This window comes from Quercus lobata, chromosome 4 (assembly GCF_001633185.2).
Source record: "Quercus lobata isolate SW786 chromosome 4, ValleyOak3.0 Primary Assembly, whole genome shotgun sequence".
In the NCBI taxonomy this organism is placed as follows: Eukaryota; Viridiplantae; Streptophyta; class Magnoliopsida; order Fagales; family Fagaceae; genus Quercus; species Quercus lobata.
The window spans coordinates 33,466,667-33,538,755 of NC_044907.1; the positions used below are offsets into that span (position 1 = coordinate 33,466,667).

At 36.3% G+C, this 72,089-nt stretch overlaps 4 protein-coding genes and 2 pseudogenes across 5 annotated transcripts; all 6 read left to right on the forward strand.

Annotated features, from left to right (window-relative positions):
- Positions 1–16,672: 16,672 nt before the first annotated feature.
- On the forward strand, positions 16,673–18,217 carry LOC115987249 (aspartic proteinase CDR1-like). 2 transcript variants are annotated; one of them, XM_031110758.1, is made up of 2 exons: positions 16,673–17,538; positions 17,785–18,217. In XM_031110758.1, the coding sequence occupies exons 1-2, from the start codon at positions 16,731–16,733 to the stop codon at positions 18,132–18,134; spliced, it is 1,158 nt and encodes a 385-aa protein (XP_030966618.1). In that variant the 5' UTR covers positions 16,673–16,730; the 3' UTR covers positions 18,135–18,217. The 2 variants fall into 2 exon arrangements, with proteins under 2 accessions (XP_030966618.1, XP_030966617.1); XM_031110757.1 differs by having other exon boundaries at positions 16,673–18,217.
- A 7,750-nt stretch (positions 18,218–25,967) lies between these two features.
- On the forward strand, positions 25,968–27,545 carry LOC115985074 (annotated as a pseudogene).
- An 11,289-nt stretch (positions 27,546–38,834) lies between these two features.
- Positions 38,835–40,242, forward strand: LOC115984213 (aspartic proteinase CDR1-like). The gene has a single exon (XM_031107182.1). The coding sequence runs from the start codon at positions 38,864–38,866 to the stop codon at positions 40,193–40,195; it is 1,332 nt and encodes a 443-aa protein (XP_030963042.1). The 5' UTR covers positions 38,835–38,863; the 3' UTR covers positions 40,196–40,242.
- A 119-nt stretch (positions 40,243–40,361) lies between these two features.
- Positions 40,362–45,370, forward strand: LOC115985075 (annotated as a pseudogene).
- Positions 45,371–50,879: 5,509 nt separating this feature from the next.
- Positions 50,880–52,513, forward strand: LOC115984057 (aspartic proteinase CDR1-like). The gene has a single exon (XM_031106936.1). The coding sequence runs from the start codon at positions 50,922–50,924 to the stop codon at positions 52,257–52,259; it is 1,338 nt and encodes a 445-aa protein (XP_030962796.1). The 5' UTR covers positions 50,880–50,921; the 3' UTR covers positions 52,260–52,513.
- A 7,081-nt stretch (positions 52,514–59,594) lies between these two features.
- Positions 59,595–60,896, forward strand: LOC115983716. The gene is made up of 2 exons (XM_031106475.1): positions 59,595–60,021; positions 60,104–60,896. Exons 1-2 carry the CDS (start codon positions 59,938–59,940, stop codon positions 60,392–60,394), a joined length of 375 nt encoding a protein of 124 aa, XP_030962335.1. The 5' UTR covers positions 59,595–59,937; the 3' UTR covers positions 60,395–60,896.
- The last annotated feature ends 11,193 nt before the right edge of the window (positions 60,897–72,089 follow it).

A 72,089-nucleotide genomic window follows, 5' to 3' on the forward strand; every position in this document is an offset into this window, starting at 1 on the left:
AAGGATAACAAAATAAGAACTGTCAAAATAATGAATCCACAACAAAAGTTCTGGTGTACTAATATTGCTAGTAAGGTTAAGTGTAAAATTTCTATTATCATTAACAAACTATGAGTCAATATGGCAGCAAATTTGTGCATTACAAATTTACAAAATTTTTTGAATTAAGCAAATATCACAAAGTCATACATCATGGCTCCCTATGTTTTGTTAAGCAGATGCAAGAAGATCATTGCAGCCATTCAAACATCCAAGACATCCCAGAAGTTCAGTCATCAAAACGACACAGAAGTTGGAAGTTACAAATGACAAAACTTCACAATTCTTAAGGGAGTATCAATTGAAATTATTTAGAAGGACCAAAGGTTAAAAAAGAAAAAAGAAAAAAGAAAAAAAGAAACGTGCCTGCAAAGAACAAAAACATTTCAGTTTCAATTTCTTTACTTAACAGTTTAATTTAGAATCATCTAAACCCTCTTGTTAAGTTGTTAATTGAATATAAGAACAAACACAGAGCATGCAGCAAAGTTAAAACTTAAAACTTGGCTTTGTCCTCTTACCATTGGAGCTTCCAAAAAAAAAAAAAAAATTAACAACTCTATCTCTATCTAATAATTATCTGCCCAAACTACCCGGTGTTGGAACTCTTTCCTTCTATCTCAAGCACCCTCCTACATTGTAATCAAGAAAAGCAATGTAACATTCAAAAGACTTCTAAGTTGCAGGTTTTTAAATGTAGTGCAAGGCAATAAAAGAACTCTTTAACTTAAAACAGAATACAATGCAGCCAAATGATAATTCATACTAGCAGTTAACATATTCTGATATTCTACGAAACATGTCAAGGCTGGCACACTATTTTTTTTTAATAAGAAAAATAAGTTAATCATGCGCAGGTATTATTGAATAGTATGGTTGATAAAATTGATAAATAAGCAGCCATAACTTATATCATTTATGTTAAGCAATTTAAAACTATTCAAACCTTTATATGAAAATGGTCTCTCAGAAGCTGTAGGCTGAGAGTAACAGCCTAATAACAGGACAAAATATTGTGAAAAACTCTTTGAAACTTTAAAATTCTTGTAAAAAAAACCCCCAAGTCAGAAACCCATTCAGCTACAAAATCATAAATAAGTTATGACAATACAATCTCATAATATTCTCATAAATATTTTCCCAAGAAGTGAGGAACTCATGACAGCTTATGACAATACAATCTCATAATATTCTCATAAATATTTTCCCAAAAAAGAAAAAGGTAACAAAGGCAGTCCAGGACCTGGTAGAAAACAAAGCCTAGATCATTTCATCTCCCCTAACACAGAAAGGCAGAGACAAGCACGCTTTCAGATAAATATTGTTGTTCAGATTAGATAACAAAGGGATGAGCTGAAAATACAGCGCACGGCCACAGAACCTGCTCCTGTCTATGAAAAACATGATTGAATCTAGATCAAGGTTTTTTTTTTTTTTTTTGAGAAGAAAGACTGCACTTTTTCATTAAGATAAAATCAGCCACGATTGGCAAAGAGAACAGGGAGTAAGTGTGGAGGAACATCCTCCATTTATACTGAAAACTTCTAACATGTCTAGCATGTTTAGCTAGGTTGTGAGCTATAGAGTTGTCCAGTCAGCATAAATGAGAAAAATAAATACAAGTCCTGGCACCTAAAGATGCTTTGGCCGATGCAAGGATGTGGCCATAGGGAGAGATCGATTCTTCATCAGCATTGAGCTCTTTGATCACTTTCTCTGAGTTGCCTTCAAGAATGAACAGATAGGCCCCGAGTTCCTATGCAAACGCGATAGCCCATGTTGCTGCCTAAGCCTCAACTATATCCGACGAAAACTGGAGCAATTTCTGTTCCGACAGAGAAGCCAGAGCTTGGACATCGCTGTTTCGAACCACAACTCCCACACCTGCCTTCCCAATATCTTTAAATACTGCCTCATCGAAATTAATCTTATAAACACCAGTTGGAGGAGGGTGCCATTGAACCTGAGAAGATGAGGGAGCCATAGACCGCAGGGATGAGGAAGAATCTATCCTTTGGAAATCAACCAGTGCTTGTGATGCTATGGGGACAACCTATGAAAGTGGATAGTCCTTCTGGCATGTTCTGATATGGCTTCCGCAATTCCAAATAGTCCACATCAGGACCGAACCAAGATTCAAACTTAGGGCGGCCAAAGTTCTTTGTTCAAAAACGATGCATTATTAGCATTAATTTTTTATTTTTTACTTTTGTATTTTTGTATTTTTTTAAATCAGTAATAGATATTTATAATCAAGAGTTCTGTAAGTTAATTGGCACGTCTTGATATTTTCAAGATCTAATTAAGATTAGACCAATTCTTTATAATTGATTTGTAAAGATTGTTGGGTTTTTGTGATTTGTTTTGTTAAGATTTATAATTGATTTATAATATATATATATATATATAAATTTTTTTTTTACTTAGATCATGTCCAAAGATTTTTTTTTTATTATTATCTGAATATATGAATTGTTTTGTAGATTTTCCTTGTTGTCTGGATTTGTAAATTGTCCAAATGTTTAGCTAACTGTTTTTCTTGATATTCTTGGGACAGATAAGGGATGATTTCATAATTTTTTTAATTTTTGGTTTCATAGGTCAACTTGTAAATTGTTTGGGAGAGGGGGGGCTATGTATATTACTTTTAGAGCTAAAAGTAATTTTTTTTTAATGCTAATATATAAACTAGGGATTTTTTTTCAAAGGCTGGGAGGGGGGGGGGGCACAGCCGCCCTCAGTCCCAACCTAGTTCCGTCCTTGGCCCACATGATCATCGCCATTTTATCCAACTTGCTTTCTTCCTTGTGATCAAAGAGGAACAAGGCACATAAGGTAGAAAAGGATCGGACTTGGCTCGATGCGAACTCCATAATAGAGTTCCAAATGCCCGAGAGTGCTACACAATCCTAAAAAGCATGTATGATTGTTTTTGAGGATTGCTTGCAGTGGTCATGACTGTCTTCGAATAGAATTTGTCGTCACCGTAAATTCTTTTTAACTAGAATTGCATCTTGGCATGATCTCCACAAGAAATTTCAAACTTTGTTCGGAATGGGCAGTCCCCAAATTAACTTCCAACTTCCATTGTCAGGTGTAGCATGTGTATCAGGAAAAATTGAGGCACTGTCTTTTAACCAGGAAGGATGAGCCCGATTTGACCGTGTATTGGCCTGATGAGGTATATGGCCAAATATATTTATCTTCTATGGGAAATCAGCCTAAGGGAATGCTGGTAATGAGATGTACTTCTTGTGGACTGAACAACCTGTTGAGTAGATTAATATCCCATTGCATGGAAACTGGGTGTATGAGCTTTGATACCTTCTTGTGTTCAAAACTAGTGACAGCTTCAGATTGAATCCATGGGTGATCAATTAATGGAAACCAAGCATCATTCCACACTCTAATGGAGTCCCCGCTGCCAACTCTCCATCTTGCACTTTTTAGGAGAACATCCCTTCCTTTCAAAATGTTACGCCAAGCATAAGAACCCGAACAAGATTCCGAGGCTTCCATGATAGTGCAGTTTGGGAAGAACTTGGATTTAAAAAATATGTGAAACAAAGATTCTTTATTATGAAATAGTCTCCATGCTTGTTTAGCAAGTAGGGCATCATTGAAAAGAGCAAGATATTTGAAACCCATTTCTCCTTTGGATTATGGTTGACAAAGAGTTTCCCACTTGACCCAATGAATTTTTCGCCGATCACCTTTTTGTCCCCAAAAAACTTTTTTGATTAGGCTTTCGATTTTTGTGCAAGGTCTCAAAGGAAGTTTGAAACAACTCATTGTGTAGGTTGGAATGGCTTGGACCACTGCTTTGATTAAAACTTCCCTTCTAGCCTAAGAGAGGAGCTTTTCTTTCCACCCTTGAATCTTCCTCCACACCCTCTCTTTGATGTAGTTAAAACTGGCTTTTTTTATTTCTCCCCACAAGAGATGACAAACCCAAGTATTTTTTATACTGAATGATTTATAGGACTTCTAGGGATAGTTTGATGGAATTTCTAGTTTCCTCAGATGTGGATTTGCTGAAGAAGATGGTAGTCTTATTTTTGTTGATTTGTTAGCCTGAGTATCTCTCATAGGTTTTTAGGATATTTAGAACCTGCTGACACTCCTGATTAGATGCCCTACAAAACAAAAGACTATCATCTGTAAAATGGAGATGGGTTAGTCTAGGGTCATTCCTACATAGGGAGTAACCCCAAATATCCCCTTGGGATGCGGTTTTGCTAATAAGGGCATATAATCCTTTTGTGCATAACAAGAAAAGGAAAGGGGACAAAGGATCTCCCTGTCATATTCCTCTAGAAGTGTGGATCATGCCTTTGGGTTCACCATTAATAAGGATGGAGTAGGAGACAAATTTGACATAGAGCATAAGAAGATTTATCCATTGTTCTGTAAAACCCAATTTTGTCATTACTAATTCCAGATATGACCACTCCATCCTGTCATAGGCTTTGCATCTTGATAGCCATGTAATCATCTTTTCCTTTGTGTTTCTGCATGTTGTGAAGAGACTCAAAAGCTACCAAAATATTATTAGAAATTAAGTGGCTCTTGGTAAAAGCACTCTGGTGTTCAATAACAATTTTTGGTAGAATTCTTTTGAGCCTATTTGCTAAGACTTTCGAAAAAATCTTGTATAATAGATTACATAGACTAATAGGCCTAAAATCACAGGTATGTTTCAGGTTCTACTTCTTTGGAATTAAAGTAATGAAAATATGATTGAGATGCTCAAGTAAGGAAGCAGTATTAAGGAAATTCAGAATAGAGAGAGTAATGTCATCACCAATTAAATCCCAATAGTGCTGGTAAAAGAAAGGAGGCATACCATCAGGGCTTGGAGCTTTGAGTGGTGCCATTTACTTGATAGCTTGCTGAACTTCCCATGCCATAAAATCAGATGACGATTGGGAGTTCATCTCTTCGCTAATGACACTGTGAATGGTGCTTGTGGCCGCCTCACAAGGTGGGGCCTGATATGAGGTAAACAGCTCCCGATAATATTGGATCAAACATTCAGCCACTTCCTCACAATCCTTGGTCCATGTTCCTACTGAGGTTCTAAGCTTCAAGATTGAATTTTTTCCTTTTTCTTTGTGTAGCTTAACTATGGAAGAATTTAGTGTTTCTATCTCCAAAGGATGCCCACAAAACTTTGACCCCTGAAACCACATTTTGTTTTCCCCATCCATGAGATCATGGATTTCCCTTTTTAGCTCCCTGACCTGAAAATTCCACCCAGTCCGAATTGCTTCCTTCTCAGCATTAGAAAGTAGCTTTCTTTTCTTTTTCTTTTTTTTTATTTATTTTTTTATTTATTTTTTTCCTAACTCCCTTTTAACATTTCCAAAATGTTCCTAGTTCCTCTTCCTTAATTCTTTCCCACATATAACAATTTTTCAGATTACTTTGACAGTGGGATCATTGACTTCTTGAGAGGAATAGATAGCTTCTACCACATCTGTGTAGCCCCAATCGGATAGCCACATCTCCTCAAATTTGAAAGTTTTGGTGGTATTTGGGATCTCTAAACACTCAGGGACAATCCAGAGAGGATAATGATAAGAAGAATCTAAGGTGAGATGGTGAACCCTTGTACCTGCAAATCATGTAAGCCAATCATTTGTTGCTTGACCCCTATCGAGTCTTTCCCAAATAGTGTCCATCTGCAAAGTGTTTCTGCTAGGAATATTTGGGGCTGACAAAACCATGATCAAGAAATCCACATTCATCAATAATATCCCGAAACAACTGCATTTGAGCATGACTTCTTACATTCCCTCCTAGCTTTTTGGAACTACTCATGTAACATCCCGTGAGTTTTTTTTTTTTTTTTTTTTTTTTTTTTTTTTTTTTTTTTTTTTTTTTTTTTTTTTAATGTTAGTCAGAATTTGGTGGACCACGTGTGCCCCCACCTAATCTCACTACCCATCATTCTCATCCACTCAATTTCACCCACATCTCTTCTCTCTTTTGGCCGGCTTTCTCCTTTCTTTCTTTCATTTTCTCTCTTTTCATTTTACTGAAACACACACACACACACACACACTCACCCGCTAGCCTCCACTCCAAAACACACCATCTCACCATCATTTTTCTGGCAAGATCACCAGAAAAATACTTAGGAACTCCAATGCATCTTCATCATTTTATTTGAGGTAAAAGTTCAAATCTTTTTTGATGAGTATTATATTCTTGTTTGAGGTTATTTTACCCAAGCTTTAATAATGTTATTCATGTGATTTAAGAGCTTTGGAAATGATATTCATGTGTTTATATGCATGGGTTTTGGTCTTGGTGGATGTATTTGATGAGTGAGTTCATGATTTTTACAATGATGGCTATCTAAGGCTTGTTGTGGTGAAAATTTAGAGGTTTTGAGTTATAATATGTGATAGATGATGAATATAATTTTTATTGATTATTTAGAGCTAGTTAAAGATTTAAATTGTTTGTCTTGGAGAAAATTATGATTTTGGTGTCATGGGTCACTTGATGATATTATAAAAATCTTGTGGGAAGCACTTGTAAAGTGTGGAGGTTTTGATGTTAGATATGACATCTTGAAAGATTTATGAGTATAAATGGGAGTCTATGCCTTGCAATTAAAGTGTTATGAGAAATTTTGGATGTAGAATACATTACATGTGAGGTTGAATACTAGGCTTGCCTAATTGAGTTCTTACTTGGCAATTCCTAATTTGTAGTTAGATACAATTTCAAGCTTTGTGCTCATTGTGATAAATTTGCTTGACATTGTTTAGGTTCTAGCTAATCTCCCCTTGGAGCTTGGAGAATTAGGATTTTGCGATTGCGAGGTAAGTAGCTTTTTAATGGGATTTTTGGAAAATAACCATGTCTTATAAATGTTGTTTTTGGATCAAACACATTTTGAAAAATGATATATATGGATATATGCTTTCTTAAAAACTATTGTGTCGTAACCTTAATATATTTATACGAAAATGCATCATATTTGGTATCGCATTTGGGGAATGCATGAATTGTTGACATGGAAAATATGAGCATCTTTTATTTAATCTTTGATAAGGAAATCATAGATTTTATGGTATATTAGAAAATTTAAAGATGCTTATCTTGTCTTGTATTATTTGGGAAATTGATAGAAAATAGACAAGAATGAAGTTGAAAACCTTACAAACTTTGTAGAAGTTAAATTATTTAAGGTTTTTCTAAAACTACTTGGTTATAAATTATGTTTTTGAAAGGGAATGTATACTTGTGAGCTTTATATGGTTTTGACATCGTGCCATATGTGATTTCCCGGTGATCACCCGATTTGGTTTCAGTAGTCTTTGTGACAACGGAATCAAATCCAGGTCAGTGTCCTTTCACTTTGGGTGACGCGTTCTTCCTTGCTGTCCAGGGGGGGAAGAGGTTCCTTGATTGTGTGTGGGTGAGGCTGCTGCCCATGGGGCCCAGAGACCACATGCAAGAGAGGTCCTATTTGACGCGCTCTCTTCGTTGCCCATGGGGGGAGAGAAAAACCTTGAGGGTATGGGTGAGGCTGCTGTCCATGGGGCCAAGAGTCTGCATACCAGAGAGGACAATATCATGCCAGTTATGAATGGGTGGATCTCCTGACCGATTTATCTGGTAGTATGGTAGATTTGTGATAATTTATCTTATGCTAGACATTATGGCTTTGGAAATTATATTGTTAATGCTCACAGATTATAATGTATAGTTTCATGGTATTTACTTTGAGAAACTTTGTGTTTCATTATTAGATCATTCTTGTCATATTATTATTATTGAAGATGAAACTTGCATTTCCCCCACCCCCATTAAATATGCTACTTACTGGGTTCTGTCTCATTTCATTATTTTATAAACTTTTCAAAGTAGGCAACAATCTTTTGAGACAGCTTTTTGGGTGGCTAATAGTAGTTAGACTAACTACTGACGGAGGCTGAACTTTTGTAATGGACATATTAGATGGTGTACATCATAGACTAGGCTTAACTCATTCTTTTGTGTATTATAGTGGTTATGACTGTATTTCCACTGATGGGACAAGCTGTTGATATGTAATTGTTTATTCCGACCTCTATTCTTTTGTTGCCAATGGTCCTTGTAATTAATGCTTAAAGCTCTGACTTACTCTGTGAGTATATTCTATGGGATTATCATGATGATTCTTGATGTTGGCACTTGTTAGGATTTATGTTGATTGAATTGTCAAAAAAAAAAAAAAAATTTACAGGTTCTTGAGACGTCTTTCTCATGCTTTAGACCCTTTGGGGTTTGGGGCGTGACAACTCACTAGTTTGTTAAAATCTCCTGCACATAGCCATGGGAGAGTAAATCTGTTATTCAACTGTCATAGTGTGTAGCCCATGATTCAAATCGTTTATGTGTCACTAGTTCCCCATAAAAGCCTGTGAATCTCCAAGCCTCAACTTTGCCTTGGTTAATAATAGCCTCATTGTGATTCTTGGAAAAAGTATCAATGTGAAGATCAAAAGAATTTTTCCAATATAGCGCCAAGCCTCCTCCTCTATTATTTCTTTCTACAAAGAAAAAATTTTCAAATTCAATGTTATGTTGTATCTCTTTTAGCCTTGCTTCATCCGCCCATGTTTTGGCTATAAATATTGCAGAGGGATCTTTTGCTCGAACCATTCCTTCGAGCTCCTTCCCTGTACGTAGGTTCCAAAACCTATAACAGTTCCAAACAATGAGACTCATGGCAATTGGCAGGGTTGACTATCAACCTCCGCCATTGAATAAATCTGATTGCCATCCTTTGAAGCCTGGAGTTTTTTGTTAGGTAACTTGGGTTGGACAGTTTTTTCTTCTTCCCTCACTTTCTTGCCTGTGATAGAGTCTATTATTGCTGGCCAATTTTTTCCAAGTACGGATTGTTGATGGATTTGTAGGTAGTGGAGCGTTACTGGAATTTTCCTTGAGTATGTTGTGTGACACTAGGGGAGTGAAGATACTGCTTGGATTTTCTCCAGAGGGTTTACATTAATTTCCGTGGATTTAGGTACAATAGCTGTCATGGAGTTGTCATGAGGTCTTGATTGATCAAATTTATCAAGGGCCGAATCAATCTCATTAATTTGAAATTCAAAGTCGACGTTATTATTATGGGAAGTAGATAAATTTGGAATAAAATCCATCACCTCTTTATTTGGAAAATTTTCAGGCGCGTGGATTGTGGTAACACTTCCACTGATTTCGTGGAATTCAAATTTGAAATCTGTGGTTTGTCAACACTTTGAACTCCGTCTGTGATAGGGTTTACAACGCCACCGGTGGGATGTTGGAATTCACCAGTTGTGTGGGCAGCCACTGGGGCTTTCTTCTTCTCCAACTGATATCCAAATCCATCACCTAACCTTGTGACAGTGGTGAACAGGGTCAGGACCGGCCCTTCCACTAGACCAATTAGGCAATTGCCTAAAGCCCCCAAGTAGAAAGGGGGCCCCAAAATTTTAGAAAAGAACATGTAGTAGGCAAAAAAGAAAAAAAAAAAAAAAGGTTTTAGATGAATCTAAAAAAATCAGGCACATCCTTTTGACCAAAAAGCAAAATTTCTGTTATATCCAATTAAATATTGGTAGCAAAAAAAAAAAAAAAAAAAAAGTCTAAACAAAATCAATTGTCTCAAAATTAACATCATTATCCTCTAGACAAATCAAAATTCAACAAGATAAACTACAAATCCGGTCTAAGAAATTAACCACAAAACAATCACAAATCAAAACAAATAAAAACCTCAAATCCCTAAAATTTTTAGGGTTTCTCTTTCTCATTCTTGCTCTGCTTCTTTCTCTCAACTCTTGCTCTCCACCTCTCTCATTCTCTCTCTCCACTGTTGCTGGCTGCCTAGCTCAAGCTTCCTTCAATGTAAATCATCCAATCACATCTGATCTAAAAACTCTAAGCTAACTGAGGAGTGAGGACTGCTGACTTCCATTTTTTTTTTTCGCTGCTGCGTTTTGATTCTGCAAATGGATGAGTTTTGAATTTTGAGGTATAAGGCTTGGCTTTCTCTACTCTTTATTTGTTAAGAATGGGCCTGTTTATATTGAGTTATGGCTGGATGTTTGGGTCTTCAAGGTCTTTTTTTTTTTTTTTTTTTTTTTTTTTTTTTTTTTTTGTTGTTGTTGTTGTTGTTGTTGTTGTTGGGTTATAGGTGTAATTGGATTTGTTTTGTGTTTTTTGTGGGTGGGTCTTATTAATAAGACTTGTGTGGCCATCTTGGCTGGACTGGGCTTGTACTTTTGTTATGGCTAGGCTTAATTTTTTTATTTTAATCTTGTGTTTATATATATATTTTTTAGTTATTGGTAATATAATGAATAAATATTTATTTATGCAGGTTGAGATTGCTAAAAACTTATTATTATTCGATGAAACTACAACAATACTTTTTATATAAATCAGGTTTTATTTCTCATTTACTCTACACTTGAAAGTTATTTTTTATTTTAGTTTTTATAAATATATTGTTTGATTAGAAATTTCTACTAGAAAATATGCATCTGGATATGAAAAACTTAAAAAAGGAAAAAATGATAATTTAATTGAGTCTCAAAAAGGATTAATGAATAAATTTGTTATTAATAAGAAACAAAATATAACACAAAATTTAGATGAAAATATAACAAATGAGCAAGAAATTCACCAAAAATAAATTTTAAATGAAATATATTATAATATAAAAATATTAATTTAATTAATACATAAGTATAAAATAGGCCCCATTTTAATTCTGGTCTTAAGTCGCAAAATATCTAAGGCTGGCCCTGAACAGGGTCTTGGCTGGGTTGTGAGGCAAAGCTCATAGCCATGCTCTTTACCCTTTTAGTTCTATCGGGAGTGTTCCTTTATTGGACAGCCATACCTCACACTCTTTCATTATGGGAAACCTTTCCACACGAATAGCAAAAGTTCGGTAACTTCTCATATTTGAATGAGATCCAAATTTAAGAGTTGGTGTTAATAACCACTAAGCGACCTCTGAATAATGGTTTCGACACATCAACTTCCACTCTAACTCGTAACAAGTCTCCCCCTAGCATATCCTTCATATATTCCACTGGTGAAACACTTCCCAGAGTTTCTCCCAACTCAATTGCCATTTCAGTGTCTAACATGCTCACTGGTAAGTAATGTATCTGGACCCAGAATTTCATAGTTGTGAACCTCATATTCTTCGCTGGGATAGAAGCATCGTATCGCTGGAAAATAACGACATGCTTATCAAAGGACCATGGTTTTCTAGCTCTAAAACAAATAAGAGAATATGATCACCTGCTTCCCTGTTCTTGAAATCGTTTCGAGGTCTCCATAGAGGTTTAAAAGTACGTCCAATAGCATCCACATTGAGCACCCTTCGTGTGATGAATTTAGCTGCCAGAACATACTCTTTTTTGTTCAGATTTTTTTGATTTCTCAAGACTGACTTTTGCTCCCTCGATGTCTGTCAGAGAGAGTTTCCTCCAATCCTTCAGGATCTCGTCCATATTGACAGAAGAATATGGGAGATATGGTGTGAGAGGATAGGTAGGAAGAATAGCTAGTGTTTCCCCACCCTGAGAAAGAAGACCAACAAGCCCTACTATTAACAATGTTAATAGACGGAACAAAATATCATTCCGAGGAAGATAAAGAAGTTCTACAGACAAGTTGAAGGTTTAATACAAAATTCTTTTTTCTTGAGATGCGAGGAGCCATTTCTCTAGGAGGAACGGATCAGGTATAGAAAACAAGCTAGTCAAGATCATCAGATTGTTGAAAATGAACACTACGAATAAAAAATAATTAAAAAAAAAAAAAAAAACCTCTTCACCTTGCTAGCATTAGCGATGTAGTAGTGAAAAGCCACTTCTCTTACAAAGCTCTTTCAACCTCAATCTTCCTAAAATTCCACTGTCCCAAATATGCATAAACACACTTTTAGAAACCAATCTCTGCACAAACTCATGTGAGTTTGATTATACACAATCACTCAAGCAATTTATCAAACACATCTGAGCAACTCTTTGAAACTTTAAAATTCTAGTAAAACAAACCCCCAAGTCAGAAACCCACTCACAAATAACATAAAATTACCCAATAAAAATCACAAACACAAATCAATCATCAATCAGCTACAAAATCATAAATATATATGAAAAAAAAAAGACCTAACCATAAAATCAAACTTACATAGTATACACAATCACAAAGCCCTAGGACGATTAACCATAGTTCATCCATATATCATGAACTAATATGATTGCAAGTGTTTAGAGAAAAATAAACAAAAAACACAAATCCATATATAGCTGCAATCACCATTGAGATACAAATTTATGCAAGTTTACAATTTATACTCACTCAAGCACCCACTCACAAATAACATGTTATAACCCACATAAAATCACAATTAATAAGAAATTACCCAATAAAATCACAATTATAAGAACATAGTTATTTGATCAAACTCAAAAGAAACCCATGAAACAGAAAGAAAAACAAAGTTTACCTTTGAGAGAGAAAGCTAGGCGTGAGAGAGAAGAGTGAGAGACAATTTGAGAGTGAAGAAGTCGTGTGAGAGAGAGAAGGGCGGATGAGCTAGCGTAAGAGTATTCAGAGTTGAGAGAGATTTGAGAGAAAGTTTATAACGTTACAAAGATATAAAGTTTGTAATTTTGTTAATATAGTAAAAGTAAATTGTGAAATTCATTTGGTAAAGAATTTTTGTACTCTACTCTTTCTCTAAATTTTTCTAATTTGAAGGAATTAAAAATGAGGGGTTAGAAATAATTCGAACCCCTCTAAATTTCTCCCCCTCCTCTCTTAAAAAATATCCAAAAAAGATAATTTACTTACTTTCTCTCTTTAGTTTATTCTCTTCTACTCTCCCTCCATCGAAACAGAGCATTAATCTTTCCACTATCACATTTGGTTTTAAACCAAACAGAACACTCGATCAGATACCAAAAGAATAGATAAATAAAGTACTCACTGTTTTGTGACCATAATATCATAATATACTTGATAGTAATGAGCTGCATTGTAAAATACCTGAAAAAAAAAAAAAAAAAAAAAAAAAAAAAAACGATGACAGTTATAGATGTTTACATAAATATGTAAACTTCAATAATTCTAATATTCTAATTGTGGGAAACTCGAACTGTTCATGCACACTACAACTTGAGAGGTAGAGAGATGCTTATACAGTGGACATCTTTGATACTTTGCACACTACAGTACCTGAAACTGTCACCTTGCCCTGCTCTGCATCTATGCTTGGTTTACAGTACCTAAAATGAGAGGAGTTGGCAAAATATTATCTTTTTAAACAAAGAAATTTCATAGAAAAGAAAAGCACAAATTTTGAGTATATGTATAAATTAATCAGCATAATAAAAAGAGTTAAGTTAATGATGGAAGAGTACCATCATAAAGATTTTCTTCAGTTTCTGCTTACAGAGTTTGTGTAATTAATACTCAATCAGAAAAAGATAAAGGTGTAAATCATATTTATACCTAGTATCTTCACACATTCTTTTCTGTTTTTACTTCTATTGCTTATATTTATTAGTCCTTTGTAGATTAATATTTAGAGTTTGAAGTCTTTTATTTATTTGTGTCAGAAGGGTGCTTTCTATCTGTTACTAGTTAAATACTTAGTTTCTATATGCTTTCAATTTGTTTTGTCAAATGGTAGAAAGAGAACACAGGTCATAACCCTAGTAGAATCAAATTATTTAACATCACCCATGTGCAAGCTAATAAGCAAGCAGTAAATGAACCAACGCAAGATGCATTGGTATAAAATCTTCTAATTATATTAATATAGCTAGTATATTTTTATGTGGTTTTATTGCAAGTTATACAGTTACTTTTATTTTTAGATGGCATTGAGGAATCTTACTACTCAAGTGAATGAGGGGGGATTGCAAATATTTTAAGACCAAGTGTTTGTGGAGGTGTTTGGACTTGAGTGCTATGGACGAGTTCGTGGCTATGTGGCTGGTGTCACTCCTACAAAGTTATGGGGTTCGTCCTTATCTAAAATGCACGACCTTGAGAAGTGACTCCACAAATTTGAGCACAAACGTTTGGAGGCTGATGCAGAGTTGAAAGAAGTAAAGCACCTCAAGAGCATGCTGGAACAACAAGCTAGTCAAATGGCAGATCAAAGTAGACATTTTGTGGAACAACAAGCTATTCAAATGGCAGAACAAAGAAGACATTTTGAGGAACAAGAAGCTAGTCAAATGGCAGAACAAAGAACACATTTTGACAATATGATGATGCACATGTTGAGTTATATCACCTCACAATTAGCTCAATCTAGTAGTGATCACTAAGGTATGAAGATCAACTCAAATAAATATAAAATTTGTGGAGTTATGCTACTATCTTAGACAATGGAAATATGTTTTTAGAATATTCTTTTGTGATATATTTTTTTGTTCCAGTTTCAGTTCTAGTGTTTTTTTCTTCATCTTCTTTCTATTTTATCTTTTGTTCTCTGATTGCTACTTTCCCTTTGCCTTTGGTTGTGTTTACTGCCTATATGATGAGAATCTGCCAAACTTAGTACAACTTGTGTTTTCATTTTCTTTTTTGGATAAGTAATTGACAAACCACGATAATTTATTCTGCAGAGAACTAGAGACATTTGGTTGTTGTTTACTGCCTATATGATGAGAATCTGCCAAACTTAGTACAACTTGTGTTTTCATTTTCTTTTTTGGATAAGTAATTGACAAACCACGATAATTTATTCTGCAGAGAACTAGGGACATGAACAGTTGTTTACAAAATAATTTGTTGAGTTGTGACTGGTGAGTCTGTAACTGTCTGTTATAAAAGGATGTCATCGTGTAAGATATAACTTGTTCCAGCCTTCTTTAGTCGTTCCTTAGAAGAAATCCATAGTCATATAATGTTCATAATGAACATTGAAGTTCATTTTCTTTTTTTCTTTATGCTTAACAATGTATTTTCTAATTGAAAGATATCCTTCATCTTGATTCCGTTTGGTGTGACTCTTTGTGTTTTGCTAATATCTATTTAACATTAACACTTCACATTGCTGTTACAGTAGTGTCAAACTTCTCTGATTTGTGAGTTACGGTGCTTTCCTTAGTGGAGTATTATCCTATTTCTGGTACTTCTGTATATCTTGTGCAGCTTTGTGGTTCATTGGTTGTACTTAAATGAAAGTAGTTTTTTGATTGGTAAGGTACTAGATTTACATGCATTCGTTAGTCTTAAACCAAGATCCCATCATTTTTTCTAATTATTTAAGATAAAGCTCATTAGTTATCTTATGATTAGCTGCAGTTTGGTTCTTGCTGGTTTATTCCCTGCACTAGAACAACTAATAGTAAACAATGTATTCATAATGATGGTTCGAATCTTGACAGTATTATTAATATAGATGTTATTGAAATTTCCAACTTTTATACTCATATTATGTTGTTAAACTTAGAATATAGAATTGGATTTAAATTTGTGCAGAATTGCTTGGTTTTTAGGTGTTTTCCTCTTTAATAGCAGGTATTACCTTGAGACCTTAAGGCATGCAAGGATGTGGACTTTTGATGTATATGGGTGTAGTACATTGGACTTTTGATGTATTTGGTTGTAGTACATTGAATGAGATTTGGACCCAGTTACATTATATTTGTGTTTTGGTATAATGATTTTGTAATATGTGGTTCTTGTGCATGATTGTGGTTTTTTTTTTTTTTTAAAAAAAATTAAAAAGTAAAAACTTATTTTGAGAGTCAAAAGACCCTTAAATATTCCTATTTATCAAGGGTTGTACTTTTAAATCTTTTAACCCTTGCTATAATTTTTTAAAGGATTGGCAATCGTCAATAAAAGATGGAGCACTTGTTTTGAGGGCCACTAATTTTGTTGAAATTTCATTTTCAACGGTGTAAGTTTCGAAAATTATCGAGGGTTAGTTAAACTCTTAACATAATTTTTCTCAAGGTTGTTTTTATACATTTTTCAAGGATTTTGACCCTTGAAAAGAAGCCAACTTTGTTGTAGTGGCATAAGGAGGAAAAAAAAATAATGAATGAAAAGATCATAGACCAAATTTAGAAGGAATTTCATTAAATATATGAAATGCAATATCAAAAGAACATATATAGAACAGGTGAATTCAAATCAACCCAAAAGATGATTCAAAGGAAAAACATACATTTTTTCATCCCATCCAGCAATCATGGTTCCAAACACCTTGCTTGCTTAGTTCTCCCTATCAAACACGAAATAGTTCATTCAGTTTAGGCCATGAATTGTCAAAAAAATGGCCCAAATAGATATCTGAGATCATATCCATTTGCCTCCGGAAAAACAAGACCTAAGCCTTGTCCAAATTTTGTCTCTCTCAACATGTTATTCACGCGAACTTGTGTGTGGGGACAAGTCATCCATTATTCACGTGAACTGGGTCCAACCTGTTTCTGAAATCACCACAACCATGTCCAAGCAAAAAACGTTTTATCAAAACCAGTGATTCAGTAGTCAAATATTCTTGACAAAAGAAGAAAGTGTACAAATTAAAGCCATGTCGAGTCCTTTAATAATTTGAATTCCAACTCCATAGATAGTGAAGCAATTATTGACGGTGCACAAACAAAGACTCCTTGTGAGAATCTAATAGAGGCCACAGGGTCACAATGCATACACATAATCTTGCAAATTTTCATCATCGCTTCTCCTACAATCAATCAATCATGTCATCTCATCATCACTCACTTCTTTCTTTTGCTGCATTGGCAACTACATTCTCCATTGTCTTGCTTTGTATTTTCTCTCACGTTGAGGCTCTCAATGAAGGCTTTAGCGTGGATCTCATCCACCGCGACTCCCCCAAGTCTCCCTTCTACAACCCTTCAGAAACTCATTCGCAGCGTGTAGCAAAGGCCTTGCGCCGTTCCATTAACCGTGTCAACAGTTTTAAGCCAACTTCTTCAGTCTCTCCCAATTCACTCCAAACAGACATTTTCTCAGATATTGGCAGCGGCGAATACCTTATGAAGTACTTTGTTGGCACGCCACCAGTCCCAATACTAGGCGTTGCCGACACGGGTAGTGATTTGATTTGGTTACAATGCAAGCCTTGCACTGAGTGCTACAATCAAACAGCTCCATTTTTTGATCCTGAAAAGTCCACAACCTACAGAAGAATTTCCTGCACTTCCTCGCAATGTGAGTCTCTAGATTATATAGATACCTCATGCTCAAAAGATAGAACAAGTTGCCAATATTCAGCGAATTATGGGGATAAATCATTCTCAAAGGGAGACCTTGCTGTTGACACTCTCACTCTGAATTCAACTTCAAGCCGCCCTGTGCCTCTCCCAAAAACTGTCATAGGGTGTGGACTCAATAATAGTTTAACCTCTGGAGTCACAGGTTCCGGCATTGTTGGGCTTGGAGGCGGCTCGAAATCCCTTGTTTCCCAATTGCATTCTTCTATTGGTGGTAAGTTCTCCTACTGCTTGGTGCCATTTATTTATTCCGAAGACAATACCTCAAGCAAATTGAATTTCGGTAGTCATGCCGTGGTTTCGGGCTTTGGAACCGTGTCTACTCCCTTAGTACGCCACAAACGCCCACACACCTACTACTACCTAACACTCGAAGCAATGAGTGTTGGCAACAAAAGATTGGAGCTAAGTAGTTCTTCTGCCTCTGGAGGCTCAAAGGGCAATATTATCATTGATTCAGGTTCCACATTCACATATTTCCCAGCAGAGTTCTACTCCAAGTTCGAAGCAGCAGTAGCAGAAGAAATTAATTTTCAGTGCATTGATGACCCAAGTCACGCTCTTAGTCTTTGCTACAGTAATTCAAATGATATACGTGTTCCAGGTATCACAGCACATTTTAGCGGTGCAGATGTGAAGCTGAATCCAAACACCACCTTCTATCAAACTACTGATGATATTTTGTGCTTAGCTTTCGCTGCTGAAGAACCATCCATCTTCGGTAACTTGGCCCAGTCCAACTTGTTGGTAGGCTATGACCTAGTGGAGAAAACAATATCTTTCAAGCCAACGGATTGCACCAAGCTCTAAGCTGAAAATTAAAATGCATGCATGTATCTTTATATATTTATATCGTAATTTTAATTAGCATGCATTTCTTGGCTTTTGTTGGAGATCACGTTTGCCTATGTTTGGTTGGTATGAATGGGTTTGGTGCGGGATACATAAAGTGTAGTATACTTATTTTTTGAACTGAAATTGTGAGCTGAAGACATGATTTTAAAATAGAAATCATATTTTCAATTCATGATTTTAGTTAAAAAAAATGTGTAATAATGTGTGTAATAGTTTTTACACATAAATAAATATAGTGGCTTTTGTTCTAGGATAGGGATGGGTGCAACATATATATAATCCCTGCTGTGTTAACCTTTTATTTTTATTTTTTTTGGTTAAAGTTCTTTCAAGTGAGCTTAGTTAGAATTGCTTTAGTTAAGAGGGTTTAAAAAATAAAATTCAAATAATAAAGAAAGTACAAATCTGAAAAGAGAAAGTATGAGAAACATTCTTGCATTAAACTTGTTCAATCAATACAATGGAACTTTTAAGTAGCTAAATTTCCACACTTAAAAAAAGTAAATTAGTAGTTAGGACTAGAGAGGTTTGAACAATAAATATTTCCATTGAGAACATCAAGAAGTTTTTAACTAGTTGAAGTATAAGACTCACCTTAAGTTTTCCATAATCCATACCTTGAGCCTTAGTGGTACTGATACTAATTATATATATTAGATATGTTTCTTGAATTCTGAAAGATAACATTACTTTAAGCCTACTCCTAATTTTTAATCCTAACAATGATGATGATGATGATAACATTACTTTAAGTATATATGTTTTTCTTTTTTCTTTTTCTTTTTTCCTTATAAGTTTTCCGAATTCCTTCCATATGTTTTTCCTATAATATTTTTATAGTTTTTTCTCCAATACGTGAATTTTTAGTATTTTCAACCATTTAATTAAAATTATTTGCACCATTTTCTTTAGTACTCACAAATTAATTTTTTTATATTTCCATTGATAACCCCAAATATACCAACAATTGTGATATCATAAATGAAAATAAAGTTATATGTATATCAAGGAGGAAGTGTCATTGTATAATTTTATTCTATTTTTAAAAAGAGTTTAAAAGTTTTATATGAAACAATTTTCTAAAATAAGCCCCCCCCCCCCCCCAACACACACACACACACACACACAAAGCAGCTCTGCGCCACCAAGCTACAATGTTTTTGCCTTATCTACACCATTATTAAAACACCTGTAACACTGATTAAAAAAAATAATAATAAAAAGAAAAAAGAATCCTACTATACAAATCAAAAAGACAGAAAAAAAACTAACAAAAGAAAGTAAAAGTCAAAAATTGAGAGAGAGACCCATGGATGTGATCTCCCGGCGAAGGGAATACTCTGGATCTCCTTTACAATTAATAAAAATCATATATGTTGTTATACTAATAGTCAAGTATTACACAAAACAGATTATTAATTTGATTCTTTTGTGAAAAATCAAATTAGCAATGTATCCAAAGCCAATTATCACAAAGATAATATAACATATAGACCATGCATGCAATCATAATTGCAAAATACTTATCCAGAGAGTTTGAACTTTTCACCACAAAATTATTAATTATCAAAAATAGAATTTTGTCAAAATTCCTTGTTCAAATCACGATTTCACATATATTTTATAAGGGTGGACCCAGTTAAACTATTAGTTAACACTTTATAAGCTCGGGAATGTGGAGCACAAAACTTATACATTATAAATAAATGGAAATTAAATAGATTAACTCACCAAAATTTTAATTTTCATACGGGAAAAACCCATTTGCATTAGTCATTGGAGTTGGCTTTAATGCTCCAAGAGCTATGCTAGCCCCTTGAATATGATTCGAAATTTATAAGTTAGAGCAAATTGCTAATTACTTGCGAAGGGGCTGAACAATCTCATCACATCAATTCATAATGATAAAATTTTATATATATATTAAAAAAAAAAAAAAAAAAAAAAAAAAAAACCAAAAGCAAAAGAGCCTAGCCATTGTTATTTTATTTATCATTGACCTAGCCTAGAGGAAGAATAATATCAAACCTGTCCATTCTAAACATGTCCAAAATTGGATAGAGTGGAAGTCCCTGCAAATAATTTGAGCATAACTTAGTGTTAGTTATTCTAAAAAAGATTTTTAAGCATAATCGAAGTTCTACCTTTAATAACTTTGGCTGCGTTTTATGACCTATAGTCTCCAATTCTCCCTTTCTCCATCCTTTTGGAATATATATATATATTGTAATACTTTCTCTTAGAAGGCATTAATTTTATTTGAATTTTAATTCCAATCAAGAAATGCAAGAAATAAAAAAGAAGCAAAATTTTAATAAGCAAAGCATTCACTCAATTCTAGAGTCTTTTTTGTTGCAATAAGGACAATCTTCCGAGAGTCCTAGTTAGACACAATGTGTGAGGAAGATCATTCCCTATTTCTCTTTGATGAATGGAGATTGCAGATTATAAATAAATAATAAAAAAAAGAGTTAACAATAAACAAAATTAGACAAAGCAAGTAAGGGAAAAAAATTTTAAACCATGGAATAGTGGACAAAATTTCCTTATGCCCTTTTCACCCAAATTATAAAGCCTTATGCCTTCATTCCCAAACTAATTAGGGAAATGCCTCTCTTTTGAAACTCAACTTTCTCAAAATTGAGTTAAGGCCTATAATGACGTTTTTAAGGACCTATATAGGGCTCCAGGATTTTTTTTTTTTTTTTTTTTTTTTTTTTTAACTCGATTATGAGAAAATCGAGTTACAAAAGAAGGGCATTTCCCTAATTCGTTTAGGAAGGAGGGCATAAGGCTATATAATTTGGGTGAAAAGGGCATAAGGCATTTTTGTCCATGGAATAGTTGTAACTTGCAAGTACAAGGCAAGCATGAAAACACACAAAATTTATTGTATATCAAAGTAAATGAAATATTTAATCAGTTTATAGGCTAATAAAAAAATTCAAGCCAGTCTACAATCTCAAAATAAATTATTTCAAATTATATGTAAGAGAAGAATCATGCTTTATAATCACGAAATTACTTACTAATTTAAGTCAACAACAATCTGTAAATCAATTAGTTCATGTTAAAGACTGAACTCTGTGCAAGTATCACCATTCCAATTAACGATTATCTTTTTTCATTCTTTGAGTATCAAATTATATTTTGTAAGTCTACAATTGATTTCTAATATAACCAAATTATTCATTTCCGTAAAAATTTGATCTTAAACTACCATAATATTTAACTTTTCTTCAGATTTATCACAACACGAGGAAAAAAACAAAAAACAAAAAACAAATAAAGATTAATATCACATATCAAATTTAATAAATATAGAAGAGCTTGCTTGCTTGGTTCTCCATATCAAGACACTTTAAAAACCCAATTAGTTTATGACAGTAATTGTCAATGAGTGGCTCAAATTGAATGATGTATTTGAATGGCCCAAAGAGATATCTGAGATCAAAACAAGACGTAAACTTGTGCATAGGAACAAGAAGTCAATTATATATTTGAGACCAAGACGTTAGTGATAAACTAGTTAAGTGTGAATATCTATTACTGGGTCCAACCCTTTTTTGAGGTCTATAACTTCTACAGTCACCAATCTTGTTTAAGTGGGCAAAATTTGCCAAATAATAACTTTTTAGAAAAAATTTTGGTACATAGCATGCAAATGAAACATTTTAGTAAATTAGACTGTTTTTGGAACTCGAGTTTACCAAACTCGAGTTCTAACCCATTCAAACTCAATTTCCTCTTGGGTGAAGTCTAATATGGACCCCCCCCCAAAAAAAAAAAAACAAAAACAAAAACCGTGGAACTCAAGTCTAGGAAATTCGAGTTCCATTTGAATAGAACTCGAGTTTCCTAAACTTGAGTTCCTTGTGAATAATTTTTATGCACTTTGAACTTGAGTGTAGGAAGCTTGAGTTACATTATGGAATTGGAGTTTCATAGACTCGAGTTCCACTTAAAAAAAAAAAAAAAATCTAACTTACTAAAATGTTTTTTTTACTAATATTTTTCCAAAAAGATACTGTTCAACAAATTTTGCTCTGTTTAAGTGTAAACCTATGACACATTGACACTAAGAGACTCTATAGTCTATTCACTTGCCACCAATTTCCTCTTCTCCCCATAAAAGTTTATTTATGGTAATCAGCACATCACAACTTTATTTGGAAAGAAAACCGTTTATACTTTTCATATATATTTTTAGTTGACATGAATTTTGAAAATCTAATAGTTAAATAACATATTTTTATTATATTTTTTATACTTTAAAAATTTTAAGAAAAATATAAATCAATAACTATGTTATCTATCACATGTTTAAATTTTAAATATTTAAGATCTAAAATTATACATAAAAATAAGTTTATTAATCGAACAGTAAATAATATCCGATTTAAACAAAATTTAACATACATATTAATAACATTAAAAGCATATAGTCTAACCGTTAGATTTTCAAACTTAAAGAGATACTCTCCAAACTTTATTCAATTTATATTCTAAGAAACAAATTTCGTCGTGCATAAACAGAGACTGCTTGTGGGAATCTAAATTTTAATTGGTAACTGCCAAAAGCTATCTTGTCTAGAAGTGTGGAAATAGCTTTTGCTTTCCTGAAGTAAATTGGGATGGTATTAGTGATCGGTTGCGTTTTCTTAGTTGTGAGTTGTGACTCAGAAGTGATTGGCTGGAACTGTGGCGTGTACGATGGAGGGACATGTGTAATATCAGAGCTTTTTTCATTTCACATAAAAGTGATGTCAAAACTTTCCTAAACTGAATTCTTAACCAATATTGTACGGCACTCATTAACATGACCCAAAACTAAGGGAAATGTTAACGAGTGCCGTATGACATTGGTTAAGAATCTAATTAAAAAAAGTTTTTCTGGAAAAAGAAAAAAAAAAGCAATTAATATTTTGACAACTTTTTTCATTTCCCATAAAAGTGATGTTAAAACTTTCCTAAAATGAATTCTTAACCAATACCGTACGGCACTCGTTAACATGACCCAAAACTAAGGGAAATGTTAACGAGTGCCGTATGACATTGGTTAAGAATCTAATTAAAGAAAATTTTTATGAAAAAAAAAAAAAAAACAATCAATGTTTTGACAGCTTTTTTCATTTTCCATATAAGTGATGTCAAAACTTTCCTAAAATGAATTCTTAACCAATACCATAAGACACTTATTAACATGACCCAAAACTAAGGGAAATGTTAACGAGTGCCGTATGACATTAGTTAAGAATCTAATTAAAGAAAGTTTTTATGGAAAAAAAAAAAAAAAAGCAATTAATATTTTGACAGTTTTTTTCATTTCCCATAGAAATGATGTTAAAACTTTCCTAAAATGAATTCTTAACCAATACCGTACGACACTCGTTAACATGACCCAATGCTAAGGGAAATGTTAACGAGTGCCGTATAACATTGGTTAAGAATCTAATTAAAGAAAGGGTTTATAGAAAAAGAAAAAAAAAAAAAAAGCAATTAATGTTTTGATAGCTTTTTTCACTTCCCATAAAAGTGATGTCAAAACTTTCCTAAAATGAATTCTTAACCAATACCGTACGGTACTCGTTAACATGACCCAAAACTAAGGGAAATGTTAACGAGTGCCGTATGACATTGGTTAAGAATCTAATTAAAGAAAGTTTTTATGGAAAAAAAAAATTTAATATTTTGACAGCTTTTTTCATTTCCCAAAGAAATGATGTTAAAACTTTCCTAAAATGAATTCTTAACCAATACCGTACGACACTCGTTAACATGACCCAAAGTTAAGGGAAATGTTAACGAGTGCTATATGACATTGGTTAAGAATCTAATTAAAGAAAATTTTTACGGAAAAAGAAAAAAAAACAATTAATGTTTAGACAGCTTTTTTCATTTCCCATAAAAGTGATGTCAAAACTTTCCTAAAATGAATTCTTAACCAATACCGTACGGTACTCGTTAACATGACCCAAAACTAAGGGAAATGTTAACGAGTGCCGTATGACATTGGTTAAGTATCTAATTAAAGAAAATTTTTATAGAAAAAGAAAAAAAAAACAATTAATGTTTTGACAGCTTTTTTCATTTCCCATAAAAATGATGTCAAAACTTTCCTAAAATGAATTCTTAACCAATACCGTACGACACTCGTTAACATGACCCAATGCTAAGGAAAATGTTAACGAGTGCCGTATGACATTGGTTAAGAATCTAATTAAAGAAAGTTTTTATGGAAAAAGAAAAAAAAAATAATTAATGTTTTGACAGCTTTTTTCATTTCCCATAAAAGTGATGTCAAAACTTTTCTAAAATGAATTCTTAACCAATATCGTACGACACTTGTTAACATGGCCCAAAACTAAGGGAAATGTTAACGAGTGCCTTATGACATTGGTTAAGAATCTAATTAAAAAAAGTTTTTATGGAAAAAGAAAAAAAAAAAGCAATTAATATTTTGACAGCTTTTTTCATTTCTCATAAAAGTGATGTCGAAATTTTTCTAAAATGAATTCTTAACCAATACCGTACGACACTCGTTAACATGACCCAAAACTAAAGGAAATGTTAACGAGTGTCGTATGACATTGGTTAAAAATCTAATTAAAGAAAGTTTTTATGGAAAAAGAAAAAAAAAAGCAATTAATGTTTTGACTGCTTTTTTCATTTCCCATAAAAGTGATGTCAAAACTTTCCTAAAATGAATTCTTAACCAATACCGTACGGCACTCGTTAACATGACCCAAAGTGAAGGGAAATGTTAAACGAGTGTCGTATGACATTGGTTAAGAATCTAATTAAAGAAAGTTTTTATGGAAAAAGAAAAAAAAAATAATTAATGTTTTGATAGCTATTTTCATTTCCCATAAAAGTGATGTCAAAATTTTCCTAAAATGAATTCTTAACCAATACCGTACGACACTTGTTAACATGACCCATTGCTAAGGGAAATTTTAACGAATGCCGTATGACATTGGTTAAGAATCTAAATAAAGAAAGTTTTTATGAAAAAAAAAAAAACAATTAATATTTTGACAGCTTTTTTCATTTCCCATAAAAGTAATGTCAAAACTTTCCTAAAATGAATTCTTAACCAATACCGTAGGACACTCGTTAACATGACCCAAAACTAAAGGAAATGTTAACGAATGCCGTATGACATTGGTTAATAATCTACTTAAAGAAAGTTTTTATGTAAAAAGAAAAAAAAACAATTAATGTTTGGACACTTTTTTTTCATTTCCTATAAAAATAATATTAAAACTTTCATAAAATGAATTCTTAACCAATTCGTTAACATGACCAAAAGCTAATACTAGAGTGCTGAACAGCTAATAAAAAGCTAATATTAGAGCATTAATTCACACAGAAGGAGATGAAAGTGCTGAACAGCTATTTTATCCCTCCAAATACTTGTTATCCATTTTTTATTATATTTTTTTTATCTTCTTTTTACTTTGTATACTTTATTATATTTATTTTAATTGTTATTTATAGTGTTAAATATATTATTTTATTATTTTAATATATTATTACTAAAATAAAACTATTAATATTAAATGTTTTATATAATAATGTAGTAAAATAAATAAAATAAGTTTTTTCTCATAAAAAAATAATAAAATAAAATACATTTTTGAGGCGGTAAAAACTATAATTTTTTACTCTTTTTATGTGAATGCAACGACGGAATGCTCATCTATTAGAACTATAGAAGCCAGTGACTCACTATAGATAAATACTTAATCCTACACATTTTCATCAACACCTCTCCAACAATCAATCATGGCATCGCATCATCACTCACTGCTTTCTTTGGCTGCATCGGCAACTACGTTCTCCATTATCTTGCTTTGCTGCTTCACTCTCATTGAGGCTCTCAATGGAGGCTTTTGCGTGGATCTCATCCATCGCGACTCTCCGGACTCCCCCTTCTACAACGCTTCTGAAACTCATTCGCAGCGCGTAGCCAAGGCCTTGCGGCGTTCCATTAACCGTGTCAATCATTTTAAGCCAAGTTCTTCAGTCTCTCCCAATTTAGCCCAAACAGATATAATCTCAAACAGCGGCGAATACCTCATGAAATACTCAGTTGGTACACCACCAGTCGCAATACTAGGCGTTGCCGATACTGGAAGTGATTTGATATGGCTACAGTGCAAACCTTGCACTGAGTGCTATAATCAAGCAGCTCCATTTTTTGATCCTAAAATGTCCACAACCTACAAAAGCGTTTCTTGCACTTCATCACAATGCGAGTCCCTAAGGAAAACATCATGCTCCAACGATGGAACAAGTTGTCAATATCCGTCTCTTATGGAGACCAGTCATTCTCAAACGGAGACCTTGCTGTAGACACTTTCACTCTGGGATCAACTACAAGCGATAATCCCGTGTCCCTCCCAGAAACTATCATAGGGTGTGGACATGATAATAATGGAACTTTTGGTGCCGAAGGTTCCGGCGTTGTTGGCCTTGGTGGCGGCACGGTTTCCCTTGTTTCCCAATTGAGTTCTTCTATTAGTGGCAAGTTCTCCTATTGCTTGGTGCCATTAACTTCAAGAGACAAAAAAATCAAGCAAATTGAAAATTGGTAGTGACGCCGTGGTTTCGGGTCCTGGAACCGTGTCTACTCCCTTAGTCCCCAAAAGTCCAGACACCTTCTATTTCCTAACACTCGAAGCAATGAGTGTTGGCAGCAAAAGATTAGAGTTGAGCGGTTCTTCTGGCTCCGGAGACTTAGAGGGCAATATTATCATTGATTCAGGAACAACAGTGACAACGTTGCCACCAGAATTCTACCCCACGTTTGAATCAGCAGTAGCAGAAGAAATTGATTTAGAGCGTGGTCATGACCCGAGTCAGTTTCTAAGTCTTTGCTACAAGCGCACATCAGATTCTATTGAAATTCCTATCACAGCTCATTTCACCGGTGCAGATGCGAAGTTAAATCCAGGCACCACCTTCATTCAAATAAATAAGGAACTTTCGTGCTTGGCTTTCCGTGCTAATGAAAGTACCATCTACGGTAACTTGGCCCAGTCCAATTTGTTAGTAGGCTATGACCTTGTGAAGAAAACTGTATCTTTCAAGCCAACGGATTGCACCAAGCTCTAAGCTGGAAATTAAAACTGCATCTTTATTTAATTTTACCTATAATTTAAATAAGCATGCATTGGGTGGGTTCCATGTGCCTATATATGTGTTCTTGGCTTTTGCTGGAGACCACGGTTTTAGCATGGGATTGATACATATATGCTGCCTTCAGTTCTAGTATGGAGATGGATGCAAGAAATGTTGGATATGATCCTGATGTAATGTTTTTTGCAATAGTAAACAAAATGGTGCCTGTTGATTTTTTTTGAACAATCTGTCTCTTATTTTTCTATAACGATTGTGTGTTTTACATTCTAGCTAGAATTTTCTCTTATTTATTGAATAGGCATTAGAATAAAGTCAACTCTTGTAATTCCACTTGGTTGGGAACTCTATAAAAGGAAGCAGAAATGCGGTGTGATTGTGTGTGGGAGACAAAATGTTAAAGACTGAGAGATAAAAAATGCAGAGAGAAAGACGCTAGTGATGAACTAGTTAAGTGTGAATATCTATTACCCTTTTTGAGGTGTATAATTTCTACAGTCACCAATCTTGTTTAAGTGTAAACCTGTGACACTGAGAGACTCTATAGCCTATTCACTTGCTGCCAATTTCCTCATCTCCCCATAAAAGTAAGTTTATTTATGGTTATCATCACATCACAACTTTATTTGAAAAGAAAACCGTTCGGAAGTAATTTTTTTTTTTTTTTTTTTGGGACTAAAAAGGTAAATTTGAATTAAAATAATGAAATAAAGGTACTTAAAGCTGTGTTTGTTTTGGTTTCAAACCACTTCCAGAAATATTTTTCCATAAATGCGGGTGTTTAGTTGCACATGGAAAATAAATTTTCTGGAAAATATTTTCAGTTGACCGTGTAAAATGAGGCTTTGACCCGGAAATGGTTTGAAGTGAAGATTTTCACTTCAAACCATTTCCAGGTCAGATGCGCAAAGAGAGAGATAGAGAGAGAGAAAGAAGAGAGAGTTACCGATCCACCGATCGCACCCTAGCACCGGCATCGTCATATATCTCGCACAACCACCGAGATCGCATCACCACCGAAGACCGATCCACCCAGACCAATCGCACCCCACCGAAGACCGATCCACCCAGACCGATCGCACCCAAACCAATCCACCGAAGATCGCATCACCCCAGACCAATCCACCCAAAACCGATCTCATCGACGCCATCGTTACCCACGACCGATCTCGTCGTTACCCATCGCCGATCTCGTCGCCCTCTCGTCGTTACCCATCACTTAGACTGATCTCTCCCTTTCCCTCCATTTCTGATCACTCTCTCTTCCTCCCTCTCTCAGTTTGACTGAACAGTGGAGTTTAATGAATGGTGTTGTTTTGATTTTTGTTTTTTTAAGTTTATAGATTGAAATTTTCTATTATAAAATTTGTTTGGTAGCTGAAAAAATGGGTGAGAAAATGTGAGAAAGTAGGAGAAAAATAGCATTTTCAGAATGTTAGCAAACACATTAAAATTTTTCTAGAACAATTTTCATAATGCAACCAAACATTTGAAAATAATTTCTTTTCCCGAAAATAGTATTTCCGAAAAATATTTATTTTCCGGAAAATATTTTACATGAACCAAGCACAACCTTAAGTAAGGTCCTGATGTGTGCTTAGGGCTATACAAACTAGCCTGACACCTAGGACAAAGAGAAAAAAAAAATATATCATCATTACACCCATCCCTTCAAAACAACAAATGTGTCCATTGGTTTGCCACTAACTTTTGAACCATCCCTTCAAACAGCTAATGTCTCCGTTGGTTTGCCACTAACTTTTGATTAATATTAGAGCATTCACACTCAAAGGAGATAAAAAGCTAATACTAGAGCATTCACACTGAAGAAGATAAAAGTGTTGAACATCTATTTTATACCTTCAAACACTTGTTGTTATCAATTTTTTATTATATTTTATCAATCTTTTTTTTTCCTACTTTATTATATTTATTTTAGTGATGGTTTATTGGAGTCTTTTGGCTTAATATTGGTAAATCTGAAATTTATTTGCGTTATAGGTACTGTTTGAACTTAATTGGGGAATCGAGGAAAGAGAAAGAATTTCAGCAATAGTGTTGCCGAATTTCAACAAAAGTAGGAGAGAGAAAGGGAAAAAGTTGGAGAGAGAAAGATTTTGAATTTCGGCAACGCTGTTACCGAAATTCCTCTGCCCAAATTCCCTGCCCGAGTCCTATGTCCTATGTGCCCGAGTGTGGAGTGCTCAAAAAAAAAAAAAAAAAAGCAATTGCGGGAAAAAAAGAATTTTTTTTTTTGGTAATTGTGGCAATGGCATTGCCGAAAATGGGAGGGGGAAAAAAATTGTTGTTGTCGAAATCTGGGAAGAAATTTAAAAAAAAGTGTTACATTCACGATATTTTTATAATATTTTCACAACAAATCACAGGTGATTAGTTATTATTATTTCAAATTTGTTTTTAACACTGATATTACTTTTTTAATTTAATAATAACAACCTGCTACTTAAAATTTGTTGTAAAAATATTGTAAAAATTGTGTGTACCTATCATTTCTTTAAAAAAAAAATAAATAATAGAATTGTGGCAATGGGATTGCCGAAATAGGTGAAAAAAATTTTCACCTATTTCGGCAATGCCATTGCCGAAAATAAGAGGGAAAAAAGAAAAAGAAAAAAAAAGAATAGAATTGTGGCAATGGGATTGCCAAAAATGTGAGAAATAAAAAAAGAAAAAAGAGAGGAATAGAATTTTGGCAATGGTATTACCGAAATAGGGAAATTTTTTTTTTTCGGGGTAATTGTGGCATTCCCGAAAATGGGAGGGGAAAAAAAATTGAATGGAATTATGGCAATGTCATTGCTGAAAATGGGAGGAAAAAAAAATTGTTGTTGGAAGAATTTAAAAAAAAAAAGGTGTTACATTCATAATATTTTTATAATACTTTCACAACAAATCATAGGTGATTAGTTATTATTAGTTCAAATTTGATTTTAACACTGAGATTACTTTTTTAATCCAACAATAACAACCTACCACTTAAAATTTGTTGTAAAAATATTGTAAAAATTGTGTGCACCTATCATTTCTTAAAAAAAAAAAAAATTGTGGCAATGGGATTGCCGAAATAGGTGGAAAAAATTTTCACCTATTTCGGCAATACCATTGCCGAAAATGTGAGGTAAAAAAGAAAAAAAAAAAAAAGGGAAAAGAATTGTGGCAATGGGATTGCCGAAATAGGGGGAAAATATTTTCACCTATTTTGGCAATGGCATTCCCGAAAATGTGAGGGGGAAAAAAAAAAAAAAAAAAGGAGGAATAGAATTGTGGCAATGGTGTTGCCGAAATAGATGATAGGTGCACACAATTTTTACAGCAAATTTTAAGTGGCAGATTGTTATTGTGGGGCCCAAATAATTTATGGGCCAGGCCCATTTACCCGTAGGGAGTCCAAAGGCCCAAGCCGAGGAGGGCTATGGCCCAAACTCGATAATATAAAGCACAAGATAGCCTTGGGATACAGCCGAGGACAGTTCAGTCCTCAGCAGACCCAAAGTCCCACCGGAAAGAGGGGCAAAAGCGGTATAGGACTAAACTTGAAAGAAAATCTAAAATATTCAGGGAAAGCTGCCCTTACTGCCATTCAATACTCTGCACCTGACAGAGCCGTATTCTTCGACTTTTACAACCACCCCCAACGACTTTGGGTATGGGCTGATGGGACAAGTATCAGGCTTGAAAAGGTTGACCCTATACGTGGACGAAGGACAATGAACGCAGGCTAGTATAAAAGGAAAAATAAGTAATCTAGAAAAAGGGCTGGGAAAAATGGCCAAAAACCAGAGCCTCCTAGCCCACCTCCAGGAGAAAGACTCCAGGGGTGAAGAAAACTTAACCATGTATGAACACCACGAAAAACCCACCGTCTGGTGACCAGGGCCTAGCCTTTCAAACCCATGCTCTACAAATGATATTGTTTGGGCCATTTCACGTGCGAAACCAACACTGTTACGGTTCGTTACAAAATCGTGTCCTTACAATTGGCGCCGTCTGTGGGAAAGGCTTGTGTGTTGGCATAGGCGGTAGGTCGAGAGAGTTCCTTTGTCATTTCTAACAACTGGTTATAGAGTTTTAGTGTAAAGTTCCGCTAGGGGCTATACTTCTTGACTAGGGGCTACGCTTGGTAGCGTTAATCGCATGGATAATTCTAAGGGCTTGGCCGAGGAGCTAACTCCCCTAAAGCCAAGGTCCCACGCAAAGAGAAAACTGAGTTTTGGACAGAACCAAGGTATTGTATGGTCCTCGGACTCAAACCTATGGGGAAACTAACTACTTGGATGAGAAAACTGGGTTTTGGACAGAACCAAGGTATTGTATGGTCCTCGGACTCAAACCTATAGGGAAACCAACTACTTGGATGAGAAAACTGGGTTTTGGACAGAACCAAGACATTGCATGGTCCTTGACTCAAGCTAATGGGAACCACACTTGGATGAGAAACGATGTTTGGACAGAACCCAAGCATTGCATGGTCCTCGGACTCAAGCCTATGGGGAAACCACTACTTGGATGAAAAACTGAGTTTGGACAAACAAGTAAGTTGGCAGGTCCCTCGGAACTCAAACCTATGGGGAAACCAACTACTTGGATGAAAAAACTGAGTTTTGGACAGAATCAAGGTATTGTATGGTCCTCGGACTCAAACCTATGGGGAAACCAACTACTTGGATGAGAAAACTGAGTCTTGGACAGAACCAAGGTATTGTATGGTCCTCGGACTCAAGCCTATGGGAAACCAACTACTTGGATGAGAAAACTGAGTCTTAGACAGAACCAAGGTATTGTATGGTCCTCGGACTCAAACCTATAGGGAAACCAACTACTTGGATAAGAAAACGGGTTTTGGACAAACCAAGGTATGTATGGTCCTCGGACTCAAACCTATGGGGAAACCAACCACTTGGATGAGAAAACTGAGTTTTGGACAAAACCAAGGTATTGTATGGTCCTCGGACTCAAACCTATGGGGAAACCAACTACTTGGAAGAGAAAACTGAGTTCTGGACAGAACTAAGGTATTGTATGGTCCTTGGACTGAAACCTATGGGGAAACCAACTATTTGGATGAGAAAACTGAGTTTTGGACAGAACCAAGGCATTGCATGGTCCTCGGACTCAAGCCTATGGGGAAACCAACTACTTGGATGAGAAAACTGAGTTTTGGACAGAAGCAAGGCATTGCATGGTCCTCGGACTCAAGCCTATAGGGAAACCAACTATTTGGATGAGAAAACTGAGTTTTGGACAGAACCAAGGTATTGCATGGTCCTCGGACTCAAACCTATGGGGAAACCAACTACTTGGATGAGAACACTGGGTTTTGGACAGAACCAAGGCATTATATGGTCCTCGGACTCAAACCTATGGGGAAACCAACTACTTGGATGAGAAAACTGGGTTTTGGACAGAACCAAGGTATTGTATGGTTCTCGGACTCAAAACCTGTGGGGAAACCAACTACTTGGATGAGAAAACTGGGTTTTTGACAGAACCAAGGCATTGCATGGTCCTCGGACTCAAGCCTATTGGGAAACCAACTACTTAGATGAGAAAAAGATTGAGTTTTGTAAGGTTGGATACTTAATAACAATTCTAAGTTACTCAATCCTCGGCTCAAATACTGTAAAATGTTAATGCCAATAGGAGTGTTAAGAAGATGGTGAAACGCCCCACTATTCAGTAGCCTAGGGGAGCTGTTCATTTTGCGGGTGATATGTCCTCGGATGGTTACTTCCTACACCGCATCGAGCATTGAGCTATCATCTTGGCTAGTTTTGGGGTAAGTATCGTTTTTCACAGGTCGGCATTGTTGTGCCAAACAACTCTATTAAAGTTATGGTGATATCTTTTTCTTAGCAAGCATTTTGGCCCTATGTGTCATTGATTCAAATGCTATATTATTGTGCCGAACAGCACTTGCAAATTCATAATAGCGCCCTTCTCTTTGATAAAGGATTAGGGCCCCAAGTATTGTACTCTAAGGTTGGCGGTATTGTGCCAGGCCGACTCAGTAAGCTCATCATAATGTCCTTTCTTTTCCTGCCTAATGGGAGTTTCAGCCCTAAGTATCATTTGTTCGATTCAGTATTATTAAGCTGGATTGTTTTTATAAACACAGAGCAAGATCTTTTTATTAACTGGGACTTTGGTCCTAGACGTCGGTCACGGTTTAAAAATAAAAAGAATTCACAAGATTGTATGTCTATGCATTGCGCTATCATTTCGAAAATATAGAGATAGAACATGTGAAGTAAAGTGATAACAATTTTTATTAATATAAAGATGTATTACAACGTACAAAGAGGGGCTTAAACAAGCCTATACAAAAGGTAGATTGCCAAAACAATAAAAAAAAAAAAAGCAATACATTAAGTAAACAGTCAGATCTCTTTTTTTTAAACTCGTCTCCGAAGTCCTTCTAAACTCTGCCTCAGTAGCGCCCATATTGAGAGAAGGACCTTCTTCAGAAGAAGATGGAGGAGATGAATGAAGAAGATGGAGGAGATGAATGAAAAGAAGGAGGAGAAGAAGAGGGAAGAGATGAAAAGAAAGAAAAAGGAGCAAAAGAGGGAGAAGGAAAAGTACCAGGGTGGATCTGGTGGTGGAAAGAAGAAGAAAGAGAGGCAAAAGGAGGCACCAATGAATGAAGAGAGGAAGAAGCAGGGGCACTTAGTCCCTGCCTCATTCCTGACTCCTAACACACTGGTGCCATGTTAGGTATGCTCATGAGAGAGCGGTTGGTACTGATGATGGGTGTCCTCGACTCAGTCACGCCGAAAGTTTGACGTGACGAGTCCCTGTTTCGGATTTTGGCTGAAAGGAAGGTGAGACAAATCTTGAGTCTCCGCCACCCTTGCCCTGACCGAGCCATTTCGAGCTTGATTAGAACATGGTGCTTTTGGGAGGGGTATGGTTCCTTCATTGCTTATTACTATGGTGAACGTATCACAATTTAAGGTATAACCAGAGGGTAAAAATAAACTCTGGGAGGAATCTAAGGGTTTCAGATTTTGGGGAGGTTAAAGGGGTTCATGTATGGGAGAAACAACTCTCGCCTTTCCTTTTTATATGAGGGACGGAGCGGAAGGTACTTAATATGTTCAGATCTCCAAGGAAATCTGCAAACAAGAATATGCCTGTTCCGTTTCCCCACATCATCAATAACCATCCAATCTGAAAGGTCTCGTAAAGGGAAACTATTAAAGACACGCTTTGGATAGCCAAACGGCATGAGCGCGTCGTGAATAAATTAAGAGGAACGTCTCGTAGACCGGTACATTTCCTGGGCAGGTGGAGAACCGCCAACATCAATGAAAGGCTGAATTATATGAGCCATAATAAATGCTCGGTATTACCAAAACCCCCATTTCCAACCAAGAGGTTGGACAGCAGGGTTTTGAGGGCTATTGTGGGGCCCAAATAATTTATGGGCCAGGCCCATTTACCCGCAGGCCCATTTACCCGTAGGGAGTCCAGAGGCCCAAGCCGAGGAGGGCTATGGCCCAAGCTCGATAATATAAAGCACAAGATAGCCTTGGGATACAGCCGAGGACAGTTCAGTCCTCAGCAGACCCAAAGTCCCACCGGAAAGAGGGGCAAACGCGGTATAGGACTAAGCTTGAAAGAAAATCTAAAATATCCAGGGAAAGCTGCCCTTACTGCCATTCAATACTCTGCACCTGACAGAGCCGTATTCTTCGGCTTTTACAACCACTCCCAACGACTTTGGGTATGGGCTGATGGGACAAGTATCAGTCTTGGAAAGGTTGACCCTATACGTGGACGAAGGACAATGAACGCAGGCTAGTATAAAAGGAAAAATAAGTAATCTAGAAAAAGGGCTAGGAAAAATGGCCAAAAACCAGAGCCTCCCAGCCCACCTCCAGGAGAAAGACTCTAGGGGTGAAGAAAACTTAACCATGTATGAACACCACGAAAAACCCACTGTCTGGTGACCAGGGCCTAGTCTTTCAAACCCACGCTCTACAAATGATATTGTTTGAGCCATTTCACGTGCGAACCCAACACTGTTACGGTTCGTTACAAAATCGTGTCCTTACAGTTATTATTGGATTAAAAAAGTAATCTCAGTGTGAAAATCAAATTTGAACTAATAATAATTAATCACGTGTAATTTGTTGTGAAAATATTATAAAAATATTGTGAACGTAACACATTTTTTTTTAAATTCTTCCAACAACAATTTTTTTTCCTCCCATTTTCGGCAATGATATTGCCACAATTCCATTCAATTCTTTTTCCCCTCCCATTTTTTCCAATGCCACAATTACCCAAAAAACAAAAAAATTCCCTATTTCCGGCAATTACCATTGTCCACAATTCTATTTCTCTCTTTTTTTTTTTCCTCACATTTTTGGCAATGACATTGTTGAAATAGGTGGAAATTTTTTCCACCTATTTCGGCAATCCCATTGTCACAATTCTATTCTTTTTTTTTTCCCTCACATTTTCGGCAATGGCATTGCCGAAATTTTTTTCACCTATTTCAGCAATCTCATTGCCACAATTCTATTATTTAATTTTTTTTTTTAAAGAAATGATAGGTACACACAATTTTTACAACAAATTTTAAGTGGCAGGTTATTATTATTAGATTAAAAAAGTAATCTCAGTGTTAAAATCAAATTTGAACTAATAATAACTAATCACCTGTGATTTGTTGTGAAAGTATTATAAAAATATTGTGAATGTAACTTTTTTTTTAAAATTTCTTCCTAGATTTCGGCAACAACAAATTTTTTTTCCCCTCCCATTTTCGGCAACAACAAATTTTTTTTCCCCTCCCATTTTCGGCAATGCCATTGCCACAATTACCAAAACAAAATTTTCTTTTTTTCTCTATTTCAGCAATGGCATTGCCGCAATTGCTTTTTTTTTTTTTTTTTAGCACTCCACATTCGGGCACACAGGACACAGGAGCCAGGCAGGGAATTTGGGCAGAGGAATTTTGGTAACAGAGTTGCCGAAATTCAAAATCTTTCTCTCTCCTACTTTTGTTGAATTTCGGCAACACTGTTGCCGAAATTCTTTCTCTTTCCTCAATTCGCCAATTAAGTTCAAACAGTATCTATAACGCAAATAAATTTCAGATTTACCAATATTAAGCCAAAAGACTCTGGTTTATTGGGTTAAATATATTATTTTGTGTTATTTATATTATTTTAATGTATTATTACTAACATAAAATTATTGATATTAAATATTTTGTATAATAATATAGTAAAAATAATAACGACTGAATACGTTTTTGAAATACTAAAAACTAAAATTTTTAACTCTTTTAACGTGGATGCAACGACTGAATGCTCATCTAATAGAAGCCACTTACTCACTATCAGGGATGGACCCAAGTGGAAGTGGGGGCCTAAAGGGTCCGACCCCGGGCACAAAAAAAAAAAAAAAATAAAATAATAGTATATAGAATTAAAAAAGAAAAAGAAAAAGAAAAAAAAAGGCTTAGCCCCCTTGGTTTTTAGCTCGGGCCCCCTTGGTTTTTAGCTTGGCCCCCTCACCTCAACGGCTCAGCCATCCCTATGACCCAGCCGGCCAGCCCAAGAGGCAAGAGCCCATGAAACCTTAAAAAAAAAAAAAGTAAAAAATAAAAAATAAAACCCAGAGTCGAAGGGTGCGTTTGAATCGACTTCAAACCAATTCCGGAAATCAATTTCCGGAAAATTCTGTGTTTGGCTGTCACGGAAAATATTATTTTCCGGAAATTGATTTCCTGTTGACCGAAATTTTCAGCCTTGACCACGGAAAATGATTTCTGTCTTCATTTTCACTTCAATTGACTTCCGGAAAAAGAGAGAGAGAGAGAGAGAGAGAGAAGAGAGAGCCCAGATCAGAGAGAGAGAGGGACGATCGCGCCGACGAGCGGCGCGGTGCACGATCGCGATCGTCGATCGAGCGACGCGATCGACGATCGCGATCGACGAGCACAGACGAGCGCGCTCGTCCATCGCGATCGTCGATCGACGAGCGTTTCGCCGGATTTGATGTATTTTCTGGTAAACTGATTAAACGAACCAAACACCAAAATTAATTTTCCGTAAAATGAATTTTGTGACAGCCAAACACATGAAAACGTTTTCCTTTCTGGAAAATAGCATATTTTCCGGAAATGATTTTACGCGAACCAAACACAGCCGAAGACTCCAAACCAAAACCAAATGGAAAAGCCTAAAATGAAGGAAAAAAGAAAAAAGAAGAGAGAAGAAAGGGAGAGGCGAGACCGTGACGCCGTTGCCCATGCCCACGCGAGAGAGACCCACGCCGCCATCAGCTGTCGCATGCCCAAACCCACGCCGCCGCTGCCGGTTGTTCGATCTTGTGAGACCCACGCCGCTGCCGCCGGTTGTTCGATCTGCCCAACCCAGCTTCGTTTCTCCACTGCTCCGGCCTTCACCGTTCACAGGTATTTAACCTATCCTTTCCTTCAAAACCTAATATAATGTTTGTGAATCTTAGAATCTATAATCTATGCTTGTGGACTTGTGGTGTTTGTGTTTTTACTGATGAGTGATGAACTGATGTTGGTGATTCCGTGATTGTGAATTGAATCTGTGCCTGACGGCCCTGACTGCTTGTGGTCTTGTTGTTGTTGTTGTTTTTTTTTTTTTTTTTTTTGGCTTTGTGACTCTCTGTGACTCTGTGTTTGCGACTCTCTCTTATTATATAGATAAGAGAGATAGAGAGAGAGTAGAGTTTGTAAAGATTAGAGAATATATTATTAGTGTAGTATTTGTCTTGATTGTTCTTTGTTGACTGGTAGACTGGTAGTTGGGCAACAATAAGGACAAGTGACAGAAAACAAAAAGTTAAAGTTAAGAAAATTTTTTGTTAGTAGTGCAGAATAAATTTATAGTGTCCGTAGTGGGATTGGGTTAGTGTCTGAAATATGGAGACAAGACAAAGACAAAGAGATAAATAAAGGCAAAGACCAAAGACTAAAGAAAAAAACAAATCATTTAAGAAAATAACAGTGATTCACTTGTGCCTATTGTTAACTCATAATGCTAAATTAGATAAATTTATAAATTGAAAAGAAGTGAGAAATACTAAATTTATAATTAAATGCATCATGCATATTACCTTGATTCTAGTATTTGTCTTTAGTTAGTAACAACATTTAGCGTAGATGTTATAAATTGAAAAGGATATAGCTTCGACACTTAGTTTGGATTCAATCGTAGATGATTTTAAAGATTTGAAAGAGCGTCGAGTTCTCTTTTCATAGATGATTGTATCAAGAAACAATAGTGTTTCGTGTCTTTTGTTTTTGTTGGTAGATGATTGTATCTTAATATATTAAGAAACAATGATTTTTGGGTATTTTTCTTGATTGATAGTTTTATTAATACTATATGGATGTGTATTTGAAATTTTTTTTCCACTTATCTCCGGCCCCCCCAGCTTAAAATCCTGAGTCCGTCCCCGCTCACTATATATACATACTTAATCCTACACATTTTCATCAACACTTCTCCAACAATCAATCAATCATGGCATCTCATCATCACTCACTTCTATCTTTGGCTGCATCGGCAACTACGTTCTCCATTATCTTGCTTTGCTGCTTCACTCTCATTGAGGCTCTCAATGGAGGCTTTAGCGTGGATCTCATCTATCGTGACTCTCTAGACTCTCCCTTCTACAACGCTTTTGAAACTCATTCGCAGCGTGTAGCCAAGGCCTTGCGGCGTTCCATTAACCATGTCAATCATTTTAAGCCAAGTTCTTCAGTCTCTCCCAATTTAGCCCAAACAGATATAATCTCAAATAGCGGCGAATACCTCATAAAATACTCAGTTGGTACACCACTAGTCGCAATACTAGGCATTGCCGATACTGGTAGTGATTTGATATGGCTACAGTGCAAACCTTGCCCTGAGTGCTATAATCAAGCAGCTCCATTTTTTGATCCTAAAATGTCCACAACCTACAAAAGCGTTTCTTGTACTTCATCACAATGTGAATCTGTAGGGAATACATCATGCTCCAATGATGGAACAAGTTGTCAATATTCCGTCTCTTATGATGATCAGTCATTCTCAAACGGAGACCTTGCTGTAGACACTTTCACTCTGGGATCAACTACAAGCGATAATCCTGTGTCTCTCCCAGAAACTATCATAGGGTGTGGACATGATAATAATGGTACTTTTAGTGCCAAAGGTTCTGGCATTGTTGGCCTTGGTCACGGCACGGTTTCCCTTGTTTCCCAATTGAGTTCTATTGGTGGCAAATTCTCCTATTGCTTGGTGCCATTAACTTCAAGAGTAGAAAAATCAAGCAAACTGAATTTTGGTAGTAACGCCGTGGTTTCGAGTCCTGGAACTGTGTCTACTCCCTTAGTCCCCAATAGTCAAGACACCTCCTATTTCCTAACACTCGAAGCAATGAGTGTTGGCAGCAAAAGATTAGAGATGAGCGGTTCTTCTGGCTCTGAAGACTTAGAGGGCAATATTATCATTGATTCAGGCACAACACTGACAACATTGCCAACAGAATTCTACTCCACGTTTGAATCAGCAGTAGCAGAAGAAATTGATTTAGAGCGTGGTGATGACCCGAGTCAGTTTCTAAGTCTTTGCTACAAGCGCACATCAGATTCTATAGAAATTCCTATCACAGCTCATTTCACCGGTGCAGATGTGAAGTTAAATCCAGACACCACCTTCATTCAAATAAATGAGGAACTTTCGTGCATGGCTTTCCGTGCTAATCAAGAAATTACCATCTTTGGTAACTTGGCCCAGTCCAATTTGTTAGTAGGCTATGACCTTGTGAAGAAAACTGTATCTTTCAAGCCAACGGATTGCACCAAGCTCTAAGCTGGAAATTAAAACTGTATCTTTATTTAATTTTATCTATCATTTAAATAAGCATGCATTGGGTGGGTTCCATGTGCCTGCATACGTGTTCTTGGCTTTTGCTGGAGACCACGGTTTTGGTATGGGATTGATACATATATGCTGCCTTCAGTTCTAGACTTCTAGTATGGAGATGGATGCAAGAAATGTTGGATATGATCCTGATGTAATGTTGTTAGAAATAGTAAACAAAATGGTGCTTGTAGATTTTTTTTTGAACAATTTGTGTCTTATTTTTCCTTAACGATTGTGTTTTACACTACAACAAACATGAGCTTTTTCAACATATTTTTATCTACAGTCACTAAAAAATGTTGATAAAAGCCTTTAGTTTCTACATTTGTACTTAACTGTTGAAAAATTCACATATGTATTTCTACGGTTGACATAACTATTGAAATAAGTGGTGATAAAGTCACATATATATATTTCCACAGTTGGCATAACTGTTGAAATCAGTGGTAAATAAGCAATGAGAAATTCATATGCCAAGTGATTAAACAGTGCTAATTTATATCAACAGTTGGATGAATGTTGAAAAAAATAAATTAACTATTTTTTATCAACAGGTTATAAACGTCGAAAATAAAAACACGGAGCTTTTATAGCTTTTATATATATACCCTACAATCACTCCCTGTCTCACTTTGTATCTCGCTCTCACTCTCTCTATCGCTCCCTCTCTCTTGCTCTATATCTCGCTCTTGCTCTCGCTTTCGCTCCTCATAGGTCTGGGTGGTTGATTTTCCTATTATTTTCTAGGCAACCAAACAGATTCTCGACTCAATTTTTCTATTATTCTCCCTCCGATCAAGTATCTATTCTATTTCTCTCGACTTCGCTATTCTAAAAACTTATTTATGATTAGTTTGTTTTTTCTTAGACTCGAATTTTGCCCATTCTTTGTTATTCACTTGAAAGATTTTGAACTTTTGTGGTTTTTGTTCTTGACTTTGAAATGCTATGTCAAAATTGAATTTGTGGTTGTGTATTGCGTGCTTTCAATGTGATTGCAGGTGCATTGGGAGTTCAGCTCAATGAATGGTCAAGGAGAGTTCAAATTTCACTATTTGTGGGATTGAAAGCTAGAACGTGTGTGAGTTCAAATTACAAGTGCTTGGTAAGTTCATTTGCATTTTAATTTGTGTTATGTCTCTTTGCCATATTCACATGAAGTGGGTTTTGATGTTGTGATTGCATTTAAGTGGGTATTAGCTTGTTTTAGTTTTCATTTCTTGAATGTGCGGTGTAGCTGTCAATATATTTAAACACAATCAACAACTCTAGCATACGTAGCTTTATAAATGGTCTTACCAATACCAAAACCAAAGAATTTGGATAAGAAAAGAACAAGGAGAAAAGCCTTAACAGTTCTCTGTCAGTTTGCCACTTAGCACCTTATTATTTTCTATGTATGTAGAAATGACAAGAAAATTAAATCATTGGTTGATCACTGGGTTAAATTTGTGTATCTAGAGTTCATATAGATAATCTTTGAATTACTTTTTTGTACCTAGTTTCCTATAGTCTCATCAAGGTACCGTATAACTAACTGTCGCAAAGGGCTTGCACCTTTTTGACATTTTCAATTAACAAAAGTAAAATTCGTGTTGTTCATTCTGGTCACCGCATAGAGGTTCCATTTGTAAAAAATGATCTAGATTCAATATATGCACTAGTTCTTCAATAAAATGGTCAATAATGTAAGCACTAGTCTCTAAAAATCAAGGAAGTTCTTTCTTGAGAATGCAATGCATTTATAGAAGTGCATTGAAAAACGGAAAAGATTTATTATTAGTGGGGTTTTTTTTTTTTTTTTTTTTTTTCATGGGATTTGAACCCCCGAACTTGTCCCCCACCCCATACTTAAAGGGGATTGAAGTGCCATTTGGCCCAAAGGCCATTTGTAGCAGATGTTTGGATTTTTTGCTGGAAAGGTTTAGTTGGATACTTGGATCTTTGGCTTGATGGACATTCTTAGGATATAACTTCTTTAGTATGCTTTTTCTCTGAAGTCTTGAGGCATTTTAGGACCAGTGGGCTACCTAGCCTACTTGCCTTGAGGGTCATGAATTAGGGTGGCCCTTAGCATGAACCTCTGGTCATATTTGCTGATTAATGGTTTGAATGGGTTCATTTTTTATTCATCAAGGAGCAAAATTTTTGGAACTGTGTGTCTTTCTTTCACTTGTTATTGGATACGGAAATGAATCATGATCCTTATTAATTCTCTAGCTGATATCATTTATATTCTCTAGCTAATGGGTTTTTTCTTACCTACAAGTTCTTTAATTACACTTCTGGTTACATTCATCACTGCACCATTAACAATTTGGAGGTGTGTACTTTCCCTAAGTTCTTTTTTTTTTTTTTTTTTCATGTTCAAGATATGATAGGCCTTGGCAACTTAATTTAATGAATAGTGTAGTTTGACACCAAGTATTACTTTGAGGTCGGGATTGGGAATACGACAAGGAAGTTTTGATTTAGAACTCCTCCTAGAGTTGGCCCTGATGTTCCTTATACTTTTGGCCTGATTGGTAATTCTATTACATGAATTCATTTTACTGTCTTCTTGAAGTACTTTTCTAGCTATTTTGGGAACTAATGAATGTGTGCTTAGCATTGTCGGAGTACTTTTCTTGCTATTTTTAAAGTGAATATTACTTTCATCTTAATAGAAAAATATAGTACTTCAAAAGTACTCAATGTCTGTTATATCCAGGGTTAAACCTTGGTCTCCTAGGTTTCATTAAAGGAACAAATTTTATAGTGTTCAATCTGACATGTATGTTAATGTAAGAAATTAGTAACTCTAATAAATACTTACTCACTCAATCATTTTATATTAAACTTTGGTCCTAGTGTTTCATTAAAGGAATAAATTTTACAGTGTTCAACCTGACATGTACGTTAATGCAAGAAATTAGTTACTCTAATATAGATTTACTCAATCATTTTGGAGCAGGGGATCTTGGTCAAACTCATGATTTAAATAGGACACTTACCCATTATGAATTAAACCCAACAAAAGGGCAAACAGTATTGTTTGTTGGAGACCTCTCTTATGCAGATGATCATCCATTACATGACAACAACAGGTGGGATACATGGGGAAGGTTCATAGAGAGAAATGCTGCTTATCAACCTTGGATATGGACTGCGGGGAATCATGAGATCGATTTTGTTCCTGAATTGGTATGTATCTATGCCAGCTTTTGATTCTTCTTGACAGACTTGTATATCTCTGGTTTGATCATTCTTGACTGCTTGTATTTTGTGTGCAAAGCTTGGTCCTTGCTATTTCTCTTTAATATAACTAATTAATCTTTTTGTTCAAAAGCATACAGTACTTGGTTATAATATCCTCAGTGTAGTGATAGATGCTTTTGCAAAGAGTTGTGATAATTTGGTTTATGAAATAATGGTGATTTTGTTGCAGGGTGAACCTAAACCATTTAAACCTTATACAAATCGTTATCATGTACCATATAAAGGACTATATATGCCGACAGTTAATCAATAGCATTCAGGTATATATGCCTCTAACTAATTTACTTTGATAAACAACTAGAACTAGTTCATATTTTTATTTGATTTTCGCTTACCCTCAATTTGTCTGCCAAGAAAATGATGGAAAATTTTAGAAAACAAGGTTTGAATCTTATGACTCTAACTTGAAAATTTTTATCTTTATCAGCCTAAGTTGAACATAAATTCTTTTTTTTTCCCCTGCATTTTCTTGTCATCCAAACAGATTAGTTGCATACAATGATTTGGTTCCAAAATTAATATGCTCATACTTTAATTGATATGGATATGGCAGGTAGTCTGTGGTGAATCAAGAATGATAATGGCAGAGCGGTTATTACTTGAAAAAGCACTTGAAGATCCAGCCAATCAGAGATTTATTCTTCTCTCTGATAGGTTTAATCCAATTTTATGAACTGCTGTGTGTTGGACGCTACGTTGCTAATGATTCTGTTTTGTGCTTTGTGCTATGCTCTTCATGTAGTTTCTAATCCAATAATTTGTTGATTTTTTCTTTTGAAATGATTGACCAGCTTATAAGTTTTCCTTACTTGATGCGAAAAGGATCCCAGGTTTTATATCTTCCCCTAAAATTTAGTTATTTATATCTTTGCTTTCAATTTAGTTTATAGTTCTTCCCATCCAAAAATAATAATTCATAGTTCTTACCACTTGTGACAATAACGACATAGAATGTTATTCATCCCTCTTCTCCCCTCCCCCACCCCATAACTTAATTTCTAGATGCAAATTTGTTAGATGAAAGTGTACATTTTGTATCAAAGTTGTGCCTCAGAAATGCTACCCCATTTAGGTCACATTGTTGATTCAAATACTTTCCCAATCATTTACTTAATTTCTGATTCAGTTATGGACGTCCTCTTTTAATATGAATGGCCTGATCTTGTCCAATACACTAGCTTAGGTGTTGTCTGGATGCTACTCAAAAAATTGCCCTCACCAACGTAAAAGGCACTTTTCCCTCCCTTATAGTCTTGCACTATCAACAGTCAAAAACTAGAAATTGAGTCCTAATATTACTTCCAAGCAATGCTTGTTTTCTAGAACAAGACAAGGCAGACCATATATCATCATAATTGTTTTTAATTTACAATTGGACAAACAATTTATTTTTCTAGTTATTGATTCCTATAATTTCCTATTATGAACTTTCTTTATGTTGATCTCAGTGGATTGCTTTGGTCAGAAGACATGAACGTTCTTTATTTATTTATTTATTTAGGTAGGTGCATTTTTTTCCTAAAATGAACTACCCTTATTTGGCTTTTTATTCAGGTTTGGCACTTATAACAATGACTAATGGACAGCACTTTTTGTAGGCATCAAAAGAACTTAGTGATTAATGGGATCTCATGTGCATTGAAGAGGACCCGGCTATAGATGTCTGGATAGTAGATGTGAGTCACTATGTTTTTAAAATTTCCAATGAATTGTTCTTGAAGGTTAAAGGTTATAAGAATCTTCTATTTTGAAAGGTAGATGAACAATGTAAATTTAAGAGTGTAAAGGGCAGTAGGCAAAGTAGTTGAGTTGTATTGATTTTTACAGTTTGTTTCAGGTTATTAAATTTTGATTAATGTGAAAGAGTGCATCCAAATTATTATTAATTTTTTTAACAAGAAAATACTTATTTCAACAGTTGGATGCTTGTGGATAAAAGTTATAAGCATACTTTTAATCTACATTTATGTGTATATATTTCGACGGTTATTAACCGTTGATAAATGTGTAATACTTTTTTCAATAGTTGCATAGGCCGTAGAAAAATGTTCTCGACACGGTTTTTAATAACGGCTCTCTATGGTCATTCCAACCGTTGAAAATAGCCAAGTTTCTTGTAGTGTTACATTATAGCTAGAATTTTCTCTTATGAATTGAAGAGGCATTAGAATAAACTCAACTCTTGTAATTCCACTTGGTTGGGAACACTATAAAAGGAAGCAGAAATGCGGTGTGATTGTGTGTGGGAGATTAAATGTTAAAGAGTGAGAAATAAAAAATGCAGAGAGTTCTCAAGGCTTTCTAGTATGTGAGAAAAAATATTAGAGAGTGCCCAAAACAGTAGTTTCATTTGTGAGAGTTTTGTAAAAGGTTGTAACCTTATTTGTGGGAGTTTTGTTCAAGGCAGTAGTCTTATTTGAAAGTAAGACTACTTTGAACTATGATTCTTCTAATAAAAGAAAACAAGTAAGAACATGTTTCCCTTAGATTTCATTAACATGTTCACATGTAGATTTTACTTCACATCAATCACATTTACTTACACGTTTCATTCTAAAAATAAATGCAAGGATATTACCATGTCAAATTAGGTTTTTATTTATTATAAGCTCTCTAAAATGTTCAAATGCTTCAATCATTCAATTCATACTTCTTTATGAGGGTGCTCTTAATCTATATGACATGTTGATTGCTTGTATATAAAGACATGACATTGATCACCATAATTTAGAAGACCAGTTTATTAGGTAAGGTGGGTATTTAACACCTTATAACTTAATCTCTAAAGCTTAGATAAACTCTTTATTAAATTTTATCCATATATAATTTTCATCTTTTAAGGATGTAACTACGACCAAAGTCATGTAGTTTTCTCTTAGATTGTATATGAGAATGAGACCAAAGCCATGTAATGTTTTAGTTATATTCAATTAGATGTAAATTCTTGCCAAAAAAAAAAAAAAACGTTAACAAGTCCATGTCAATTCGGAGTCCTTTAATAATTTGAATTTCATGGAGCAATTATTTGTGCACAAACAAAGACTGCTTGTGGGAATCTAATAGAAGCCGTTGAGTTATAGATTGACCCCAATTAACTAAATTCAATTACCCAAGTTTATTAATTATTTTGATTTTATGCAAACATGGTAAAGGCACCAACAAATCACAAATCTAATCTAGAGTAGAGGGAAATTAAATTTGACACAGTGATTTGTTGACTAATGGAGAAAACATTTACAAAACAAAAACTCCATCGGGTGAATTTTAAGTCACCACTCTCAAAAATCCACTAATCAGGAACAAGTAGTTACAAGTATAATGAATCTTACCACTATTCACTCTATCTCAAAAAACCAACCTACAATTGAACCCTAGCGCTAATCTCCACTTGGACTTGATTTTGTAAAGTCTATATTTTTAGGTTGGCAACCATGAACAAATTGTATCCTTTAGAATATAGTTTTTGTCTAGTGTTCAGTCTAGAAATATTTAGAAACAAGATAAATGAAGTTCTGCACAATTAAAGACTCAAGAAAGTAGGAAAAGATAAGTGTAGAAAAGTCTCACTTATCTCGACCGATTGAGATGCACATCTCAACTGATTGAGAATTAGGCAGATCTAAATTCTCACTTTCTTTCTCATCCATTGGATCTAGGGTTTTGATGGATCTTAAGGATATGTAAATACAAACCCTAGAGCCCATTTTTACATATTCAAAAGGGCAATGTTTTGTACACAAATATGGAGTTTTTCCAAACCCTTTTGAAGCTACAACTGAAGACCTTGTGCAAACAACAAATCTGGCTATAAAGTAAAGTTGTTGCATCAAATCAACCATAATTGATGATCTAAACCTTTGAGTGGAGTTCTTAAAGTCACAAACTAGAGTGTTTGTTTGCACAGTTTCATAGTAGAAGATTTCGTGGATTCAGAGCTACATGAGGTAGTAGTAGATTTAGGGTTAAGTCTATTGTACAAACTTCCATTCTACTAATGAAATGTTGCTTTAAGTATTTTTTAGATTAAGTCCTCCCCAGGTTTTTTACCTTGAAAACACAGTTTTAAAAGTTTTCTTAGGTCATCATTCTTGGTGTCCAAGGGGATTCACAATTGGTGATAGGCCAAGTAAATGGGACGTGTGAAGCAAAATAAGAACAAATGAAGAGATACTTAGAAAAGGTTAAGCAATGCATCAAAGGCTTTACAACAACCCAATTTCAACAAATACCAAGGGAAGAGAACACAAAAGCTGACGTCTTAGCTAAGACAGCATCTTTAGACGAGACGATAGGTGATTAAGTTAAAGTCCAATATGTTCTGAGCATAGACCTTATGGAAGTAAATCAAATAGATGGAGCTGCCAACTGGACCACCCCAATTGTATCTTATCTCAAAGATGGAATACTCCCTGAAGATACAGAAGAAGTAAGGAAACTAAAGGTAAGAGCTGCAAAGTTTGTCCTCATGGATGAGGTGTTATATAAAAGGGGTTTTTCTTAATAAGCAAAGCATTTCTCAATTCTAGAGTCTTTTTTGTTGCAATAAGGACAATCTTCTGAGAGTCCTAGTTAGACACAGTGTGTGAGGAAGACCATTCCCTATTTCTCTTTCATGAATGGAGATTGCAGATTTTAAATAAATAAAAAAAGAGTTAACAATAAACAAAATTAGACAAAGCAAGCAAGGGAAAAAAATTTTAAACCATTGGAATAGTTGTAACTTGCAAGTACAAAGCAAGCATGAAAATGCACAATACACACAAAATTTATTGTATATCAAAGTAAATGAAATATTTAATCAGTTTATAGGCTAATAAAAAAATTCAAGCCAGTCTACAATCTCAAAATAAATTATTTCAAATTATATGTAAAAGAAGAATCATGCTTTATAATCACGAAATTACTTACTAATTAATTTAAATCAACAACAATTTGTAAATCTGATGATTCCTTGGATATCAGTGTGTTGACAAGACTCGAGCGATGATCTTTGGGCTATCTCCTGTAATACAAAGAACACTGAATCAGAGGGGACCGGCCAAAAATCCTTCGATGATCATGTTAGTTACTTTTGAACTCTCTGTAAGGAAGAAGTATTCTCTCAAAATGAAATTGTCTGAATCCCCTTACCCTTCATCGAAGAAGCCTTATATAGTATGTGTGGAATGGTTATCTGTTTAGTAACCGTTCCCAATGTCGAGGAGTCCGGAGAATTGGGGGTAACTTCCATAACCGCTATGGAAGTTACCTGGGTTGGACGGGCCGGTGAACTCGTCCATCCTTAGTAAAGATGGACGAGACTTCCACGATGAGCTCGTCCATCTTTAGTGAAAGATGGACGAGACCATCTTGGAAGGCTTGCCCTGCGTAAATGATGAGTAGATTCCATGAGGTATTGTTCGTCCATATATGGACGAGGTTCGCCAGAACGCTTGGAACTTTCTCTTTGCCTATTGTAGCTTCTTTCGTTGGACGAGACATATGGACGAGTTATGGACTTGGATGATTTGTGACACCATCAAAATCAATTAGTTCATGTTAAAGACTGAACTCTGTGCAAGTATCACCATTCCAATTAACGATTATCATTTTCATTCTTTGAGTATCAAATTATATTTTGTAAGTCTACAATTGATTTTCATCCTCTAGTCCAGATTTAAATAAATTATATTACAAAAATTTCTAATATAACCAAATTATTCATTTCCATAAAAATTTGATCTTAAACTACCATAATATTTAACTTTTCATTAGATTTATCACAACACGAGGAAAAAACAAAATAAAAATAAAAATTAATATCACATATCAAATTTATATAAATATAGAAGAGCTTGCTTGCTTGGTTCTCCATATCAAGACACTTTAAAAATCCAATTAGTTTAGGCCAGTAATTGTCAATGAGTGGCTCAAATTGAATGATGTATTTGAATGGCCCAAAGAGATATCTGAGATCAAAACAAGACGTAAACTTGTGCATAAGAACAAGAAGTCAATTATTTGAGACCAAGACGCTAGTGATGAACTATTTAAGTGTGAATATCTATTACAGGGTCCAACCCTTTTTTGAGGTGTATAACTTCTACAGTCACCAATCTTGTTTAAGTGTAAACCTGTGACACTGAGAGACTCTAATGTCTATTCACTTGCCGCCAATTTCCTTTTCTCCCCCATAAAAGTTTATTTATGGTAATCATCACATCACAACTTTATTTGATAAAAAAACCGTTTATACTTTTTATATATATATTTAGTAGGCATGATTTTAAAAATCTTACTGTTAGATTGCATATTTTTATTATATTTTTTATGTTTTCAAAATTAAAAGAAAAAAAAATAGAAATCAGTATCTATATCATTTATCACATATTTAAATTTTAAATATTAGATCTAAAATTATATATATAAATAAGTTTATTGGTCGAATAATAAATAATACCTGATTTAAACAAAATTTAATACATGTACTGATAACATTAAAAACACATAATGCTAGATTTTTTTTTTTTTTTTTTGAGAGACATATAATGTTAGATTTTCAAACTTAAGGAATTTCTCTCAAAACTTTATTCGATTTATATTCTACGAAGCAAATTTCGTCGTGTATAAACAAAGACTCCTTGTGGGAATCTAAATTTTAATTGGTCACTGCCAAAAGCTATCTTGTCTGGAAGTCGGGAAATAGCTTTTGCTTTCCTGAAAGAAATTAGGATGGTATTAGTGATTGATTGCGTTTCCTTTGCTGTGACACAAGTGATTGGCGTATACGATTGAGGGCTGCGTGTTGAGAGAACTGGCGGCTCAATCATTTGGCTAATATAGAGGCATTCACACTGAAGGAGATAAAAAGCTAATATTAGAGCGTGAGCATTCACACGAAGGAGAAAAAAGTGCTGAACAGCTATTTTATACCTCCCAACACTTGTTATCCACTTTCTATTATACTTTATCTATCTTTTTTTTCTTTTTTTCTTTTTTTCTTTTTCTTCCTTAGGTTATTTTATATACAATGCTAACAAATATTTTTAGAATAATAATTAACAATTTACTTTAAAAAATTTTTATAGAAAAAAAAAACCATTAATATTTTTACAACTTTTTTCATTTTTTATAAAAGTTGTGTCAAAATTTTCCTAAAATAGTCGTTAATATAACTCTTATTACGTTGTTTATATTATTTTAATACGTTGTTACTAAAATAAAACTATTAATATTGAATATTTTATAAAATAATGTGATAAAATAAATAAATTAAGTGTTTTTTAGATACTAACGATTAAAATTTTTAACTCTTTTAATGTGAATGCTTTAAAGCAACGCCTGAATGCTCAACTAATAGAAGCCACTGGCTCACTATATATACATACTTAATCCTACACATTTTCATCAACACCTCTCCAACAATCATTTAATCATGGCATCTCATCATCACTCACTTCTTTCTTTGGCTGCATCAGCAACTACGTTCTCCGTTATCTTGCTTTGTTGCTTCACTCTCATTGAGGCTCTCAATGGAGGCTTTAGCGTGGATCTCATCTATCGCGACTCTCCGGACTCTCCCTTCTATAACGCTTCTGAAACTCATTCGCAGCGCGTAGCCAAGGCCTTGCGGCGTTCCATTAACCGTGTCAATCATTTTAAGCCAAGTTCTTCAGTCTCTCCCAATTTAGCCCAAACAGATATAATCTCAAATAGTGGCGAATACCTCATGAAATACTCAGTTGGTACGCCACCAGTGGCAATACTAGGCGTTGCTGATACTGGTAGTGATTTGATATGGCTACAGTGTAAACCTTGCACTGAGTGCTATAATCAAGCAGCTCCATTTTTTGATCCTAAGATGTCCACAACCTACAAAAGCGTTTCTTGCACTTCATCACAATGTGAGTCTCTAAGGAAAACATCATGCTCCAACGATGGAACAAGTTGTCAATATTCCGTCTCTTATGGAGACCAGTCATTCTCAAACGGAGACCTTGCTGTAGACACTTTCACTCTGGGATCAACTACAAGCGATAATCCTGTGTCTCTCCCTAAAACTATCATAGGGTGTGGACATGATAATAATGGTCACTTTGACGCCAAAGGTTCGGGCATTGTTGGCCTTGGAGGCGGCACGGTTTCCCTTGTTTCCCAATTGAGTTCTTCTATTAGAGGCAAGTTCTCCTATTGCTTGGTGCCATTAACTTCAAGAGACAAAAAATCAAGCAAATTGAAATTTGGTAGTGACGCCGTGGTTTCGGGTCCTGGAACCGTGTCTACTCCCTTAGTCCCCAAAAGTCCAGACACCTTCTATTTCCTAACACTCGAAGCAATGAGTGTTGGCAGCAAAAGATTAGACTTGAGCGGTTCTTCTGGCTCCGGAGACTTAGAGGGCAATATTATCATTGATTCAGGCACAACAGTGACAACGTTGCCAACAGAATTCTACTCCGAGTTTGAATCAGCAGTAGCAGAAGAAATTGATTTAGAGCGCGGTGATGACCCGAGTCAGTTTCTAAGTCTTTGCTACAAGCCCACATCAGATTCTATAGAAATTCCTAGTATCACAGCTCATTTCACTGGTGCAAATGTGAAGTTAAATCCAGACACCACCTTCGTTCAAATAAATGAGGAACTTTTGTGCTTGGCTTTCCGTGCTAATCAAGATGTTACCATCTTCGGTAACTTGGCCCAGTCCAATTTGTTAGTAGGCTATGACCTTGTGAAGAAAACTGTATCTTTCAAGCCAACGGACTGCACCAAGCTCTAAGCTGGAAATTAAAACTGCATCTTTATTTAATTTTATCTATCATTTAAATAAGCATGCATTGGGTGGGTTCCATGTGCCTATATATGTGTTCTTGGCTTTTGCTGGAGACCACGGTTTTAGCATGGGATTGATACATATATGCTGCCTTCAGTTCTAGTATGGAGATGGATGCAAGAAATGTTGGATATGATCCTGATGTAATGTTGTTTGAAATAGAAAACAAAATGGTGCCTGTTGATTTTTTTTTTATTTTTGAACAATTTGTGTCTCTTATTTTTCCATAACGATTGTGTGTTTTACATTCTAGCTAGAATTTTCTCTTATGAACTAAAGAGGCATTAAAATAAAGTCAACTCTTGTAATTCCACTTGGTTGGGAACTCTATAAAAGGAAGCAGAAATGCGGTGTGATTGTGTGTAGGAGACAAAATGTTAAAGAGTGAGAGATAAAAAAATGCAGAGAGTTCTTAAGGCACCCTAATGTTTTCTAGTAAGTGGAAAAAAATATTAGTGTGCCCAAAACAGTAGTTTTATTTGTGAGAGTTTTGTAAAAGGCTGTAACCTTATTTGTGAGAGTTCTGTTCAAGGCAGTAGTCTTATTTGAAAGTAAGACTACTTTAAACTATGATTCTTCTAATAAAAGAAAACAAGTAAGAACATGTTTCCCTTATGGTCCATTTGGGTTGAGGGAGAGGGAATGAGAGTAGAGTAGATTTAACACAAAATTAGCTTATTTTTAGTCAACTCTACTCTACTTCCCTCCACTCTCCTTCCTTTCTCCTTCCATCCAAACAGTCCATTATATTTCATTAACATGTTCACATGTAGATTTTACTTCTCATCAATCACATTTACTTACACGTTTCATTCTAAAAATAAATGCAAGGATATTACCATGTTAAATTAGGTTTTTATTTATTATTATTATGATTATTTTATGATGTTACAGTTACATGTTTTTAGTAATAAGCTCTCTAAAATGTTCAAATGCTTCAATCATTCAATTCATACTTCTTTATGAGCGTGCTCTTAATCTATATGACATGTTGATTGCTTGTATATAAAGAAAGACATGACATTGATCACCATAATTTAGAAGACCAATTTATCGGGTAAAGTGGGTATTTAACACCTTATAACTTAATCTCTAAGCATAGATAAACTGTTTATTAAATTTTATCCATATGTAATTTTCATCTTTTAAGGATGTAACTACCACCAAAGTCATGTAGTTTTCTCTTAGATTGTATATGAGAATGAGACCAAAGCCATGTAATGTTTTAGTTATATTCAATTAGATGTAAATTCTTCTTAAAAAAAAAAAAACCGTTAACAAGTCCATGTCAATTCGGAGTCCTTTAATAATTTGAATTTCATGGAGCAATTATCTGTGTACAAACAAAGACCCCTTGTGGGAATCTAATAGAAGCCACTTATTGAGTTATAGATTGATCCCAGTTAACTAATTCAATTACCCAAGTTTATTAATTATTTAGATTTTATGCAAACATGGTAAAGGCACCAATAAATCACAAATCTAATCTAGAGTGAAGGAAAACTAAATTTGACACAGTAATTTGTTGATTAATGAGGAAAACCTTCACAAAACAAAAACCCTATCGAGTGAATTTCAGGTCACTACTTTCAAGAATCCACTGATCAAGAACAAGCAGTTACAAGTATAATGAATCTTACCACTACCCAGTTGTAGGGGCAAGATTTGGAGCCCAAGCCCAAATGTATGGAACCCTGGTCTAATAAGCTCAATACAATGAATTTTGTAGAGTATGGGTCAAAGAACTAAATCTTAATGAGTTGGGCAACAGCTAGTATGGAGTTAAGAGACAATCAAGCACAAATAAAAGACATCAGTGCCAATGAATGTTAGTTCGAGGAGACCAAAATTTAACGTATACTGATTACAATATTAAGATTGTTTAGCATGCTATAGTATTCTCTCTCTCTCTCTTTCTTTTTTCTTTGCCCCTTCCTCATGGGGGCTCTTCCACATTATATAGCTCATTTTTGATCATCTGGACCCTACACTTGTTGATCATCTGTGTAACACCCGAACCTAATTTCATAATTAATTTTATGGGTTTATATGCATGTCATTATCTTAATTACTTTTAAGTGCATGAAGTTTTGATATTGTGATATTATAGAACATATATGCTCTTTTAATATGATGGATATAACTTTATAAAGGTAAGGATATATATATATATATATATATATAAGTATATGCAAAGTAATATTATTTTTGTAGAAAAGTGTGAGTGTGAATGCAAGAAATTATTTTTATAGAAAGGTATGAGTGTGAATGCAAGAAAATTGGAAAAAAGAGTGGTGGGGTGGTGAGATTTTTTCCTAAGCTCCACACGTATTCCACCCAAAGTCCCCATCTTTTATCCCCTTTTTGTTGCCCCAAAAGTCTTCCCCTTATCTCCTTTTTCCTCTTTCTTTGTTCTTCTTTCTCTTTTCTTCCTTTGCTTCTACACGGCAGCCCTCCCTCTCTTACCAAAACAAAATATCCCTCTCTAAAGAAGAAATTAAAGGGTTAACACTAAAATTTCAGCTTCAAATTGTTGGGGGTAAGTAATCAAAACTTCATTTGTTTATTTCTACTTCTTTAACCTCTATCCTGATTTTATAGGCTGAATTATGATTCTGTTTTAGTGATTTGAAGGTTTGATGATATTATGATTTATTGAATGTTTAATAACATATTTTAGTATGTTTATTATAGGTATAAAAATACCCAAATGAAATTAAGTCATATTGCTATTTGTTGATGATTTTGTAAGAATATGTACTGAAGCTGTCTCTGTGACAAATTTGATGTTTACAACAAGAAAAATATGTATTAAATCATATTCTGTGAATTAGGATGCTAGGAGTAGTTTTTATGAATTCTAAGACACACATGGTTGTTATGAAAGTGGTTTCACAGAATTTGGATGAACATAAAAATAATGGTTTAATTTCTAAGTTGCAAGAAATTTTGTCAGGACAGATTTGAGTATGCTGTCTTGTGTGATTTTTAGTAAATCGTGGGTTTATTCTTTGACTTCGAAATTTTTATGGTTTATACTGGACATACAGGGGAGTAGTTATGTAAAAGGTCATGACAATTGGATGTGTGTGGACAGCCCGTTTGTATTTTACAAATGGAGCATATACTGCTGAAATGAGCAGTGAACAACATATGCTACACCTGACTTTGTGGATTTAATTCTCAAGTTACGGTAAATTTTTTGAGCTATAATTTAATATGCTCATCCTTTGGTAAAACCATATATAAATTTATGAATTGGTTTCTCTATGATTTAGTACATCATGTTGTCTGATGAATGTATTTTGTATTTGTGGGAACCTCTTTGAGGCGGGATTAGGACTTCCTTGTTTTTAAGAGATAGGCTTTGAGATGAATGTGTAAGTTTATGATAAGGAATAATTGATAGTAATTAATAAGCTTTGATATTTGGTTTAGGTGATACCAGTTCCCCAGGTTTAAGCTCCGTCGACTGTAGACTCTCGGTTCCTCTGCTTTCAGGTAAGGGATAAGTTATATGGGTATTTGGTAAGTCATAAAGTTATTTTAAAGTATATTATGCATTAAAAGATTTTTTATTAGAGATATGGCATATAATCATTATTTTGACAAAGATATGTTCGTGAGCTTTCGAAAACTTAGGTATATGATTTAAGCATATTGATGCTATTATTGATTCCACGAACATGATGTTTAAAGAAAAGAATGGAAATGCTATTATTATGAAATGTTATGCAAAATAAGAAATTTTAGTATGATGTAAAGTATGAAATGTTTTCGGGTTATGTCCTCTGGTGATTTGAACTATGCTAGTAGGGGTGAATTACTGGCTCTCCATGGAAAAATGTTATCTGTTTGGCCATTTAAAGTAGAGGAAATAGGGTTGCCCGTAACTCTAATTTGAATAAGGCCTTCTCCCCAATGTGTATGGACGGCGGGGAGGAACAAAACCTGGAGGGGATGTGCCATCAGGCCTCCCAAAGGGGACAATATCATACACACGGGGGCACCCAAATGTGATGAAGTATTCTCTGTACAGACTTATCAGATATGGACTAACCAATAAGTTATTTATGAACAACTATATTATGTTATTAATCATGAGAGAATGATTTTGTTTAAATGCATCATGAAAAGTTAAAAACTCTCATGAAAAGAAGTTTCTGATAAAAAGAAAAGTTGTTCATTAAAGATAAAAGTTTCTGAAGTTCTATTGTACTATAAAGATAAAACTTCTGATGAAAGTACAATTTTATATTTAAAAGTTATCAGATATTTGTTTTTATGAAACGTTAAGTTTTATGACCATGAAAGATATAGTATTTTATGAGAAGAAGTTTATAAAGAAAAGTTTTCTTATTAGTCAAGATGTTTTTAGTTTAATTCAAAATTGCTGATTATCTGATTTAAGTTAAAATAATTATTTTGTAATGAGAATATATATATGGCAACTTTGTAGGAAATGAAAGAAGTTTAATCCGAAAGGTTTTGGTAATATTAACCCGATAAGAAAAATGAGAACAATTATTTTCTATGAAAAGCGTAAAGCTATCATTATGAATAGTATAAAATACTATGCATGAAAAGATGTTCTCCTGTTCAAATATTCATAGAATGAAATGATTTGATTTACATGCATCCTTATTGAATTCTCATATATCTTACCTTTACTGAGCTGTGTAGCTCACCCCTTCCACTCTTTCAGTTAGCAGGTTTTATTTTGAAGCAAAGGGAGCCTTAGTCGAGTTTTGGAAGGAGTTGGTTTTAGTTTTATATGTATAGATCCTAAATTAGCAATATGATGTTTAGATTTGTAGCATTGTGTATTTTAGGATCAAATGAAAGTGTATACCTTAAAGTATTAAGAGATGTATTATGTGAAATTCTGAATTTGAACAATTGGTGGATTATGTCAATTTTTTGAGTACAATGTAGATGCTCTGAATATCAAGTGAAAAGTTATATTATTTAAGTAAGGAAACAAGGATGAAAAGTAAGAGGGAAGCTTTTGGTAAAAGTTTTGTAAAAGTTAAGTTAGTTCTTGTTAATATCAGGTTTAGGCTTGATATTAGCATACCGGTCATGGTCACGAATCCGGGTATCGGGTTTAGGGTGTGAAAATCTGGATCCCCACTTGAGTACCCATCCCATCAGACACCCCTTTTAGCCCTCTGTGAGTTGTGGCAACCAAGGCAGCACTGTTCACGGGTCCTCTCCACATTAATACGGCCAGAAAAGTAGCTGTAGTGCATTTAATGTGGTGGTGACAGCTTTCTCTTAGATATTTTAAGTTGTCTTCCCTCTCACATGTTCATGGGGCGCATTCCGATTGCTAAAGTATACACTTGGTCTGTGTTTGTCGTGTCCGAGAAGGAGTTCCTCCTCGGACCTTCTTCCATTCATCCCCCACTGGTAAGACTTGTAATGTGGATCATTTAAGTCATCTTCTCCTCCTCGGACTTATTAATGTCCTCGGACAAGGCCCAAGACCCAATACATTATTTTGGGCCCTAGCCTCTACAATTGCTCCTCAAAACTTCGATTTTTCCCTTCCATCTGAGGAGAAAAAGCGGGGTTTTGATTTTTAAGAGATAAGACCAGCTGATTTTTGGTTCACAAGTGTGGGAGTGGTTACTTCTGAAGTTTTGTAGTTTACGAGGTGCTATTAATTGCTCCAGGCAGCTTTATGTCCCCCGCATCCAACGGGAAGCGCAGATCCAATGGCTGGTGTTTCTCCTAGTATTTTGAGCGGGAGTACTCTTTTCCATTTTCTCCTGCTATATAAAGCCTTGAAGGAACCCCCTTTGCCTTTCTTTTTTATGAATAGTCAAGAACTTCAGAGAACTCCAGTGCCCAGTCTTCATAAAACGCACCAAACTCTTGAGTTTCCGTAGTCATTTCCTATAAGAAGCTTTTCTTTGAAAAGATCTTTGAAAGTTTTAGAGATTATTATACGAGTACCCGTAAGTTCTTATTCCTTTATATTACCCCTTTTTCCTCTCGGCCTTCCTCCTCGGCCTTTCAGTTCATCTAGATAGGTAAATTCAAGCGTTTAGTAGAGACACCAGCCATTATGGAGGCTTTAGAGCTAGGTACCATATTCCACAGGGGGTGGTTTTAGATATTGCCCTCCGGACCGAGTACTGACCGATAGAGATATGGGTCAAGCCGTCATTCCCATGATCACTTTCATAGAGGGAGGAATGACGCTTCTCATGCATAGGATTACCCGAGACTACTTGATTAACCATAGGTTGATCCCTTATCAGTGCGCCCCCAACCTATTTAGGGTCTTGGGCTACGTAGATGCCCTGAATGAACAAATGGGCTTAGGGTTCACGTGGCATGATGTGGTTCACATGTACAAGTGCCACAAGCTTGCCAGTACGGGGTACTACCTTAAATCTCGGTTCGAGGATGTTAGGATAATATCCTGTCTTTCCAAGTCTAATAAGGGTATGAAGGATGACTACCTGATTGCCTCGGGGGAATGGAGTGACGGTCTTCATTGTCCAATTCAGGCAAGAGATCCAAGTGTGGTACCTTTAGGATCAGTCCCCTTGGAAGGGGATTTAACCTATTAGCTTTATTCCTTTTGCTTGGCACTTCATTTTTTTGGTAGAAAATATCCTTTTAGCGATCTGACCATAATTCCCTTCTCGGCTATTTTGCAGATAAAGCCCACGTTGCTCTGCGGCTCAGCCATACCAACGTTTTGGCCCTTAACTACCTCTTGAGGCCGGAGATTTTTGTAAGCGAGGAAGGAAAATTGCGTGCCGCTCATCTGATCTTGGGTTACGAGCCCTTGACCCGCGTCTTTCAGGACATTAGCCAGTCAATAAGAGTCGGTAGTTCAAGGTTATCTCAGATCGACGTCTCTAAGTCAAGATTTTTGGCTTGAAAGGACCTTCCACCGGTTACCTTGCCCATTCTACAAGACCTTCCACCAGCTGCACAGCCACCTCCGCAAGACCATCTTGAAGCTGCAGCATTTATTAAAGAGGAGATTGAATCATCTCGCCTTTCATTAGAGGAGGAGATAGACGAGTTTTATTTTGAAGAAGACAATCCAAAGGCTCCTCTAATTAACCTCTCGGATGCCGAGGGTGAGCTAGACAGAAACTCCAGCATTCGCGCCCCTTCCCTTATGATCACCTGCTCGGACGATTCCTCTAACAAAGAGGTAGATAACATGACCTCGAACAAGGGAAATAATAGCTTAAGGGAGCTTATGGATGCTACGGGCAAAGTGTCAACCTCGAAGGCACCCACTAAGTCTTAAGCTCCTTCTAACCTTTCTCCTGCTCCTCCACAGGTCCCCGCCAACCTCGGCCTGAAGGCTAACCTTGACTTGAAGAAAAAGAGGCCAACCAAGTCGCTCAAGGAAGGCGAGGTGGACCCTCGGCATGGTGCAAAACACCAAAAGGTGACCCAGGAACCTCGGGACAAAAGGGCCCCATCCGTGGAGAGCCACGACGAGCTAGATAGGGCTGAAGTGCGCGTGGCATAGTGTACTTGGAGTCCTCGGCTCGAGGTGGATAGGTCACCAATTCCTTGGAACGCCTCGGTCCGGGAATACCAGAGGGGCCGAGCAGGGTACATTGCTGAAGCCCTGGAGTAGCCCATGCTCCTTCCTTGGGACATGGACGCTTACAAGCGTTTCTCACAAAACGAACTCTTCCTGTCCCTGAAGAGGGACCTTGCAATGGTAAGGCTACTTATCCCTTTACAAGCATAAATACTGAATCATATTTTTTTCTAACTCATGTCGTTTTGTGATCTTTGGGCAGATTACTCAGCAAGTTTTTGTGGCCGAGAAGTGGTATCGCAATGCTCGCAAGCTAACCGATACTGAAGCCCTCTTTTGTGCCGAGATAGAGAAAATGCTAGAGGCTATCAAGCAGGAGCAGTATGAGCTAACTGAGAAGCTGAAGGATGCACAATTAGGTCATTTGAGCGCTGAGGCTGGCTTGAAAAATGCAGAGAAGCAAGCTGAGGACCAGCGCCAGAAGTTGCACGTGATTGAGATCAATCTTGCTACTGAGAAACAGGTTGTCCTAAATCTCAAAGCTGCGTTGTAAAAGGCCAAGGAGGAAACCTAGCTGGTCAAGGAAGCAGCCGAGGCCGAGAAAAGGGCTGCCTTTCAACTTGGCGTGGAGGAGATGCAAGTAAGGCTTGTCGAGGAATTGTTAGAAGTATGCAGGAAGTACTGCAGTGTCACATGGGACAAGGCTCTCAGCATTGCAGGTGTCCTTGCAGATTCTGTTTGGAGGCTACCTAAAAACGTCTTCTACCCCCTAGAGATCCGGGAGGTCCCTGCTGATGCTCCAGAATCTTCCGAGCAACCTGCGGCTATCCTAGATGCCATCCTGATAGCTGAAACTACAAAGGAATCTAACCAGGCTAGGCCAGGAAGCCGAGGGAGAGAAGGGCAAAGGTAAGGGCAAAGGGAAAAAACCCTCTTCCAAATCAAAGGATCCCTCCAAGGAGAAGGTTGTAGAGGCCGAGGGTCATGGGGTTGACCCCCAAGCCAAGGATGTTTCTCCTTCTTAACTAGAGCAAAAAGAAGACCCTCTTGCTAAAGCTTAGCCCTTAGGGTTTTTCTCTCTCTCTCTCTTTTTTTTTTTTTTTTTTGGTAGTATCATTTTGAAGTAGAAGTGTATTTTGTTTTTGTTTTCAAAGACATCTCATCCGGGCATACTGTACTGTCTTTATCTCTTAATGTGAATGCTCTTCCTTTCATCCTTTGTTCTTTTGCTTGATGTTGTTTGGATTTTATTGCATAGCTCTAAATAAATATAATTGTGCCTTCAGTTAGAGTTTACAATAATGTTTTTCCAATATGACTAAGTGTTAGGGGTAAAACTGTGCAGTGAATCTTAGGTAATGAAGGTTGACATGCAGACAGTCTGTATACTGCGCGTAAGTATAGGTTTAAATTTGCTTTGGGTCTGTTTAGGCTTTAAGTCCTGTTTAAAAACCTATATATATGCAGTTTAAGATTATGAAATACACCCACTTCAAGACCCGTTTGAACTATTTAACGCGTGAATAGATGTCATAAGTTATTGATTTTTCCTAAGCCTATGGTCTGAGGAGCCATAAAGGACTTAGGTTCTGTTTAACACCTTGATAGATGCCATAAGTTATTAATTTTCCCTAAGCTTGTGGTCCGAGGAGCCATGTAGGACTTAGGTTCTATTTAACACTTGGATAGATGTCATAAGCTATTAATTTCCCCTAAGCCTGTGGTTCGAGGAGCCGTGCAGGACTTAGATTCTGTTTAACACTTGAATAGATGCCATAAGTTATTAATTTCTCCTAAACCTGTGGTCCGAGGAGCCATGCAAGACTTAGGTTCTGTTTAACACTTGGATAGAAGTGAACTATATGACGCGCAATTATAATAAAACATAGTGTAAGCAAAACTGCTTTTATTAATAATAATACATTCTTAGCTTATTTACATGCCATGGGCAGGGTACAGCTTTCTCATCTAAGTCTTCCAAATAATATGCACCTATTCCTGCTACTGAAGTGATGCGATATGGACCTTCCCAGTTGGGCCCCAGCTTTTCTCAGGACGGGTTCTTAGCGTTACCCAAAATTTTCCTCAACACCAGGTCTTCTATCACTAGCGGCCGTAGTTTTACATTGGCATCATACCCTTGCTTGAGTTTCTGGTGATAATAGGCCAATTGAATCATTGTCTTTTCTCTTTTTTCTTCAATTAAATCTAGACTTCTTCCTAGCAATTCGTCGTTGTTGCTTGGAGTGATGGTGCCCGTTTTTAGTGTTGGAAAGATAGTCTCCAAGGAAAGGACAACTTCAGCCCCATAAGTCATAGAAAAGGGAGTCTCTCCCGTTAACCATCGTGGTGTAGTCCGATAAGTCCATAGGACGTGTGGCAGCTCTTCCACCCGTCTTCCCTTTGCATCATCTAATCTCTTCTTCAATCCATTAACTATGACCTTATTAATAGCCTCGGCCTGCCCATTTCCTTGGGGGTAGGTCGGAGTGGAATATCGGTTTGTAATTCCCAAGTCGCAACAATATCTTCTGAAGGTCTTACTATCAAATTGAAGGCCATTGTTTGAGATGAGGGCATGAGGGACTTTGAATCGAGTAATGATATTTCTCCAAATGAATTTCTTTGCATCCACGTCCCTGATGTTAGCTAGGGGCCTAGGGGCCTGGCTTCGACTCATTTGGTGAAATAGTCTGTGCCGACCATTAAGTATCTTTTATTTCCTGCTGCTTTAGGGAAAGGGCCTACGATATTCAAGCCCCATTGAGCGAACGACCAAGGACTGGAGATGGGATTAAGGACCCCTCCTGGTTGGTGGATATTTGGAGCAAACCTTTGGCATTGATCACACTTCTTGGCGTATTCTTGGGCTTCTTTCTGCATGCCCGGCCACCAATATCCTTAAGTGAGGGCTTTGTGTGCTAGTGATCTTCCTCCTATGTGACTCCCACAAATTCCCTCATGCAACTCTTCGAGTAATAGCTCTGACGCTTTGAGGTGTACACATAGCAGATACGGCCCAAAACAGGAGCGCTTGTACAGCTTGTGATACTCAGACAGCCAGAACCGAGGAGCTTTTTTTCATATCTTCTCGGCTTCTGATTTCTCTTCTGGTAGTACATCATCTTTAAGAAAGCTCACTATGGAATCCATCCAGCTCGGACTCACTCTAACTTGATGGATTCGAACCATGTCCTTTTTTACTACATCTACCCTGTACAAGTCCTCGACGAGGATGATTCGAGGTAAACATTGCTCCTTGGACGTGGCAAGAGTGGCCAATGAATCCGCATGTGTGTTCTCACTCCTAGAGACGTGTGTCAAGTTGAAGAATTAAAAGTCTGATTGTAAGCGCCTGACCTGACTCGGGTACTCCTGCATTCTCACATCTCTGGCTTCCAGCTCACCCTTCACTTGGCCTTACAACCAATCTGGAATCCGAGAACACTTCTAATGCCTTCCCTCCCATTTTCTGCACCATGGCCATTCCTTGCAATAAAGTTTCATACTCGGCTTCGTTGTTCATGGCTGAGAACCCTAGTCTTAATGACTTTTCTATGGTAATCTTCTCAGGGGATATTAGTACTAGCCCTACCCCGGATCCCCTTTGGTTTGCCACGCCATCAATGTACACTTTCCAGTGTGAGGCTCCTTATGCAGAGATTGTGCCAACCGATTTTCCATCCATGTTTTCCTCCTTCACTACTGTTTCTATTGGGGGCTCGACAGATTCGGCTATTAAATCAGCGAGGACTTGGCCCTTGACGGAGGTTCGAGGCATGTATTTAATATCGAAAGCCCCTAGAAGTGTACTCCACATGGCAATTCTTCCTGTGTAATCGGCACTTAGGAGTATCGACTTGAGTGGAAGCTGAGTTAGAACAACAACAGTTTGCACTTGGAAATAATGAGGGAGTTTTCGTGTAGCATGCATTACTGCCAAAATCGCCTTCCCCAATGGTAAGTAACGCACCTCGGCCTCATGTAACAATTTACTCACATAGTAAATTGGCCGTTGTATGCCACCATTAATCCGTATTAACACCAAGCTTACAACATGAGGGGCCATCGTGATGTAGGCGAACAAAACCTCGTTTGCCTCAGGGCTAGACATGATGGGTGGTCGCGACAGGTATTCTTTAAGTTGCTGGAAGGCTAAGGCACAGTCCTCGGACCACTTAAATCCTTTCCATTTGTTCATCAGGAGGTAGAAGGGCCGACATCGTTCCGCAGATCGGGAAATAAACTGATTCAAGGCCGCGATCATTCCAATGAGTTTTTGGATTTCTTTTGGGTTCCAAGGAGCTTGCAAATTGTGAATCGCTTTGATCTGATCTGGGCTCACCTCAATTCCCCTGTGAGTTACCATATAGCCCAAAAATTTGCCAAACCCGACACCAAATGAGCACTTAGAGGCATTGAGATGCAGTTTGTATTCTCTTAAGATGTCAAAAATGACTCCGAGATCTCCCACATGCTCGGATACTACTTTACTCTTTACTACCATGTCGTCTATGTAGACTTCAATACTCTTGCCCAACTACGGCTCAAACATTTTAGTCATCATCTTTTGGTAGGTAGACCCTGCATTCTTCAAACCGAAAGGCATCACTTTGTAGTGGTAGTTTCCAATAGGAGTCACGAATGCCGTTTTTTCTTGATCACCCGAGGCTAGTGGTATTTGATGATAGCCTTGAAAGGCATCCAAGAAGCTCATTCGAGGATGGCCTACAGTTGCATCTACTAACTGGTCTATCCGAGGCATTGGGAATGGGTCTTTTGGGCACGCCCTGTTCAAGTCTGTGAAATCTACGCAAACTCGCCACTTCCCACTCTTCTTTTTTACTAATATTGTATTGGCCAACCACTTGGGGTAGAAAACTTCTTTGATAGCCCCTGCTTTTTTGAACTTTGTTACTTCATCCCTAACAGCGTTGGCATGCTCTTTTGACGGGTGTCGGGGTGGTTGCTTTTTGGGAGTGACGGATGGGTTAACGTTTAAGTTGTGGCAGATGAAGCTTGGATCAATCCGTGGGGCCTCGTAGGCATCCCATGCAAACACATCCATATTTTTTCTAAGAAACCCAATCAGTTCTTCTTTCTCCCGAAAAGGTAGTTTTGAGCCAACTTGAAAGAATTTCTTTGGATCAGCATCAACAATCACCTTTTCTAGATTTTCGCATTTTACCTCCTCGGCTGGCTCATTAGCGGGTATTGCCGGGGTGGTTGATTGCTATAAGTCCTTTCTAATAGAGGCCAAGGACTCTGCATTGGATTGGCATGAGATGGCAGCCACCATGCATTGTCTGGACATGGCTTGATTTCCCACAATCTCCTTGACTCGGCCTTCCGATGGGTATTTCACCTTCGAGTAAAGTGTAGAAGAAATGACCCCTAGGGCATGGAGCCAAGGTTTGGCCACTATAGCTGTGTAAGGCGAATAGGCGTCGACCACAATAAAATCCACCTTTACCACGTTCGAACCGGTCTGTATGGGTAGTCTGATCTGGCCTCTTGGTGTAATGGTTTTCCCTTCGAAACTTACTAAAGGGGAATCATACGCCGTTAGGTCTTCAGGTTTTAGATTCAGCCCCCTGTACAGGTCGGGGTACATTACTTCCACAGCACTGCCCTGGTCTACCAGTACTCTCTTCACATTAAACCCCCCAATCCTGAGTGTAACTACCAGAGCATCGTCGTGGGGTTGGATGACTCCGATCTTATCCTCGTCTGAGAATCCTAGCACAGGCGAGGCTCCTTTCCTAGACTTTTTGGACTCCCAATCACTGTCCTCGGTGGAGAGCCGAGCCACAGACATTACTCGGGAGGGACAAGAGTCAGTCATTCCTGAAGCAGCAAGGATGACATTTATCGTGCCTATTGGGGATCTTAAAGATATGTCTCTCCGGGGTTCTTGGTTTGTTTGGCCTGGATGACCACTGGAAGGATGCAAAAGGTGCCTCAATTTCCTTTCTCGAACCAGCTGATCCAAATGGTTCCATAGGTTCCTGTAGTCTTCTGTAGTATGTTCGTGGTCTTGGTGGTAATAACAATACAGACTCTGATTGCGCTTTGTGAAGTCTCCAGTTATCTTATTTGGCCACTTGAAGAATGGCTCATTCTTGAATTTCTCTAAAACCTGGTGTACTGGTTCTCTGAATATGGCGTTAACCGTCTGCGTGTTGGCTGTTTCTGATTGCCCTGCGAAATTTCTCCTTGGTAGTTATTGTTGTATCGTTCCGACCTGAAATCATTCCTCTTTTGAGGGATGATCTTCTCCTTTCCTTTCCCTTGCAGCTGGTCCTCTTCCACTCTTTTGTATTTGTCAATCAAGTCCATCAGTTGATGAACGCTGGTGATAGGCTTACTAGTCAAGGATTTCCTCAAACCATGCTCAGTAGGGAGACTGCTTTTAAAAGTGCTGATGGCGACATCGTCATAGTCGCCGTCCATCTCGTTGTACATTTCCCAGTATCTGTCCGAGTATGCTTTTAAAGTTTTTCCCTCACGCATGGATAATGACAATAACGAACTCAGAGGCAAGGGAACCTTGCTGCTCGTAATGAAACGAGAGCCAAAAGCTTGGATGAGCAGCTTGTAGGAATCTATGGAGTCTGTTTTCAAGCTATTGAACCACCTTATCGCCACAGGTCCTAGGCTGGACAGGAAAACCTTATACATCAAAGCTTCGTTCTAAGAGTGGATGGCCATTCTTTGATTAAACTGACTCACATGCTCCACGGGGTTTGTTTGACCATTATAAACGGTGAATGTAGGTTGATGGAAACGCCGAGGTAGTCTAGCCCCTTCTATCTTGCACGTGAAGGGTGACTTAGAGACCTGATCCAAGGCTTTATTCATGGCATCATTACCCAGGCCCTTACTAGATGGTCCCTTGTGCTTTCGTCTATGGCGGTCCTTGTCTTCATAAGAGAAGGTCTCACTTGGGGGAGTTCTTGATTTTTGCCTGTAATTGCCGTCCTCTTCATCATTAGAGGATATATTGGAGCTGGAAGGGGACCGCCTTCGTTATGCGTAGCGCGGTCTCTTTTTTAAGCCGTCTATCTCTTGCTACATGGCTCAATGGTTGTTTTGTCTTTGAGATATGCGACTGCCCACTTGAGAGGGGCTTCTATTCGTCTGGGTGACATGCACACTCCCCTCTAGATTCTTTCGTTTTCCTGATTTTGTTCAAGCTCAGGGTTAGGGGAATTACCCTGTCGTTGAGACCCTATGGGTTATGTCCGTTAGGGACTTGCCTGGCATGGGTTTTCTTGGTGTAGACTTGATCCTTCCATGTCTAACTGTTGCACTCACTAGCATACAAGTTCTTTCCCACAAACGACGCCAATTGTAGGGGCAAGATTTGGAGCCTAAGCCCAAATGTATGGAACCCTGGTCTAATAAGCCTAATACAATGAATTTTGTAGAGTATGGGTCAAAGAATTAGATCTTAATGAGTTAGGCAACGGCTAGTATGGAGTTAAGAGACAATCAAGCACAATAAAAGACATCAATGCCAATGGATGTTAGTCCGAGGAGACCAAAATTTAACTTATATTGATTACAATATTAAGATTTTTTAGCATGCTACAGTATTCTCTCTCTCTTTCTTTTTCTTTGCCCCTTCCTCATGGGGGCTCTTCCACATTATATAGCTCCTTTCTAATCATCTGGACCCTACACTTGTTGATTATCTGGATCTCCACTTAAGTACCCATCCTATCAGACACCCCTTTCAGCCCTCTGTGAGTTGTGGCAGTCAAGGCAGCATTGTTTAGGGGTCCTCTCCACATTAATGCGGCCAAAAAAGTAGCTGTAGTGCATTTAATGTGGTGGTGACAGCTTTTCCTTAGATATTTTGAGTTTTCTTCCCTCTCACATGTTCATGGGGCGTATTCCGATTGCTAGAGTACACACTTGGTCTACGTTTGTTGTGTCCGAGGAGGAGTTCCTTCTTGGACTTCTTCCCTTCATCCCCCACTAGTGAGACTTGTAATGTGGATCATTTAAGTCATCTTCTTCTCCTCGGACTTATTAGTGTCCTTGGACAGGGCCCAAGACCCAATACATTATTTTGGGCCCTAGCCCCTACACTAGTCTATTCCGAAATACGAACCTACAGTTGAACCCTAGCGCTAATCTCCACTTAAACTTGATTTTGTAAAGTCTATATTTTTAGGTTGGCAACTATGAACAAATTGTATCCTTTAGAATATAGTTTTTGTCTCGTGTTTAGTCTAGAAATATTCAGAAACAAGATAAATGAAGTTCTACACAATTAAAGACTCAAGAAAGTAGTAAAAGATAAGTGTAGAAAAGTCTCACTTATCTTGACCGGCCGAGATGCACATCTCAACTGATCAAGAATCGTGCAGATATGAATTCTCACTTTCTTTTTCATCCATTGGATCTAGGGGTTTGATGGATCTTAAAGATATGTAAATACAAACCCTAGAGCACATTTTTACATATTCAGGAGGGCAGTGTTCTGTACACAAATCTAGAGTTTTTCCAAACCCTTTTGAAGCTACAGTTGGAGACCTTGTGCAAACAATAGATCTGACTATAGAGTAAAGTTGCTGCATCAAATCAACCACAATTGATGATCTAAACCTTTGAGTGAAGTTCTTAAAGTCACAAACTAGAGTGTTTGTTTGCACAGTTTCACAATAAAAGAGTCCGCGGATTCAGAGCTGTATGTGGTCACGTGAGTAAGTATGACATGAGGTAGCAGGAAATTTAGAGTTAAGTCTATTGTACAAACTTCCATTCTACTAGTGAAATGTTGTTTTGAGGATTGTTTAGGTTAAATCATCCCTGGGTTTTTTACTTTGAAAACACAGTTTCAAAAGTTTTTCTAGGTCATCATTCTTGCTGTTCATATGATTTGTGATTGTGTGATATTTATTTAAATCAAATCAAATTGTTTAATTAATCACTTTAATTAATTGACTAGAGATTTGATTGAATCTGACTCAACTGGGGTCTAAAACCCTAACAGATTTTGTAGAGACTTCTTCAATATTTGCACAAATCTCTAATCTGTGACTAACTCTTAGCAACTTGAAGTTTGTTGATGGATGCAAAGTTCTTCACGACACACTTGTAAAATTGAAGGCGACTTAGTTACAAAACCTTAAGGAGCATAAAAACATAGTAGCTTCACAAAAAACGTGCAGATTCTCTATGTACATCTCTATGTATGATGATGGAAATAAAATAAATATTTTATATCATCTAGTAGGTTAGAGAACAAAACCTATGAAAAGGCAAGTCATCATGAGCCGAAAAACAAATATGATATTTCTAGATTTGCGAAACTCGATAAATCGAGAATTATCGAGAGATGTAAAAGAAAAAAAATTATTCATTTACAAAAAATTTTAATCTAAACGACCAAAATATTTAACTACTTAGGTTTATATAATATAGGACACCTTGCTTGCTTGGTTCTCCCTATCAAAACACTTAAAAAATCCAATCAGTTTAGGCCAATAATTGTGAATAAATGGTCCAAATTGGATGATGTATTTTAATGGGGCAAGGAGAGATCTGAGATATTCTATATAAATCTAGAAGCTGAAACGTAGCATTTAATATTAGTACGCTCACATTGAGCCACATTAGCAGCCATGTTATTTCCATCATCTTTTATGAATTTGTCCTACAATTTAAATTTTTTTTCCCAATTTTAAAATACTAAGATAAATAGAAAATATTTCTCATCCCAATCTCCACCATAAAGCCCACATTTTATAAATTTAATTCCACCATAAAGTCCAAACCCAAAGGCTTTTCAATTAAAACCCTTCGACAAACTCTTTGTTTTCACGATTTCAACTTTCTGCCTCCCCACCTTCTATTTCACGGTTTAAAAATTTTGTCTTCCCACCTTTTGTTCGACCTTCTCCACCTTTTGTCTTACAGTTTCAAATTTAGTTCACGCCAGCCTCTCTCCCTTCTAACGGTAGCCTCTCTGTCTTCCTTCCTTCCTGTCTTCCTCTCCTCACAGTATATAAATATTGATAGAAGTTGGATGATTTAGTTAAGGTATCTCTAAATCCCAATATCTCTATTAGATTAATAGTATTGTTTCTTTCGCTTAATTTTTTTTTTTCTTCCCCTTTTTTTACTACTATGCTGTGGGTGATTGTTATGTTGATTTTACTTTCTATGTTGAATTTTTGACTGATGGGTTCTTTAATTGGAGCTCTACCTCTTTTGGGTCTATTTATTTTAAGCATTTATACTTGTAAACTTTTGTCCAAACCATTGTATCTTGTCACAAGCTGTGATGTAGAACATACTACTTCTCCTTTTTGTAGTGTCTTTTTTCTTATGGAAAACCATCATACTTTTACTACTTGAAAACTGCAAAAAAAAAAAAAAAAAAAAAAAAAAAAAAAAAAAAAAAAAAAAAAAAAAAATAGCCCATTATGTGTTTATAACTAATTGCAATTTGTTCTATTTAATTTCATATCAAGTTTGGACCTCCATGTGTGAATTGGTATAATGAAGATCAGCAATTGGTATAATTTTATATCGCTTAGGCAATTTGTATAACATTCAATTGTGGTTGTTACATATCTAGAACTTGACCATTTTCTAAATGAGTTTGATTGGATGCACTTTGAAATATTCTTTAATTTGTAGTATATCGGTACTTTTCCAATGCTATTGAGATTTCATTAGGAATCTAGGAAACAGAGACATACACTCGACTCAACTGAATTCGATTAACTTTCATTAGGAATCTAGGAAACAGAGACATACACTCGACTCAACTGAATTCGATTAACTTTCATTAGGAATCTAGGAAACAGAGACATACACTTGACTCAATGAACCCGATTAACCTTTTGGCAATGGAAAATTATATTTTGAAAACAAGAATACAAGACTACTAATTTTCTTGGCAACGGTACTGTGTTGCACAATGAAAAGCCTTCCAGTTGGTTCTATTGAGAACATGATTTGCCAAACCCCAAAAGTTGAGGGTTAGTGGTCAAAAACAATTAGACATAAAACTACACCAAAAACGGTATCACTAAGGAATTAGATGTTGTGAAGAAGTATAAACGAATCTGCTTCACAAATTTATAACGTTAAAACTGCACTTTTTGTTACAACCCAAGAAAAAGCGCTAGCCACATTTGCGCTATATCTCAAAAGGACTAGTCACTATTGAGACTCCTTATAGTTGTTAATAAAGCCCAGGTCTACCTAGTAAATACCCGATGTAGAACTCATCACATACCCACACATATCACACAATCAATCAAATTGGGGCATCACAATCTCCCCCACTTAAATCCCTAACGTCCTCGTTAGGGTCCACTTTGTGGAGTAATGTCTCTAAGCCCACACGGGATTATCGGGCCGGCTCTGATACCATATGTAACGATCTAAGGAAAAGCGCTAGCCACGTCTACGCTATACCTCAAAAGGACTAGTCACTATTGAAGCTCCTTGTAGTTGTTAATAAAATCCAGGTCTACCCAGTAAATACCCGATGTGGGACTTATCACTGACCCACACATATCACACAATCAATCAAATTGGGACATCACACATACTAAATTCTTCTACTCCCAACACTAACATCCCAGTCTACTATTTCTATTACACACTAAACACTTGAACTCCAACCCCTAAAAGAGTATGTTTCTCATTCCAAAGACAGTGAGCCTCTGGAGTCTAGACAAATGCAAACAAAGACACTTAATACAAGAGGGTAAGAAATTTGATACAAGAGTTGACTATCTTTTCTTTTCAGCTTCCTTCATAAGCTTGCGGCAAATAATTGAGTTTCATGGCTAAGAACAATTATCTGTGATTGTGCAAGCAAAAGTTATGACAGGCATCTTTACTTTCCCCCACACATAACCTCATATAAAGGCTTGTTAGATCATCACTTATTCTTTTGTGGTGAGATATTTTGCTTATTACTTAAAATCTTTTTTGCAGTTAAATGGCATTGCATTGTATTACATTACTTGGAAATTCAAACAAGATCCTTTTAATGGTGAATATATATATTGTTGATAGGAGGAGCTTTGTACTGAATCCATGTATGCTACTTATCACAGGATAATAAGGTAGGTGATAGAAGAAGAAAATAAATTTAAGAGTAGGCAAAAAGGTTCAATTGGTAATCCATGACATGTCCAATAAGTGTTATATACTTGGATATCCAATACCAATGTTAATTTCTCTTTTAATTTTATCACTATTGATCAAATTGA

What these genes read in the sequence shown, in the direction of transcription:
- LOC115987249 (XM_031110757.1), top strand. Translation starts at nt 16,731, where the DNA reads ATGCATACACATAATCTTGCAAATTTTCATCATCGCTTCTCCTACAAT.
- LOC115984057 (XM_031106936.1), top strand. Translation starts at nt 50,922, where the DNA reads ATGGCATCTCATCATCACTCACTTCTTTCTTTGGCTGCATCAGCAACT.
- LOC115984213 (XM_031107182.1), top strand. Translation starts at nt 38,864, where the DNA reads ATGGCATCTCATCATCACTCACTTCTATCTTTGGCTGCATCGGCAACT.
- LOC115983716 (XM_031106475.1), top strand. Translation starts at nt 59,938, where the DNA reads ATGCTCCTTCCTTGGGACATGGACGCTTACAAGCGTTTCTCACAAAAC. An exon ending in TGAAGAGGGACCTTGCAATG is followed by an intron (nt 60,022 to 60,103) that starts GTAAGGCTACTT and finishes ATCTTTGGGCAG; the next exon opens with ATTACTCAGCAAGTTTTTGT.